The sequence below is a fragment of the Solenopsis invicta genome, chromosome 8 (genome assembly GCF_016802725.1).
Source record: "Solenopsis invicta isolate M01_SB chromosome 8, UNIL_Sinv_3.0, whole genome shotgun sequence".
NCBI classification, from domain to species: Eukaryota; Metazoa; Arthropoda; class Insecta; order Hymenoptera; family Formicidae; genus Solenopsis; species Solenopsis invicta.
This window is the reverse complement of record NC_052671.1, coordinates 18,863,842-18,935,930: the sequence shown is the minus strand read 5'-3', so window position 1 is coordinate 18,935,930 and position 72,089 is coordinate 18,863,842. Positions and strand designations below refer to the sequence as shown.

The 72,089-nt window shown below is 33.2% G+C and overlaps 2 protein-coding genes across 8 annotated transcripts; one reads left to right on the top strand and one right to left on the bottom strand.

The window, feature by feature from the left end:
• Positions 1 to 274: 274 nt before the first annotated feature.
• Positions 275 to 6,809, bottom strand: LOC113005416. Its single transcript, XM_039453139.1, has 6 exons — positions 6,693 to 6,809; positions 2,962 to 3,040; positions 2,796 to 2,908; positions 2,624 to 2,683; positions 2,455 to 2,550; positions 275 to 2,376 (listed from the first exon to the last, which is right to left on the bottom strand). The coding sequence occupies exons 1-6, from the start codon at positions 6,807 to 6,809 to the stop codon at positions 1,567 to 1,569; spliced, it is 1,275 nt and encodes a 424-aa protein (XP_039309073.1). The 3' UTR covers positions 275 to 1,566.
• A 28,623-nt stretch (positions 6,810 to 35,432) lies between these two features.
• Positions 35,433 to 67,795, top strand: LOC105193321. 7 transcript variants are annotated; one of them, XM_039452305.1, is made up of 9 exons: positions 35,434 to 35,825; positions 41,730 to 41,882; positions 47,582 to 47,713; positions 51,754 to 51,837; positions 52,095 to 52,322; positions 54,618 to 54,821; positions 56,787 to 56,978; positions 59,264 to 60,696; positions 63,429 to 67,795. In XM_039452305.1, exons 2-9 carry the CDS (start codon positions 41,862 to 41,864, stop codon positions 64,084 to 64,086), a joined length of 2,952 nt encoding a protein of 983 aa, XP_039308239.1. In that variant the 5' UTR covers positions 35,434 to 35,825; positions 41,730 to 41,861; the 3' UTR covers positions 64,087 to 67,795. The 7 variants fall into 7 exon arrangements, with proteins under 7 accessions (XP_039308243.1, XP_039308239.1, XP_039308240.1 ...); XM_039452306.1 differs by having other exon boundaries at positions 35,434 to 35,848; positions 47,585 to 47,713; XM_039452307.1 differs by having other exon boundaries at positions 35,434 to 35,848; positions 63,447 to 67,795.
• Positions 67,796 to 72,089: the final 4,294 nt, after the last annotated feature.

The window sequence follows — 72,089 nt, the reverse complement described above, 5'->3', positions numbered from 1 at the left end:
ATTTATTTATTTACCTACATTTATGTTATTTTTTAATTCAGGTATATAAAAAACAAAAAAAAATTATTATTTTTAAATGTTTTTAAAATTTATTTAAAAAACATGTAAATATAAAATATATTAAATCTATGACTCAAATGCTATGCATAGCCATAGATTTTGAGTTATAAATTTTACATTTTTTGGCAGTATATTTTTTATGACAAATTTTTAACCTAAATACGGCAAATCTTGTAACCATTTTTGCATATAATTTATGCAATAATCTAATGTGTGGTTCGCTTCAATTTCACAAAACTTTTTAATTAAAAATAATTTATGGTTAACTTTTTTCATGCTATTAAAATAATTACTATAATGACGAAACATTTGTTCAAGTTTTATAAAAAATTGGAACGTTTTAATATAAACGAAAAATAAGGTATTGTTTGAATAACATTTTAATTGAACAAATTTAGTGAATGTATATAACAATGCAATTTTTGATCCTACCGATTGCAAGCAATCATCACATGTTCTGCATGTTTTCTTTATTGATTGAATAATATATCCTGCAATATTATACAAACTATTTAATTCCAAATTTGATAAATACTTTGATACTAATTTTTTATTGAAAGGTGGTATTTTGTCATTATAGCTTACATTGTTTAAATTAACATTGACGTCTAATTCACATTTCTTTTTCTGCTTTGTTTTGGCCAAATATTCAATAAATCCTGAAAAAAATGTCCTATCACTGTTATCATAACTGATATTTTTTGTATATCCCATATATAATGCAACAGAAATGAATTTTAAATCATTTGAAAATTGTAGCAGTTCGGGTATTACATGTTTTTGCCTGATTTGAGAAAATAGATTTTCCATACAATCTTGGGTGAAACGAGAGGTTAAAACAAATTAAAAAATTTTTTTTTGTTATAAGAAATTCACTTAAATCAATAATTGACTTTGTGCTAATTATTATACCCCTTTGTACTGGTTTGAATTGGCCTTTACCTATTTCTAATGTAGTAAAAATAGTAATAATTTCATTTAAAAAACCAAAACTTGCATTGTATGCATTTTCATTTTTTGTACCCAGTGCTACACTGCAACATCTTGATGTGACAAGGGTAAACCACTTAAAAATAATTTTTACAAACCACGCAGTTGTAACGTATTCCGGTTGTTTATTTTCATCCGTTAACAATTGTAAAGAAGTGCTTACTTCATTAGAAAACCTATTTTTAGCCTTATTTACTTTCATTTTATTAAAATTGTTGCAACGTATATCATCTGCACTTAATCTAGTTAACAAAAGTTATGATTTATTTTGAATATTTATTAAATCATTGAAATGTTTTAATTGTACTTGATTTGAAGGTAAATTATATTTAATTATAATATTATTAGGAATTGTAATAATTAATAATTGTAATAATTATTAATTAAGGCCTGTTTGAGGTTTTTGTAAACGTGTGGTGGGTCAGCAATAATAAATAAATACCGACTTTTATCAAATGGATGTACAATATAATTTACAATTGTACTATATCTACCGTTACTTATACCCAATAATTTTCATAATCCTATATTTCCGAGGCCCATGTCTGATGTGATAAAATTCACGTGGTACCCTATTCTCTCAGCTTTGTTTATGATCTGAAATATTATTTTTTTTAATACATTACTGTTGAATTTATTACCTGTAAAATGATGCCCCACCACATGTTTCCACCGATCAGAAATATCAACAAGCATAAAAACTATTGCATGCGTAGCAATACCATTATCATTAGGAAACGTTATGTTACCTATTTCTGATCCAGTTGAAGGATTGTAAGATTTTTTTGATGTAATGGACATTTCATCAAATACTAATCCGCATTCTATGTCATTCTCATTTTTAAGATAAGCTTTCTTATTTTTTAAAAATTCAAACAGAACTTCCGAAATTCCAGGTTCAAACTGAAAATCTTGTAATTTTCGTTGTAATGTCCGTATACTTGGAAGTGGCAGTCCACGACGAAGAAGTGCCATATATCCATTTGCGTCACAAATAAATTTTAATTGCAAAGCATATTCAATTATTTCGTGTGACCAAACATGATTGTTTCGATTTTTTTTTAACAAGGCTTTAATTTGACATTCTGTAAATATAGACTTTAAAGCATTTTTATATTTATCATTTTTTTTATCGCTTTCTTTATTTTGATAGGCATGTAGAGAAAATCTCAAAGCTTTCATTTTTCTTCGCATTTGAACAATATTTATTTGCTGCTTTCGGATAAAATCCTTCAATTTCTTATATCGTTTCTCTTGTTTTTCTTTACATTCGGTTGAACATGAAGGTGAACTTATCGTTGATAATTCACATGCATTATCAATCACCTAAAAGTTATTATTTCGCATTGTAAATATATGTAAATACGTTATCTTCTTATATTAAATTATTCTAATTATTTTAACCTGGAGTTCCTGTTTTCGCACATCGCCATGTTCATCCAGTTGAATGTCGTCGACAGGCTGATATGTTTCAGCAGATCCAAGTATATTATTAATTGCCTAAAAGTTATGTTATAGTTGTACATACATAATAATGTTATTTTGTTATAAGCTTTATCATTTTAATAATAACCTGGAATTCCTGTTTTTGCACATTGCCAACATGTTCATCCAGTTGAATGTCGTCGACAGGCTGTTATGTTTCAGCAGATCCAGATATATTATTAATTACCTTAAATTTATGTTATAGTTGTACATACATAATAATGTTATCTTGTTATAAGCTTTATCATTTTAATACTAACCTGGAATTCTTGTTTTTGCACATCGCCAACATGTTCATCCAGTTGAATGTCGTTGACAGATTGATACAATTCAGCAGATTTGATATTAATGTTTATTTTGTTTTCAGTTAATACTTTTGTGACATTATTTTTAACAATTATTTGTTTTTCTTTTTTTAAAAATAACCAAATATTGTGGGAATTGCGTTTGGTTTTAATTTTCTCATATCAGTTCGTTTCTCCCACATCTCTGCAGCAAAATGTACCTGCATATAATAAAAGAGAAATAATTTATTAAATAATTATGATTTTTTTTTTTTTTAATATAGATACGATCTTCCAGAAGCTAGAGTAATTCAAATAATCTTAATTTGGACATTTTCCAGCACAAGATGTTGGATGATACAATGTAATACAGTTAATCGTTCATTTTTGTTATTTGTCAATGATAAATAAAGATGAAATAATTTACTATGTTACACTATTATGTTATCCTGTATCTCTTGCTAACAAGTGTTCTTTGCCATTGCTGATTTTATATTTGAAATATGCACCTAATTTATGAAATGATAACATAAGAGTGCAACAATAAATGATTATAATTTTAATTAAATTATATATTATTTTTTAAATATATTTTTTGTAATAAACTTAACTTGATATTATTTTACCTCGCAGAGTAATAAATTGTTTGTTGGCGTCCAATTTAATATTTCCATTTTTTTCACCCATAAAGCACCCAATTCACTGTTTCTGGAAACACTTTCATTAAATAGCCTTTGGCCTATGAGTTACTGCAAAATGGGGCTGAACACCCACCCATTTTTTAATATTCTTTTATTTTTAATGTTAACGCACGTTTTTAAGAAAATGATACTCGCTGCTTGACGTGAGAAGGTTAGAGCGCGTGAAGGTTAAAAGAGAGGCACCATATACGAGGTGTGTTCAAAAAGTATCGCGAATTTTGTGTTTTTTCAAAAATTATTTATTTATTCATGAATATCTATTTTGTCCCCTTCAAAGTAATCCCCATGAGATATTATACACTTGTGCCAACGGTTTTTCCAATCTTCGAAGCACTTCAAAAAATCATTTTTTTTTTATCTTGTTCAGCTCCTCCTTCGATGCCGTCTTTATCTCGTCAAGCGTAGCGTAACGTCGTCCTTTCATGGGTCTCTTCAGTTTAGGGAACAAGAAAAAGTCACAGGGGGCCAGATCTGGGGAATACGGTGGCTGCGGCATCATTAGTGTGTTGTTTTTGGCCAAAAAGTCGCGCACAAGCAACGATGTGTGAGCAGGGGCGTTATCGTGGTGCAAAAGCCAATTTTTGTTCTTCCACAAATCCGGGCATTTCTGGCGGATTGCTTCGCGCAAATTGCGCATAACTTGCAGGTAATATTCCTTATTGACCGTTCTACCCTGTGGCAAGAACTCATGATGCACCACGCCCCTGCAATCGAAGAAAACTGTCAGCAAAACTTTCACATTCGACCGAACTTGACGCGCTTTTTTCGGTCTTGGTTCGTGCGGCAGCTTCCATTGAGATGATTGAGCTTTGGTTTCCACGTCATAACCATAAACCCACGATTCGTCACCAGTTATGACCCTCTGGAGCAAATTTGGGTCGTCGCGGACAGAGTCCAACATCTCATTAGCAATGTTCATGCGATGCTGTTTTTGGTCGCAATTGAGCAATTTTGGTACGAATTTCGCGGCGACCCGTCTCATGCCCAAATCATTGATAAAAATCGAATGGCACGAGCCAATCGATATGTTTAGGTCCTCAGCAACTTCTCTAACGGTGATTCGACGATTGGCCAATACCATTTTCTCCACTTCATTAATTTTTTCGTCTGTTGTTGAAGTGCTCGGGCGTCCGGCACGCTCTTCGTCGTTCACATCTTCTCGGCCTTCTGAGAACATTTTGTACCACCGATAAACGTTGCTTCGGTCCAAGGTAGCTTCTCCGTATGCCACAGTCAACATTCGGAATGCATCCGCGCACTTAATTTCGTTTTTCACACAAAATTTGATACAGGTTCTTTGATCCATTTTTTTGAATAGGTAAAAATCGAAGACGATCCAAAACACGTGCAAGCAAAGCAGCTGTCAACAATTAAGTGAACATTCAAAATGGCCGAGCTTGTCGGCATAAGTGAGAGACATGAGTACCAACATAACGCCACAAAAAGATCAAAATTCGAATATACGTAACCCGCGAAAATTCAAAATTCGCGATACTTTTTGAACACACCTCGTATACCTTTCTCTCTTGTGTGATTTTACCATAACTAGACATCCTACAGAGAAAATAACTTCCATGACAGTCTCTTTCTAGAGTCTCTGCTGCTCGTGTCGCGACTCTGATTAGAGGGTCTCTAGTGGATAGGAAAAGTACGTGCTCAATCGTCGAATTTACTAATTTTTATCTCGGTAACTACTGCGAATTTTGAGTAGTAAAGGACTTTTCCTCAATTTGACTTGCTCTATCAACCCACGAGAACATATGCGAATATTTTCCTAACACTGTATGTAGTTATACAGGGTGTCTCACAACTAATGATTAATATTTCAACAGCATATTCTGAAGGTAAAGTGAAACAAAAAATCTTAATACAAAAATGTCGAGGCTACAGTAGTTTTTGAATTTTAACCGATCAAAGATAACCAGTAATATTGAGTAGAATTTATGCGCTCAAGCCAATAGTTGTATAGCACACTCATGAATTTATCATTTGTTACTGATTTTACATAATATTGATTTTTACTACACTGCTGATTCTTAAGAACGTTACTAATTATTACTGTTAGAATTATTAAATTTCATAGATTTGCAATTACAAAACAAAGATTTTTACTGTCACGTCCGCGACGTTGCGAGTATAAATTTTTTCGACACCGGTATAAAACAGACGGGCAAGCCGGCATTCGCTAACAAATCTAACTGTCAGGTCGCATCCTGTTCTTAACATTTTCCAGCGCCGGATAGTCGCGGCAGAATGATCTGCACGCACGACCAATAAGTCATAAAAATCATAGACTAATGTCTATTTAACATTTCCCAGCGCCGGATAGTCGCGGCAGAGCGATCTGCACGCATGGCCAGTAAGTCGTAAAATCATATTTAACATTTTCCAGTGACGGAAGGTTGCTAGAGAAAACTGCGCCTACGACAATCGAAAAGTAATAAAATCTCAATCCAACATTTTCCAGCGCCGGATAGTCGCGGCGGAGAAGTCCGCTCGCACGGCACTTGAATTTGAGTTTCCTCATTTAAGAAATCTGGTGGTTACATCAGCAGCAACCCCCACTAAGGGTACCGACTTGCCGCGCTTTTTCAAAGCTTTGTCTCAAAAATCGTATAAATAGAAATGCAGCCCGCGACTCCGGGCAGTGCAGTTCGAACTCGACAGTAGAGATCAGGGCTAGTGTAGCCAGGACGGTTCCGTGTCGCAATTGTAGCGACCGAGTTCCCCTGAGCTACTAGTTCGCGTTAATCCAAGCGAGTCACTCTAATTCCAATCTTAATTCTAATTCGAAAATCCACTCTAATTCAAACTCTAACTCAAATCCTAAATCAAGACACATTCTAATTCCAATTCTAATTCTAATTCTAAGCCTAACCCTAAATCCACCGTTATTTTAAATTTTACTGTAAGCTTAATTTTAATGTAATCGTAGTTTAAATTGCGCTTTTGTAACTCACTTCTTTTACCCTTTATATCCTAGTAATAAAAGGGTAGTTTATACACAAATGCTTTTCGCTTAATTTCCACGCTTAACCTCCCCCGCTTCCATGCATCCCCGCTTCCATGCATGCAACACCGCGACGTGAGTGTAGTGCATAAACAGAAGTATCACGATCGAGGCCCGAGGACAGCCGGACAGCCGGAAGGACGAGGACGATCATCACCTGACCAGAGCGGCCACCAAGGCAGAGGCAACAGTCTCAACAGCAACCGTCATTCTAAAAGCTAAGTCGCAACGTCCAATGAAGCATGTCATATAACGCGTATTTTTCAACTCAAGCCCCATATTTCAATTGGCTTAACTCCGCGTTGTGTAGCCTGACCACCTTCCATCAGCACCAAATTAATCACACCATCATTTGCGACAGGTGCCAAAATAACCTCCCCCTTCGCGATCGCGTATTTTACAACTCAGTCACGCGTCACTATTTAATTGTCGGCGGGGACGAAGAAGCCATACGCTGCTCGTCCTGCAATCGTTTAATCTCATTTCCGGAGACCGCGGTGGACTGCGTCGAGTGCTACGAAGCACTGAACGACCTCGCGCGTCATTTGTATGACTCAGAAAACAAGCCATACCTTAATACCGAGCCTACTATAATAGAGATCGAAGAGACGTGCACATGTTTATGCCCTGAAGAGTAATAAGTATACGGTATATTAGAGTATGTGCCCACCGCAGCGCATTGCCATTTTCTCGGTCCGTGCCCAACGCGAAGCGAATCGCTCGTTCGGTATATGGTTACGCAGTGCCCAGTGCGTAACCTCTCTGTATTTTCGCAACGACGACGAATCAACAGTATTATGCCTCGAGTGTAAAAGCAAACACTCAAGCTCTAAGAAAGAAAATTACCTCGGGGTAATTACCCACTATATCTATCTTGGCCATCCATACAATCCGCAAAAGTGCGATTCTTGCCGCGCGCCCGTAGCTGCCCGCCGTCACCCTCTCGATTGTAACCGTTGCTCCCACGAGTTGGAAGAATTCATAACTTATTTAATCCGAGAAGGAGATAGTCCCTGGAACGATTCCGACGCCACCATACTCGCGCTCTCGCGGCACCCCTTCTAAAGTTACAAAACTCCCCTCACTAGGCCATCGGTCGCGGAAAATCGGGCCCGTCCGCCGGTAAATCCGGCCACGCGATCCGCTCCTGGGCTGTGGAGCCCCCGAAGCTTAGGCTTCGAAACAGCCAGTTTCGCCGAAACGCGCGTATTCTGCTCAACGGCGACCGCGCTCGGTCGGGACGTAACATTACATTTTTGACATAAACTCTATCAGCACAGGAACTCTTGTTAAGTTGAGCAGGATATCGTAGGAAATACCTATTATAGTTCTAGGGCATCCTGTGGATTATTAAATGAGCGTCTCATTATTTCTTATAAACATCCTGTGGATATTCTAATTTTATAAATTTCTTCAAAATATCCGTATAATTATTATATTATTACACCATATAATTCCAATGAGTAAAACAATATTTTTTTGTAACATTTTAAAAAACAATTTTTGCCAAAAAACATTCCTTTTTCTCTCGGAAATTCCGAAACGGCCACCTAAGTTGTAATTGCGGTGGATGATGCTTGACTTCTGCGACTGCTGCAAACTCCTCCGTAATGATCTATGAACACTTTGTAACGACCCGTTTTTCTTGAATAGAAAATTGCGCACGAATGTAGCTCGTCAGGAATTACCAGGGCACGATCCGAGTCAAGAGAGAATTAGACGGGAGTATTGAATTTAGAAAATATATACAAGTTTATTTATAGACAGATTGATAGATATATACAGAACATAAAGAAAGTAAGAGAAGCGATGCAAACAAGTAACTCGCAAGAAAATAGAAATATAACGATATTTACAAGATAACGTAAGAGCGACACCAGTAAATTTACATCGTCGACCGTATAATGTACCAGCAACGTTTGACGTGCGGCAAGTGCACGGCTTGTTGTGTATGCCTGAGGGGCGGATTATGATCACTGCACTTGATTCGGTACGCGTACTTCGGATTTAAATCGTGTCGTCGATATTCGCACGGTGCGTGTGCTGTTCAACGGCGACGCTAATTTTTGGACTATTGTTTGGCTTGACGGGCGGTCCGGTTTTTCTACACGCGTTTTCGCAAAACTAGGTCGCGCCGGATTTCGTGGCCGACGCGCCGTAGCAGGACGCAAAAGACGCACAGCCGTTTGTTCCTTTAAATCTTGCGATTTCGTGGCGTGTTGTTGCGTGTAAGCAGAATTCAGTGGGTATGCCGAGTACGCTCGACGGAAGAAAAGACACTTTACCCCGTTTGTCTTTAGCCACTGCGATAGGATCGGATCGGTGTTCGGATGCCAGTCGGGCAAGAACTCTTGCCGGAGTCCAAACACGTTTGAGCCCAGCTTCGGCGAGGAGAGACAGATGCAAGAGCGGTAACCGTCGAGAACACTCAGCAGAAGCCAAGACCACACGACTACCTAGGGGGACTTCTTCGGAATCTAATCGGCGGAGTTGCTATCCAAAAAGTCGGTGGAAAAGGAGCGCAGGATCTTGCTGCTCCGACACTTTTATATTCAAATCTCAAGACGTCGGGGATGTTTGGTGGCGATTCGGTTTGTTTCAGCGTCAGCATCCCCGCTGCTCGAGATCGGTCGTTTGGAGAGCAAGCAGAGGTGAACGAGCATGCCGATAAAGCGTGTCGGTGCAAATCGGCGCGCGTGCGCGGCAAGATGCTCGACGCGGATGCTTTAGCGCCATCGACATTCAGACTGGACTGCTGATGGCAGTGGTGGGGTTGGAAGGGATCCGATAGCGCACGGTGCGATAGCCCACCAACCAATCTTGACATATCTAACCCAAGGGAAAAACTCTAGGCATCGGCCGCTGTGAGTGGTGGTTTGTTATCGGTCCCGTATGCTATCGGGATCCGCCCGATGGGGGTAAAAAGACAGTTAGAGTGAGAGGTAGTGTTGTGTCCGGTGGTGGTCCACGCACGTTGGTAAAGTATTTCGGAATCGTTGCTGCGCCCAAGGAGTTAGGACTCGAGGAAAGGCCACCCATAATTTTCCCAACATATATATATATATATGTACAGGGTGTCCGTCCATAAATGTCCGAGCAAATATCTCGTAACTGGTTGAAGTTAGAAGAAAGTTTAATAAGGAAAATTTACATGGTTTTTAGTCGGCTACAAAATGCACGTAAAGAAATTTTTTTTACTCATCACCTTTTTGAGTTATGAAGGTCAATGTAGGTTTTTTAAATGGGTACCTATAATTTTTTTTGCATATTTACATAGTAGAGGTAATTTTCAATCAAAATTATATTAGGAAAAAAATTGCTACGACGCATCGTTTACGAGATAATCGGCATGCAAAGTATTAAAGTAATAATTTGGATCGAGTATTGTTGAACAAATTTGGAATATCAAATAGGTTGAGAAAGTAAACATTGTTTTTTCATGAAATATTTATTAACAAATTAATTAAGAAATGGTTCGAAATTGTTACCATCATGATCGATACAGCATTCAACGCGTTTTATAATGTTTCTTATTGTTAACTGCAGCATTTCTGTTGTAATACTTTCAACAGCTCTAGTGATTTTATGTCGTAAATCTTCTTCATTTTCAGGAATAGTTGCATAAACAATATCCTTAATATACCCCCAAAGGAAAAAATCGCAAGGTGTCAAGTCCGGAGATCTCGGTGGCCATCGTACAGGACCATTAGTACCCATCCAACAATTAAGAAATCTATTATTTAAAAAGTTAATTACAGCACGTGTATTGTGTGCTGGAGCACCATCTTGTTGAAAAATAATATTTCGAAAAACTGATAATGGAAGATCGCGTAAATAATCTGAGAAAGTTGTTTGCAAGAATTCCAAGTATTTGTCACCATTAAGATGACCATGGAAAAAGAAAGGTCCAATAATTTTTGTTCCGATGATTCCGCACCATACGTTCACCGAAAATCTGCGTTGGAAACCTTTATCTTTTTTCGCATGTGGATTCACATCGGACCAAGTATGCACGTTATGTCGATTTTCCATACCACAATTGGAAAAACAAGATTCATCAGACCATAATATTTTATTAAGAAAACCAAAGTCAGTGCGATAATTAACTCGAAGCAGAACATTAATCGGCGATCTGCATCTCCTTCATGTAAAGCTTGTACTAAATTATCACGAAACGGTTTGAATTTGAATTTTTTTAGTACAGTGTGTACGTAACTTTTCGATAATTCTAAATTACGTGCTACTGTTCTTATGGATGTACGTCTGTTTTCAATAAAACTTAATAGCACACTTGTCTCTTTTTCTTCATCTGTTTGGATTGTACGTCGTTGTCTTGTTAGCGATCCTGTTTGACGCAATTAATCTTCAATTCGTCGAAATGTACGATTATTTGGTATTCTTCGTTCTGGATATTTTTGTTGATAAAGTAATCGTGCTTCATTTTCATTACGCATACTTAAATACCAGATCTCGAGCATATCACACTTTTCCGTAATTGTAAACATTGTTCTCACGCGCTCGTATGTAGACGATTGACTAACAGACTCATACTACCCTGTAATTCATATTACGTGCTATACAAATACTTTATTTACAAATCAAACAGTCGTGTATTTTGAAAAGTTGAAGGTCAGCGATCCTGTTCGATATAACAGACTTCATACGAGCGCGTGAGAACAATGTTTACAATTACGGAAAAGTGTGATATGCTCGAGATGTGGTATTACAACAGAAGTTGGGGGTATATTAAGGATATTGTTTATGCAACTATTCCTGAAAATGAAGAAGATTTACGACATAAAATCACTAGAGCTGTTGAAAGTATTACAACAGAAATGCTGCAGTTAACAATAAGAAACATTATAAAACGCGTTGAATGCTGTATCGATCATGATGGTAACAATTTCGAACCATTTCTTAATTAATTTGTTAATAAATATTTCATGAAAAAACAATGTTTACTTTCTCAACCTATTTGATATTCCAAATTTGTTCAACAATACTCGATCCAAATTATTACTTTAATACTTTGCATGCCGATTATCTCGTAAACGATGCGTCGTAGCAATTTTTTTCCTAATATAATTTTGATTGAAAATTACCTCTACTATGTAAATATGCAAAAAAAATTATAGGTACCCATTTAAAAAACCTACATTGACCTTCATAACTCAAAAAGGTGACGAGTAAAAAAAATTTCTTTACGTGCATTTTGTAGCCGACTAAAAACCATGTAAATTTTCCTTATTAAACTTTCTTCTAACTTCAACCAGTTACGAGATATTTGCTCGAACATTTATGGACGGACACCCTGTATATATATATATATATATATATATATATATATATATATATATATATAGTGACGGTGCAACTTGCGTTCGTTGTCCGTCACAAAGGCCGTATGGCCACGAGGCGCGACACGGATGCTGCGTTCTTCCTGTTCGGGAGCAGGCGCGGTTCGTTTAAATGTGTGTGTGTGTTTGTCCCTGTACCGTCTCTACGCTCGCTAGTAATTTCAAGTAAGCGATAGGTCCGTCGAAAAAAGAGCCTGTGACTGCGAGAAGACATCTTGTACTAGTAAAACGTCTCGTCCACCTGGAAGCGCCGAGAAGGAAGCGAGAATCCAGGGACATCGCCGAGGAACTCACAGAGCACCCCAAGACGCGGGGGCTCGCAGATTGTACCGCTTACACTGCCTTTTCCGTTTGTCGCCGAACAAAAACCTTATCTGTCAGGAGTTAATTTTTCAAGAACGGCCAAGTACCATTCCGCAGGCGCGAAGCCACGCAAATCAATGCGCAAAGGCGAAAACGAGAACGAGGCGATAGCTAAAACTATGTAGAGAAGGCGTCACGGACCTGAGGCGGCGGCCATCCGCCACATTACCTCTGTTAATTCTCGTTCGTTACTTTGCGATTCTTCTTTGCTCTCTCAATCACCACCTGCCCGCACCGAACCCCCGCGCCTCTATCGACTCAGCGGGGAGCTGCCGGACTGTCGTATCGTCACCGCTCATGATCATTAGCGTTAACATAAAGTCGCGAAATTAGTGAATCAAAAAGAGTGGCACGCTCTCTCGTGCCTGGCGCCCAATTCCGTACGTTAATAATTATTCGAGACGGATGACTATCGCGTTCTTAAACTACGCTGTGAGCGGGCGACTGAGACTTGTGTCAGGTGCGTAAAAACACCGTCACAATACACACACACACACACACACACACACACACATATATATATTTCGCACGCACGCACGCACGCACGCACGCACGCACGCACGCACGCACGCACGCACGCACGCACGCACGCCCGAACGCCCACACGCCCGCACGCCTGCACGCCGGCACGCCCGCACGCCCGCACGCACGCACGCACGCACGCACGCACGCACGCACGCACGCACGCACACACGCACACACGCACACACACACACACACACACACACACACACACACACAAACACACACATATATATATTTTAATGGGGCACCCCGAATAACTTCGAAGGAAATGATTTCAAAGAAAATAACTCAGACAAAAGTTGTAGGGTTCAAGGAGGAATATAAAAAAGTGCTATTGGTTTGACCTTGGATGGCGTCGTTAAAGCTTAGGTCAAGGTCACATCAATTTTCTTCAATGGAACATACTATTTTTGATTCCAAAATCTAATAACTGGTGGGATTTTCCAAAATCGTATAAATAAGTTACTTTTTGTTAAATACTTTCCGAGTTATAAGGCTTAAAAGTTTCACTATACTGTAACTTTCAAGTCTTATAATTTGGAAAATATTTAATAAAAAGTATTAGGAGTATAAATAAGTTTTTGCCGTTTCACAAAAAATGGCGCCACTAGTATGTTATGGTTGAAATTGTCTGTTGTAAAACGTTATCGTAAGGTTGGACATCTGGCAACAACATAACCTTAAAATATTAGCGATTTTGTATCAGCATCATATATCTTTTTTCGCGCGAAAATGTCGAGTTTTGAGCCGAATAAGCGTCATTTGCGGGAGCTTTTAATTTACTTCTTTAATTTGAAGAAATCTACAACCAAGGCACATCGATTGCTTGTAGAAGCATATGGTGAGGCTGCCTTAAGTGAGAGAAGTTGCCGTGAGTGGTTTCACAAGTTTAAGAGCGGTGAATTTGACGTCGAAGACAAAGAACGTAGCGGAAGGCCGAAAGTGTACGAAGACGCGGAATTGGAAACATTATTAGATGAAGATTCGTGCTAAATGCAAGAAGCACTTGCACTTACATTAGGAGTGACTCAACCAGCAATTTTATATCGATGAGGAAAAATGAGCTTGAGAGCCACGCAAGATGTCAGGTGCGAATAAATAAATAACAGCATAAATCCAATGATAAACGTTTCGACCTTTAATGTCGGTCATCCTCAGTATAAAAGTCTATGAGAACAAAATAATCGCAATAATTATAATAATGTTACAAATTTTTTTTCGAAACAAACGAAAAAAAAAACACAATTAAATCTAGTTACCAAAAAATTAGAAATTGTGATAAAAGGAAACATGTGTGGTTTCCGAAACAATTTCTAATAAAAGTAAAAAATTTTTAGGCGGAGATACAGAGAATTGAGGACCCATGGTAACGCTCGGGTTAATTAAAACAATTAGTCAAAGATTAAGGCTCACTTAAATAAATTAATGATGAGGAAAAATGAGCTTGAGAGCCACGCAAGATGTCAGGTGCGAATAAATAAATAACAGCATAAATCCAATGATAAACGTTTCGACCTTTAATGTCGGTCATCCTCAGTATAAAAGTCTATGAGAACAAAATAATCGCAATAATTATAATAATGTTACAAATTTTTTTTCGAAACAAACGAAAAAAAAACACAATTAAATCTAGTTACCAAAAAATTAGAAATTGTGATAAAAGGAAACATGTGTGGTTTCCGAAACAATTTCTAATAAAAGTAAAAAATTTAGGCGGAGATACAGAGAATTGAGGACCCATGGTAACGCTCGGGTTAATTAAAACAATTAGTCAAAGATTAAGGCTCACTTAAATAAATTAATGATGAGGAAAAATGAGCTTGAGAGCCACGCAAGATGTCAGGTGCGAATAAATAAATAACAGCATAAATCCAATGATAAACGTTTCGACCTTTAATGTCGGTCATCCTCAGTATAAAAGTCTATGAGAACAAAATAATCGCAATAATTATAATAATGTTACAAATTTTTTTTCGAAACAAACGAAAAAAAAACACAATTAAATCTAGTTACCAAAAAATTAGAAATTGTGATAAAAGGAAACATGTGTGGTTTCCGAAACAATTTCTAATAAAAGTAAAAAATTTAGGCGGAGATACAGAGAATTGAGGACCCATGGTAACGCTCGGGTTAATTAAAACAATTAGTCAAAGATTAAGGCTCACTTAAATAAATTAATGATGAGGAAAAATGAGCTTGAGAGCCACGCAAGATGTCAGGTGCGAATAAATAAATAACAGCATAAATCCAATGATAAACGTTTCGACCTTTAATGTCGGTCATCCTCAGTATAAAAGTCTATGAGAACAAAATAATCGCAATAATTATAATAATGTTACAAATTTTTTTTCGAAACAAACGAAAAAAAAACACAATTAAATCTAGTTACCAAAAAATTAGAAATTGTGATAAAAGGAAACATGTGTGGTTTCCGAAACAATTTCTAATAAAAGTAAAAAATTTAGACGGAGATACAGAGAATTGAGGACCCATGGTAACGCTCGGGTTAATTAAAACAATTAGTCAAAGATTAAGGCTCACTTAAATAAATTAATGATGAGGAAAAATGAGCTTGAGAGCCACGCAAGATGTCAGGTGCGAATAAAGTAAATAACAGCATAAATCTCAATGATTAACGTTTGACCTTTAATGTCGGTCATCCTCAGTATAATAGTCTATGAGAACAAAATAATCGCAATAATTATAATAATGTTACAAATTTTTTTTCGAAACAAACGAAAAAAAAACACAATTAAATCTAGTTACCAAAAAATTAGAAATTGTGATAAAAGGAAACATGTGTGGTTTCCGAAACAATTTCTAATAAAAGTAAAAAATTTAGGCGGAGATACAGAGAATTGAGGACCCATGGTAACGCTCGGGTTAATTAAAACAATTAGTCAAAGATTAAGGCTCACTTAAATAAATTAATGATGAGGAAAAATGAGCTTGAGAGCCACGCAAGATGTCAGGTGCGAATAAATGGCGTGGCTCTCAAGCTCATTTTTCCTCATCATTAATTTATTTAAGTGAGCCTTAATCTTTGACTAATTGTTTTAATTAACCCGAGCGTTACCATGGGTCCTCAATTCTCTGTATCTCCGCCTAAATTTTTTACTTTTATTAGAAATTGTTTCGGAAACCACACATGTTTCCTTTTATCACAATTTCTAATTTTTTGGTAACTAGATTTAATTGTGTTTTTTTTTTCGTTTGTTTCGAAAAAAAATTTGTAACATTATTATAATTATTGCGATTATTTTGTTCTCATAGACTTTTATACTGAGGATGACCGACATTAAAGGTCGAAACGTTTATCATTGGATTTATGCTGTTATTTATTTATTCGCACCTGACATCTTGCGTGGCTCTCAAGCTCATTTTTCCTCATCATTAATTTATTTAAGTGAGCCTTAATCTTTGACTAATTGTTTTAATTAACCCGAGCGTTACCATGGGTCCTCAATTCTCTGTATCTCCGCCTAAATTTTTTACTTTTATTAGAAATTGTTTCGGAAACCACACATGTTTCCTTTTATCACAATTTCTAATTTTTTGGTAACTAGATTTAATTGTGTTTTTTTTTTCGTTTGTTTCGAAAAAAAATTTGTAACATTATTATAATTATTGCGATTATTTTGTTCTCATAGACTTTTATACTGAGGATGACCGACATTAAAGGTCGAAACGTTTATCATTGGATTTATGCTGTTATTTATTTATTCGCACCTGACATCTTGCGTGGCTCTCAAGCTCATTTTTCCTCATCATTAATTTATTTAAGTGAGCCTTAATCTTTGACTAATTTTATATCGCTTAATCATTGGGAATGATTCAAAAACAAGGAAACTGGGTTCCATGTGAACTGAAGCCGAAACGTTGAACGCCGATTTTTCACATGTGAAATGCTGCTTGCCAGGCATAAACGAAAGGGTTTTTTGCATCGTATAGTCACTGGTGATGAAAAATGGATCCACTACAATAACCCAAAGAAGAAGAAATCATGGGAACCACCTGGCCATGTTTCAACATCGACAGCCAAGCCGAACATTCATGGAAAAAAGCTCATGTTGTGTATTTGGTGGGATCAGCTTGGTGTCGTGTATTATGAGTTGCTCAAACCGAATGAAACCATTACTGGGGCTCTCTACCGAACACAATTGATGAGATTGAGCCGAGTATTCAAGGAAAAACGTGCCCACTACTACTCCAGACACGACAAAGTTATTCTTCTGCATGATAATGCTCGTCCACATGTTGCGGTGCCGGTCAAAACCTACCTGGAAACACTCAATTGGGAAGTTTTACCCCACCCGCCGTATTCACCAGACATTGTTCCTTCTGATTACTACCTGTTTCGATCGATGGCGCATGACCTGTCTGAGCAACACTTCACATCATATGAAGATACAAAATATTGGGTCGATTTGTGGATAGCTTCAAAAGATGAAGCATTCTTCCAACGTAGTATCCGTATGCTGCCAGAAAGATGGGAAAAAGTAATGGCTAGCGATGGACAATACTTCGAATAAAACATTAGGTACCGTACTTTCACAATAAATGCCAAATTTTTGATAAAAAACGGCGGAAACTTATTTATACTCCTTATAACTTATTGCCGTTTTAAAAGGCTCTTGACTCCAGCTATTACATTGAATAAAAAATAGAATGTTTCATTAAAAAAAACATCAATTTTTTAAAATAGAACATCTTATTTTTAATTCCAAAATTTAATAGCTGGTGTTAATGGCTTTCCAGAACAGTACAGGTCCCATTTTAAGAAGGCAGCCCGACTCTTACGGAAATGGACTATTGTAACTATTAGTAAAGCTATTAATAAAACTATTACATTATTCGTCATAGTTTTTTCGCGGATTATTGGGACGAACTATTACACAGAACTATTGAAAAATTATTTGAGCCCAATAGTTACTACGATTTATATAGTCATATAAAATATGTCTCGATAAATCAATAATTAAACGTAATAAATTATAGTTTCCAAAAAAATATATTTTTTTTTGTTTATAAAGATTAAATGAAAATTAAATCTGAATTAAACATTTATGTACAAGATTTAATAACAATACAAATTGTTATTTTTACATGTAAAAATATAAAAATTGATGTGAAACAGCGAACAACATACACATCACATTTGAAAAAAAACGAGAGGCGAAATTCGTCTCGAGATTACAACAATTAGTTCACAAAAGTTTAACTGAAGTGCGATTTAGAAAGACGGTCACGGTGGCGCCTAGATATAATGCCTGTGGCCGCACTACACTCACGAGAAAATCCCTCGCGGCATGGCCACCTAGTGGAAGCCGCGCAAGCCGCGAAGGCGCGAAAACTGTCGTCGCGAAAAAGTTTTGAGACCATAGACATAGCACAAAGTCTATGTTTGAGACTCAAAACCAAAGCAAATCGCTCGATTTTTGAGAGCACCGTGTTTAATATGTTTTTACGTGTAAAATAACTATTAATAATTGAATGACTTGGATTTTAACCGTTTTCGGTATTTCTGAAATGATTTATAAATGTTTTTTATTTCATAAATAATATACGTTTTTAATAAACTTTCAATTAGCTATACCGAATGTGTATAAATACGTTTATTATTCGTTTAAATATTGCTGCAATAAAAACGTATAAATATAATTTACGCTTAAAATTTTATTATCATATTTAAAAAGTATATCATACCTGGATATTAAATCCTATTTTTGATACGTTATTTAAAGACAACTTTTACAAATCATAAACGTATTTAAGAAACGTTTAATTAGTATATGATAGTATTTTATAGTATTTTTATACGTGTTAAACGTAAATACATTTCTGGCATTTTATAAACCATTTTTTAACGTATAAAATAGGTTTCGTATTATATATACAGTACGTAATAAGAATGATTATTATAAACGTATATTGCACTAACGTATAAAAACCGTTTTACCTATATACATATCTGCCACATACCTATACCTGTTTTATACCATACTTGCTTTTAATAAACGTATAAAATAATCCAGTTCTTATCGGGTTTATTGTGAATAGTCGACTAATAATCATTTATATATTAACTATTAAAAGTAGTGTGCTGGTGATTATTCCAAATAACCTGATTATGAAATCAATAATCATTCCATAAAAGAACTATTGAGGAATGATTATTGCAAATAATCTCATTATGAAATCAATAATCACTCATTCAAAAATTATTAGGAAATAATTATTGCGAATAATCCAATCATTAGATGCTACATAATCACTATTGGAGAATAAATAATCACTATTGTAAATCAATAGTGATTATTGGCTTTCCAATAGTTTATTTCCGTAAGGGGAATAACTTCGAAGGAAGTGATTTTCAAAGAAAATGACCCAGACAAAAATTATTGCACTCACACATCCAATGGTGACCTTAAAATTGTCCTAAATTACTTTTTAATTGATTTTTATTTGTTTCACAAACGCATTAATTATTATTAGGTATTGCTTTTTATTTGTTGAACATACGCAACAAGAGTAGTATCCGTGATATACTGTACAATTTGAATAGGATCAGTTCGCTAAAGTGAATGCACATTGCATGGACATAAAGAATTAAAGAAGTTTTGTTGTAAGATTTATTATCATTGTTTGTTATTTGAAGAAATTTTTTTATTGAAAATGGCCGACTATTCACCAAATGAAATAGTTGATATGATTTGCATTGTAGGTGAGTCAGGCAATAATTACTCCGCTGCAACACGGCTTTATTCGGTAAGATTCCCGGATAGACACCAACTTTCTAACAGAAAAGTCATGAAGAAACTTTCTGACCGTGCTGAACACTGAGGCATACTCAAACGCACACAAATAAAAACGGGTCCAAATAAAGCTGCGGCAGTGGCTACTATTGCTAGCGTTATGCTAAATCCTTAAATATCTACTAGGATTATTGAAAAACAACATGGTATACTAAGATCGACAGCCAATAAAATTACGAAGACTTTTAAGTTTCATCCCTATCACATTAACTTAACTTAGCAACTAGGAGAGGAAGACTTTCAATGTCGAATGCAATTTTGTGCTCAAGGTCAAATCCAAAAAGACCCTGCCTTTGTGAAAGCCTTTGCTTTTTTCGGATAAGGCTACATTTAATAATAGAGGGCAGGTTACTCGATATAACTGTTACTACTATTCAGATGTAAATTTTTACTGGCAAAAAAACCCAAGAATTCCAAAGACAGTGGTCAATAAACATGTTGGTTGGAATTATAAGAGATCATATTATTGGTCCATATTTCTTTGTGGAGAATCTCAACGCAGTAAACTATTTACACTTCCTTCAAAATAACTTATCCGATTTGTTGACAATCAAGTACTCCGTATAATGTGGCTTCAACAGGATGGAGCATCTGCACATAAAGCTCGAATTGTCAAAAATTATTTAAACAGGAGATCCCCGAATCGATGGATTGGTATAGGCGGCAAAATCCATGAATTTCCTCCTAGATCGCCTGATTTAACTCCCTTAGATTTCTTCTTCTAGGGTTGCGTCAAAGACATTGTCTATGCAGAAGAACCAACGACCAGCGAAGACATGAAAAACCGCATTCAAGAAACGTGCAGGAGTATTACTCCAGCTGTACTCCAAAATATCGACGACCATTCCGCCATCGTCTCAAGCGTTGCATCCAACAACAAAACCGATCTGTTTTTGAACATTTAATATCATAAGGTGTATGTCTTGATTTTACTGATTAGAACATAGTCCTGTCTTGCCTTTATTGATTACAAAATCTTGCCTTTACTGGCTGAATCGTTTTCTGATCTTACCTTCATTGACTGGATCTTGTTCTGATCTTACCTTCACTGGCTGGATCTTGTTCTGATCTCACTTTCACTGGCTGGATTTTGTTCTGATCTTATCCTCACTGGTTGGAACGTCATTACAGTATACATTTCATTATACTGTAACGTTCTAGCTTTATGACTCGGAAAGTATTCAATGAAAACTTATTTATACGGTTTTGGAAAGCCCTTGACACCAGTTATTAGAATTTGGAATCAAAAATAATATGTTCTATTTAAGAAAATCGATGTGACTTTGACCTAAGTTTAACTACACCATCCAAGGTCAAAACCAATAGTACCTTCTTATATCCCTCTTTGAACCCTACAACTTTTCTCTAAGTCAATTTTTTTTTAATCACTTCCTTCGAAGTTATTCGAGGTGCCTTATTAAAATAAAACACCCTGTGTGTATATATATATATATATATATATATACAGGGTCCGCCACTTAAATCCGGACATGAAAGTTTGTAACAAACCTCCTTTCCGCCGCCCCCCCCTCGGACCGTTCACCGTTCCGGGCTGTCCGGCCGAACAACCGCCGGACAGCGAAAACACGGCGCGTAGCGCCCATAAGAAATACGAACACCAGCGTAGCGCGCGTTGACGCATCCGCGCGTCAAATCTCCGCGACAGATCTCCGCGCGCACGCGCTCGACCGGAGTGGCGACCGCTGGACCGATCTCGAGCAGCGGGGAGTCCCCCACCGATTCCGTACCGTTCCGTACCCCCGCACCGTCCCTGCCACCGAGATTTGGGTATATAAGCACCGCCGCTCCGAGAGTCGAGGCTCTCTTCTTCTCCGTCCGATCTCTCGTCCGCAGAAAAAAACCTATCCCAAGTGCTCACACGGAGTTAAGCGCCTTAGCTTCCATCAAGCGATCTTGACACGAGCCATCCGCCTTCCTAGTCCGCCGGTTCACGGGCTCAAGTCCATCTTGGGCTCCACCACGAGATCCTGATAGTCGGCACTTCCGGATCCGCCATCCCGTCTCGGTATCGACTCACGACGTGTAGTGTGGAGTTCCGCGCCTCTACCAAGAGATTTTGGCGTGAGTCGATCACCACCGCCGAACATCACGGTATTAACCGCAGCGCGCCGCGATCGGGATAGAGTACAGCTGTACCGCGCGCGCGTCGTCTACGGCCGTGGCCGCGGCCTTCGGCAAGGCCATGATACCCGCGCGTCAACAAGGATTCCGAGTTCCGAGAATCTCGGCTCGGAATTCCGCGAACTTGTAAATAGACACCGTGTACGATACCGCGTTTAAAATCCGACCGTTTCGAATACCGCGTGTAAATACCGTCCGTCCGTCCCGAGTTCTGGTTTCCGTCTGTCCGTCCGCGCGTAATTTCTAAGTTTTGTTACGTCCGTCCAAGCGTCACCGCCATCCGTCCGTCCGCGCGTCGTGGCTAAAAACGCCACACTATTATTTTGTACAAAACGCTACGCGAAATAAAGATTCGCTGATTTCTTTCCAACCAAAACAGTCTGGTTCTCTTGGCAACCTCAATCCGCATCCTCGTCCGCCAAACTCACGCCGCCCCGTGCGCGGAAAAAGCCAGATCGTTACAAGTCTTTTTGCGAAAAATTGTTTATTACAGAAAATATGTAAAAGTACAAATAAATTATTTTATAGTTAAGTTAAGCGACCTTTTCTGAGACTTTTTATTCAATGTAGCCGCCTTGCGCCTCGATTATCGCTTCGATCTTGTTCCAAAAGCGCGAGCATGCCGTCTGCAATTTCGCCCAGTCCATTTTCATGAATGTCGCTTCAATAGCGGTCTGAAGGAAGGCCACATTAGGATGTCTGTCCTTGTTAGTAACCCTTTCGACTTTGCCCCACACGTAGTAGTCGAAAGAATTCAAATTGGGACATTCGAGACTATTCGGAGGCCAGAAATCCTTTGACCAAATCATGTCGACATTGTCCGATAGCCAGTTTTGCACCAAGTGACTCGTATGAGCAAGTGCGCCGTCTTGTTGAGGACGTAGGACTTGTATCTAAGGTCCTTTCGAACAATCCGACGAACAGTGGTGTTGCTCACTCCCAAGATAGCCGTTAATTTTGCAAGTGAAGTTCCTGGGTTCTTCAAAATGAGTTCTCGTGTTTTTTGAACGAGTTCCGGAATCCAGGAGCCCACTTCGGATTCTTCCGAGGCCGCGTACCTCTGGACAATATTATACACCGTCGATCTCGGGTATCCAAAGAACTTGATAATTCGCTTGGCGTCTTTCCGGCGCGGACACCTTCAACAACTGCCGCTCTTCGGTTATATTCCGACGTCAACCTGAACAATTGGGCCATATTGAAGATATTAACATTTTTCCACGTCTTTAACTTACCTTTAGATCATGTAACATCTACTGCTGCATTCTAATATAGCGAAAATGTCAAATTTAAATGTGTCTGTATATATACACATGCACGCACGCACGCACGCACGCACGCACGCACGCACGCACGCACGCACGCACGCACGCACACACACACACATACATATACACATACAAATGGCCAACCGTGCGCTTTAACGAATACTATTAAATGGCACGGTGCCAAACTTTAACATTGGAAAGATTCCATGAAATCTCTATTAACATCTTGAGTTCAGTATAATTGACAAGTAATGTTAATTGCAAACTTGTTAAAACATTATTTATAAAATAAAAAAAGCGGTTTTAAAATAGGGAATTTTACGTGTAAACAAATAAATTAATAAACAAAATCAATATTATTTAAGTTATCTGATCAAATTATATTTAAAAAATAAAAATTTAGTCGAGAAACATTTTTAAAACTTCTTTGTCAAAAATTTTATCAAAAACATTATTACAAAAATTTGCATTTGAAATTTGCATTTAATATAAATAAATATTCCATATTTAGAAAATAAAATAATCAAAAATCTAAATTACAATATGACAGAGAAAGTGAGGAATACAGTGAAGAAATCGCTTAGTTGTGCCACTCTTGACAGCGCGAACATCACGCCCTGTGGTTGGATATATTCAAACGCTCATTATTTAAAAACTATTGATCCTACAACATTTTGTTATTAGCATTTTTGACTCAATTTCTTATGAGAAATACGTACGTGCCGGCTGTCACGGGCGACCTGAATCATCCTGTGTGTGTGTGTGTGTGGTGCGTGCGTGCGTGCGTGCGTGCGTGCGTGCGTGCGTGCGTGCGTGCGTGCGTGCGTGCGTGCGTGCGTGCGTGCGTGCGTGCGTGCGTGCGTGCGTGCGTGCGTGCGTGCGTGCGTGCGTGCGTGCGTGCGTGCGTGCGTGCGTGCGTGTGCGTGCGTGCGTGCGTGCGTGCGTGCGTGCGTGCGTGCGTGCGTGCGTGCGTGCGTGCGTGCGTGCGTGCGTGCGTGCGTGCGTGCGTGCGTGCGTGCGTGCGTGCGTGCGTGCGTGTGTGTGTGTGTAAAGGAAAAGAGGGTAATATGACACCCATGTTTATTTTATTGAATAACTTTGTTTATAACCAATATTTTCTATTAAAACTTGAACGATTACATTTATCAAAGTGTTGTTTGAAAGATTCTAAACTCAAAGTAATAAAATATTTAAGTAATAACATTTATTATTTACGACGTGATTTATAAAATTCTAATGCACTGCATAATCGGTAGGAGAAAAACATGTGGTTGTAATATGGCTATCCATAAAAATAATTTAAAAAAACTAGTTTAAAAGAAAAAGAGTACCCTGTTACAAAATTATATATTTTTAATTTTCCTGATTTAGAATTTTCCTGCGTTAGAAGCTTTAGAAAAACCATTAAAAATTTCATTAAAAATATCATTTTATCCCTGTTTAACATTAAACAACTAGCATAAAATAATGTCTCTAATGTTTCTAAACACCGTTCTTTAGAATGACAATCGATTTATCAAAAAAATATTTTGATATAAAAATTTCACTTAAAAAACAATATTAACAAAAGTCCATGTTATTGATTTAACTTTGTGTAATTCGAAATGTATACGACTTGAAATGTATAAAAAGTTAAATAACAAAAAAGCACTTGAGTGTATGTACTTTTGTGTGATAATACACTCAAGTTTAATAATGTTTTACACTGGGAAAACTGGTGCGCACTGAGTGTGCACTCGCCGCTGGCAATTGGACGTTTTGGTTCGCACGATGACGGTACCAACGGAAACGCCCAATTACCTGCAGCAAGTGCATACGCAGTGCGCACTAGTTTTCCAGTGAAAAACGCTATAAGAATAATGAAGAAGTGTATGTGATTAAAGGTTAAAAGTGTACCTTGAAAAAGTTTAGAAGTATTCAAAAGTAAAAATGCTTTATAACAATTGTCAGTCATTATGTATTGGCAAATTAGCATCACTAAAAAACGGCGGACTGCTAAAGGAATAACTCCATAAGCAATTGTTAGTATACGTCACCTAATAACGGAAATAATAGGGGTAGCCATATTGTTGACAGTAGTCATAATAATCTCTTCTCCTCTATGTCTCTAGTAGCACAAAATATTGGTCCAATATTAAAAAGTATGATATTGATTCTTATTTAACTAATATTGGAGTTGCAATATTGGTTTAATATTGAAAAATCATGTAAACCCAATACGGGGAGTGAATTGATTTTTAATATTGGTCCAATATTAAAATGTGGTTATCGACTCTTATTTAACCAATATTGAAGTTGCAATATTGGTCCAATAGTGAAAAAAAATGTAAATGCGGTATTATATATATTGGTTGTGCATTGGGTTTTCAACATTGGTCCAATATTAAAAGGTTGACACTTTGTCTTGTTTAACCAATATTGAAGTTGCAATATTAATTGAATTTTTTTTCGAACCCAAGCGGTCATTCGAGTTGCGACTCCGGTGAACATTGCTTGACCTGTGTGATCGCTGCAAACTGATCCCTCGCGATGACCTATAAACACTTTGTGCTGATACGTGTATACGAGGTGTGTTCAAAAAGTATCGCGAATTTTGTGTTTTTTCAAAAATTATTTATTTATTCATGAATATCTATTTTGTCCCCTTCAAAGTAATCCCCATGAGATATTATACACTTGTGCCAACGGTTTTTCCAATCTTCGAAGCACTTCAAAAAATCATTTTTTTTTATCTTGTTCAGCTCCTCCTTCGATGCCGTCTTTATCTCGTCAAGCGTAGCGTAACGTCGTCCTTTCATGGGCCTCTTCAGTTTAGGGAACAAGAAAAAGTCACAGGGAGCCAGATCTGGGGAATACGGTGGCTGCGGCATCATTAGTGTGTTGTTTTTGGCCAAAAAGTCGCGCACAAGCAACGATGTGTGAGCAGGGGCGTTTGGTACGAATTTCGCGGCGACCCGTCTCATGCCCAAATCATTGATAAAAATCGAATGGCACGAGCCAATCGATATGTTTAGGTCCTCAGCAACTTCTCTAACGGTGATTCGACGATTGGCCAATACCATTTTCTCCACTTCATTAATTTTTTCGTCTGTTGTTGAAGTGCTCGGGCGTCCGGAACGCTCTTCGTCGTTCACATCTTCTCGGCCTTCTGAGAACATTTTGTACCACCGATAAACGTTGCTTCGGTCCAAGGTAGCTTCTCCGTATGCCACAGTCAACATTCGGAATGCATCCGCGCACTTAATTTCGTTTTTCACACAAAATTTGATACAGGTTCTTTGATCCATTTTTTTGAATAGGTAAAAATCGAAGACGATCCAAAACACGTGCAAGCAAAGCAGCTGTCAACAATTAAGTGAACATTCAAAATGGCCGAGCTTGTCGGCATAAGTGAGAGACATGAGTACCAACATAACGCCACAAAAAGATCGAAATTCGAATATACGTAACCCGCGAAAATTCAAAATTCGCGATACTTTTTGAACACACCTCGTATAACTGGTAGATCAGGTCAATATACGTTATCGAAAAAATGGAATATGTATAATTAAAGCACATTATTTATATAAACAAATATAAAATTATAGTCTTTTTACTAATTTCACAATTACGGAATAGTATCTGGAATAACTTTCTGTTATTTGTTTGAGTAAGAATACTAAGAATGCAATTAGAAAATGTATGTCAATATAATACAATAATTAAATTAATATAAAAAATTTTTATAAACAAAATTTTTTTTTAAACAATTGAAAACTATTGTTTGCTCATTGGGATGTAGATCGTTTTTTCATTTATGGACCTATTTTGTCTATCGATAATATTTACAATACAATTATTGATTCGTGACATTGTCAGCACATCGGCAGCACATTACCGTTTCTTTTATAAACAATATTTGCTTTAGATTGGCGAATCTTGGCCAATGCACTTTCAATGTAAATGTAATATTGTTTATTAATTGGCGAGCAATATTACAAGTACATGTGCAATTTAATTCTATTACCAATATTGGCTCTTTATTGGGAAATATTGGCCAATGTACTCTCAACATAACCAATGTTTCGCCAATGTTAACCAAGATAAAGCCAATGTACTGTGCTACTAGGGGTAATGTAAACTATAAGTTAACAGTAAAACTACAATTAGATTTAACTTATTGAATAACTACTTTAATATAAAAACTTTGAAAAAGAGAACGTAATAGACCCGTTGACATATCATTAGTACGTATAAAGGCCTACGTTTGCAAAATCCCATATTATTATTTAACTTATTTGTCTAACTCAAAATATATACAGCTGAATTTAATAATAAAAAAACATTCGAGTGTATATACATTTGTGTGATAAATGTGATAATACAATCAAGTTTAAATAGAATGAAGAAACAAGTGTAATTAAAAATATTAATATATAATGTATTTTTAAAAAATGTTTAAATGTTCAAAACTAAGAATAGAGGAGAAGAGGGTAAAATGGCACCTATTCATTTTATTGAATAATTTTGTTTATAATTATTATTTTTTATTAAAACTTAAACAATTATATTTGTCAAAGTGTTGTTTGACAAATTCTAGGCTCAAAGCAATGAGATACTTATTATTTAGGACGTGATTTATAAAAGTCTAATATTCTGCATAATCGGTGGAAGAAAAAAATGTGGTTGTAATATGGCTATCCATAATTTAATTTTAAAAAATTAGTTTAGTTTAAAAGAGTACACAGTACTTTGTTACAAAATTATGTATTTTTAATGTTTCATGTTTCATTGTTTAGAATTTTTCTGATTTAAAATTTTCCTACGTTCAGAAGCTTTAGAAATACTATTAGAAATTTAGTTAGAAATATCATTTTAGCCCTGTTTAACATGAAACAACAAGCATAAAATGATGCTTTTAATGTTTCTAGACACCGCTCTCTAGAATGACGATCGATTTATTGAAGAAATATTTTGATATAAAAATTTCACTTAAAAAGCCATATTAATGAAATTCCATGTTATTGGTTTAACTTTGTATAACTCGTAATGTGTATAGTCGAATAAAAAAGTAAATAATAAAAAAACACTCAAGTGTATGTACGTTCGTGTGATAATACACTCAAGTTTATGAATAACGAGGAAGTATAATTAGAAGAGAAGAGGGTATTATGACTACTGTCGACAATATGGTTACCTCTATTATTTCCGTTATTAGATGACATATTCTAACAATTGCTTATGGAGTTATTTGTTTAGTAGTCCGCCGTTTTGTAATAATGCTAATATGCCAATACATAATGACTGACAATTGTTATAAGGCATTTTTACTCTTGAGCACTTCTAAACTTTTTCAAGGTACACTGTTAACTTTAATTACATATACTTCCTCATTAGTCTTAAACTTGAGTGTATTATCACACGAAGGTACATACACTCGAGTGTTTTTTGTTATTTAACTTTTTAATCGGCCATATACATTTCAAGTTATACAAAGTTAAAACCATAACATGGAATTTTGTTAATATAATTTTTCAAACGAAATTTTTATATCGAAATATCTTCGATAAATCGATTGTCATTCTAAAGAGCGGTGTTTAGAAACATTAGAGACATCATTTTATGCTAGTTGTTTAATGTTAAACAGGGATAAAATGATATGTCTAATAAAATTTTTATTGGTATTTCTAAAGCTTCTAACGCAGGAAAATTCTAAATCAGGAAAATTTTAAACAATGAAAAATATATAATTTTGTAACAAGGTACTGTGTTTCTTTTAAACTAAACTAATTTTTTAAAATTATTTTTATGGATAGCTATATTACAACCACTTTTTTCTTCCACCGATTATGTAGTGCATTAGATTTTTATAAATCACGTCTTAAATAATAAATATTTCATTATTTTGAGTCTAGGATTTGTCAAACAGCACTCTGACGAATGTAATCGTTCAAGTTTCAATAAAAAATATTAATTATAAACAACGTTATTCAATAAAATGAAAATGGGTGCCATATGATCCTCTTCTTCTTTATAATATACATTTTTAGTACTATTATACAGTCTATATGCAAAAAGTTTACGTATACATACATTTGTATATATTCTGCAATATTTACTATTTATTTTAAATAAATGTATAATTTTATAATAAAATATTATGGTTTTCTATTAAAATCAATTTTTTAAATAATTGCAATAGTCAAGGCTCTAGAGACCAAGGTCAACAGTTTCACAAATGCCAATAAGATGACCCAAAGAAGGGTCGAAACGTTTGTTAATTACTTCAATTAATAAATTGGATTTCACACACGTCCATCCTGTGTCGGCTCTTATTGGCATTTGTGAAACTGTTGACCTCAATTTTTAAAATTTATTTTTGTGGTGGGCCGTACCTTTTTACTATTTCTATTCTTCTTCGACCCATTACATAGTGTCGCTACATTTTTATAAATAATGTTTAATGTAATAAGTATGTCACAATTTTGTGCCTAGAATTTGTTAAAGTTAAAACAGTTTGAATAAAATTATTAAGTTCTTCAATTAAAAATATTGATTATTGTCAACATTATTACATGTAGATAAATAAAATGTAAATGAGTAACTATAATTCCATCTTTTCTAATATAATAATCAATGCCAATATTAATTTTAATAACTATCAACATTTTGTTGACAGCTAGCAAATTCAACTATTCTTTGCATCTCATTCTTGTCTATTGTACCTCTTTTGTTCACTTTGAGATATATAAGCGTATATTCTTGTGGCCCATTATCTCAAATTGCAATCGATAGATAGTCGTCAAGACGGCGCCAAAACGCGTGCTTTTATACCGCATAGCTATAGTTTCATGTAGTCTTGTCAATTAAAACGTGCCTGCTGATAAAATATCAAAATAACTCGAGCAATATTATTGTTCTTGTAATCTTGTATGTCTTATTTAAGGATGCTAACGATTCCACGGAAACGAAACAATAATAACTAGGGTTGACGATTTCATCCGAATCTATGGATATCCGGATATCCGAGTATCCGGATAGTGATATTATCCGGATTCTATATCCGAATATTTCGGATAGAATATGAAGATCCGGATATCCGAATCAATCCGGATTATTTTTTTTCATCTTATCTAAAAAGTTTACAATTGGTATAAAAATCCGGATCCGGATTTGAAAATTGTGTTACAAAGAGAACGAAAAGTACCAGCTTGACATTGCCAGTGTCTGTTTATGTTGACACTCACACTCGCCGTTCGAAGGTTGAGCTCGCTAACACGCGGCTTTGAATTATCATTGTCTGGCAGCGTTATTGGCATTTAGAAAACGAAAATCTACTTATCAGTGTTTGAGAAGTGTACTATGTCAAAGAAGAGAAGTTGGGTATGGCAATATTGCACGGCTTCCGCAGACAAGCTTGAATATCTCAGCATACCCGCATCATCAGCTGGATCTGAAAGAGTGTTTTCCACGTGTGGAAACACTGTAACTATAAAAAGATGTTGCCTTGATCCTGCCAATGTCGATGTTCTTGTCTTTCTGTTCCAAAATCGGAATCTGTTTAATTAACTTGTTTAATTGACCAATTAAAAAAATATTATTAAGTTATGAAGTTATTATTATAAAACTTCTATATATTATGTTTTCGTTCTATGTCAAGAAATAAAAATTTATCTTTATAATGAGATCTTTTTTCTATAAGAATCATCTGAATAACAAACAATTTAATGGTTTGGATCCGAACGGCTTCAAATTTGGATCCGAAAGATCCGGATATCCGCTTCAATCGGATATTTAATCTCGGATCTATCTCTATCTCGGATATCCGAATATCCGGATAAATGGATAATCGTCAACCCTAATAATAACCCAAGCACATGTAGCTCTCTGCAGAAAACAGACTCCAAACTTTTTCAAGTCGCTTATGACACATGTTACCGTATTCGAGATTTCGGGAGTAAACTTTTGGCGGAACAGAATTGCAACAAAAGCAACTTGAAAAAAGTTTAAAGTTAACTTGAACATCTGTGAGCAAGAGCGCAATTGTAACGTTAATCGATTAATTAAATGATTAATTGGCTCTTGAATATAGATGACAGTTTTTTAAGGTTATGGCAATTTATTTCTTGCACGGAAAACATAATACAGAAACTAAATTAGTATTACTTTTCTATAAAATTTCTTTCCTTTTTAAATCACTTGGTTCATCGATTCATAAGTTTTTAACTGCGTCAATCATAACAAGTAAAGTTACGAGTTACTTTTTAATGAGTAACGTAAATAATAAATTATTTGTCAAAGTGTTTATTCCAACTCTGGTTTTACTATTTTAAAAAATTGTAACGTTATTACTAAATTATTATAATAAAAAAGTAATGATAACGGTAACGGTTTTAATTGTAACAAAAACGTGTCATCCTTGAAAAATATTAGAGTAAACATATTAGAATAAAGTAAAAAGTTCAATCTTGCAATTCTGTAAAATATGCCACATAAATATATGCAGATTAACACAAAAGTAAATAAATTGTAATTTTTAATATTATTCAAACAAAGTGTTTACTGTTGGAAGTTTATTCTTGAGTTATAACAAACAGAGTAATTAGTGACCGATCCCACTTCTGCAATTTAATTTAAATGGCTGTCGATGCAATTTATTAATCTACATACGGGTATAGCATCATATCTACATATGTTTATGAATGAACACTAATGAACACTCGTTTACGTCACAAGCTTGATTACAATGATTAATTTGTCTGATTGAATGTTCAAGGAAAACATTTCTCCTTGAAAAACTGTAATTGTTAATGGAATTTTTTGCATGTAAATTAATATTTTTAAAAAATTTATGATTTAAAAATATATATCATTATCACAAAAACATTTACTTGCACAAATCAAATTCAATTTCTAACTTGCAAAAATTAAATATTTTATAACATATTTTCAGTCGACATTTTTTTACCTTCAAAAATTAAACATTAGAACTATAATGAAAAATTTGATTGTTTAGATGTTACGTCTGGTGCCCAAAATTTTTCTTTCACTTTACGCACCATCCGCACGCATACATTAACATAATTTTTAATGTGATTAAACTTTCTAAAATGCTACAGAAACAAATTTTGACATAATATAACATTGTAATAGCTACGCATAACCGCTCAAATTTTGTAACACTTTTCAGCAAAAATAATAATAAAATAATAAACCTGTGATCACGTGATGATTGCGTGTACTGGGTGCTATCGCGCCGTACATGCAAACCTGAGATCACTATTTAAAATATAAATTGTAAAAAATTGGAAATAATGCGCGGAATGCATTCACAACGCGATTCACAACGCTCGCGCGCGGTCTCTCCGTGCCTCGCGGCTCCCGCCTGCGTCGTCAAGCTCGCGCGGCCCGATCTTAACTATTTTCTCAAACGCAAAGGAAAATAGTTTTGCCCAGAAGTAATATTAAAATTCAAACTTTTCGGTAATATAATGATCCGGAAAAATTGACACTACCATCTTACCAAATCAGAATTAAGATAACTCAAGAATTGTAACCTACATAAATATTTAAGGGATCTCGGAATTTTTGTCGCAGCACCGCGCGGGCGCGCGCTCCTCGCGACTCTCGTATGATAATTCCGTCTATCCTTACGGAACAATTAAAAATAGTAGCATTAATAAACTTATGGGTTTCAATCTAAAAATCTATTATTCTCGCTCTCAGTTTGCGCTCTGTGCTCGCCTTATTAAAAACCCATAAAAATTAAAATCGCTAAGGGTTTCCGAAGATTCAGGACCGATAAAAAAATAGTTTGTACAAAAAAATTCTAACTCTTTCGCTATGTATCAATTCAGAAAAATCAGCACTGCAGTTCGGCGCACTCAAATTAAAAATCCTTTGAATATTATATTTTATATTTTAAAGTATCGAAATTAATTCTCGATCTCATACGCGATTCCCCCTTAACTCGCAAGCCGCGCGGCACGCGGAAGGCGCGTGATCGTTAAAGGGCTTACCTATATTGGAAGTCTAACAGAAATCGAGAATCTCTCCTCCCTGGTACCCCTTGTCTACAATCAGATGGTATAAATACGACGCGAAATCGGAAAACAGATCACTTATATCGAGTCAACGATCGGTGAATGCGCAAACCAGGGCAGCCTCCTAAACTGCAGATCGCTAACAAGATAACGGGTGGGTCAATAGTTAACTTTCATTGAGAATTACTGAGATGTCTCTCCACTTGTCTCCACCCTTCCACAAAACTCCTAAAAATCCTCTCAGCACCGATGTCATGTACAGCGGCCAGGTTGTGCGCTGAATGAACCACCATTCAAACAGCTCTTCCTTAAGCCCTGTTCAAGACAAAAAAAAATTCTATCCTAAGGAACCTAACGAGACACGAATGCGCGATCCTGAGCCTCCGCTCATGTAGCGCCTTCGCAGCCTCGATCCTATGAACTCACACTCCTCTCAAAATATTAATTCCTTCAAAATAGAGGCAGAGGCAGAACATCTCTGGTTTTCAATAGAAACTTCTAGATTAACATAAAGAGATCTTTTCTTATAAATTCTTTTCTTTGTCCTATTATTAATTTTTTTTTTCTCTCTCTCTCTAGAGAAATCAGACTACATTCTATTACGACCACACTCACACCCGCTTTCTCTCTCTCTCTCTCTCTCTCTCTCTCTCTCTCTCTCTCTCTCTCTCTCTCTCTCTCTCTCTATTTTTCTAACTAAGTTTCTTTTTCTTCTTTTGCAATTATCCCGTTCATTTCTTTTTGTAACCCGTACAAATTATGTATTAGAAATAACACGGATTTATAACTAATAAAAAGTTCTAAATTAAAATAAATTCTAGCACTTTCTTCTTCACCTCCTGTTCCACGCACCCTCTTCCACGTAACGTAAAGATGCAACTTTTAAATTATCATTTCAACCAAAATTCTTTTATAAGGAAAAATAATTCAACAATAAAATAATTGTTGTCATGAGAACGAGCATATCACCATAATCATAACAACTGGTGACAGCGGCCGAAATTAATTTAATTACAACGCCAGTTTACAAATCGGCGGACGTAACACTAGAAAAAAAAATTCTAGTTAAACAGATGATGAATTGTTCAAAATCGTCCTTTTCCCAAATATTTGAAAAAATTAAAATTAAAAGTTTTTTTCAATATTTCATCAATGTTTTAAAATTTGTAAACATTTATTTAAAAATTATTTAAAACACATTTATTTATCAAACAAAAATTAGGAATTAACAAAATTACAAAAATTATAAATATGTTTTTTTACATAAATTATAAGACAGATTTGTTTATATTTGTCAAGAAATATTAATTATAATTTTTTACATTTTTACCATTATTTCAGTTTTGTGAATTTATTATTTAAATAAAAGAAAAAGATATTACCAAGATTAATAAAATTCATGCTTTTTTTTTAAAGAATAAAATATTGTGTTTATATTTGAAACATATTTTTAATATTTCACAAATGTTTTAAATAGTATTAAAAAAAAACATATTATTTATAACAAAAATATATCTTAATTGGTAGGCCGCGTTTTCTAAATACCTTTTAACATTTATTTTTCATTAATTATATATTGTACAATTTGTAAAAACAATATTTATTAAGTACTTATTAAACATTTATTTTATTTATTTAAAATGTCTCAGCAAAAATATTTAACAATAATTTAATAAAAAGAAAAATGAATTTAAGATTTACTACATATACAATAATATTATAACGTCGAAAAACGTTATAATTTATAATAATATTATATAACGTATTTAAATACGTGCAAATTGTGTTACTTTAATATATTTTTTAAACTATTTTTATAATTTACATTTTGTATCTGTTAAAGTTTACAGAAAGAAGCGTGTTGATATTACACTATAACAATAACTGGGCAATACGTTTTTACTATTCTTCTGTTAATTTTATCATAAAAATTATGTTAATTGTATACACAAGTAACTTCAAATTACGATCAGGATTATATTTTTGTTGTTGAAATATTAACATAGTATTAATGTTATCATTTAACACATACAGATTATGTTAAATTAACACAAAATTTAGAGTGGACCGTTTGGGACATGTGATTTATGTTACATTTAATACAATTTTTCCAACTTTGTACCTCTGAAAATTTTCGTGTTGCCTGGGTGCTCTCATTAAATGTTATCGGAGGAAAAAGAGTCGGCCACTTAAGATTCATGGTGATGTTCGTTCATGCGCGCAGCATCGCCGATCACCGACCAAGGATCGTGAGAAAGAACAAACGACGCGCGGATATCAATGTGACGCATCGCGACGCCAGGCGCACAGAGGCAGCAACCCCTGCCAACACTAACGCTGACGCCAACACCGACTCCGACGCCGACGCGACGCCGACGCCAACGCCGACGCCGACGCTGATGCCGACGCCGAGCGTCGACTCCGTCCGTCAGTCGGGGCGCCGTCGCGGGGATGCTCCGTACGGTAGATAGCGGAACGGGTGGCAGTGATCGCGGCACGTTATCTAGGAGTAGATCCACACCCATGTCTCACGGTGACGCGTTGCTACTCAGAGGTGTCAGGGGCGCGTGATCGCGCGCGAGATATATCGCCACACTCAATACTTTCCACTCTCTTACCGTTCTTTCCCTGTCGATTCCGTTGCGTCTGACACGGGAGTTTTGCATGAATTTCCTCCTTTCTCGATGCATAGATAAGTTCCAAATCCACGAGCGAATAACGAACGGAGATTATAATCTTCGGATCGCGTGGCGCGTGTCGCAAGAATGTGGCGGGTGTCATCCAGATGTCCATCAAAGTGGCGGTAAAGCATGATAATCGTCTATGGTAAATACGTCTGCAAGATCTGCAGGACACGTTGTAATAACGTGATACATCCTTTTCCTGTTTTTCTGTACTTTGGGGTATTTTTTTCTCTCTCAATTAAACACTTTGTAAACAGAGGTTTATAAAATACGAAATCAAATTGCTCGACAGTGTCACGCGCTTAAAGCTAAATAATTTGATTGCAAATTTTGTTCGCTCAAGTACAAAGCTCGTGTTCACGAGGTTCGATATTCAACGATGGGAATTGAATATTGTTCAACCGCGAGCAATCTCATGCAGCACAGAACATTCTAGTAATGTTCTAATGCAATATTGCTGAAAAAAAATCTCTGTGCTATATGAGATTCTTCTTATTATATTCCACAGTTGGATTTGTGCCCAATTTTTTCACCTCTAAATAACTTTATTCATGAGACATCTTCCATGGTAATTTTTAATAAAAGTGTAATACATTTTGTGTGTTGAAAGTTAGTACAAAGAACAGTTATCCTTTAGACACATAAAGAGATTTCAGTGAAAAAAATAAATTTTTAATCATTTAACGGATATTTTTATCTAGAAGATAACTATCGGAAGGTGTGAAAAAAACGGACATTATTCGAAGAGTAGCTAGAGACTAATGAATGTTGAATAATGTTCGGACATGTTTGCTCATCGAAGAACGTGACGTTGCTTGTCACGAGATTTTTCACACTTTATACCACTGTCGCTCCGCAGAGTTGCCACATTAGAACATGTCTCTACGAGCGTTGTTAAGGGATGCTTTTCACGGAATACCGCGCGCGTAATCGAATATGTAAGTGCGCACGAGCACTTGACAAGACTGAATTGTGAATTTTGTACCAACACACGTGCTCGAGTTGCAACTAAACTCGCACAAAACCGCAACTAAACGAAGCGATTGATTTTGCAATCTTTACATAAATTACGCTCGCACGAGCACGTGGCTATAATCACGTAGCTGTCACCATATTTTCCGCCTAAAACGTTGATACGATTGCTACAACGTTTTCACGATTGCAGATTACCGATTTGTTTGCATACGATTTGCTAAATAATCGTGAAAAATATATAGGGGGCATTCTTTATCAAGCGAATCGTCCTGTCGCTTTAAAATTCAGCTTAACCAACAAAATTTCTTTTTGATCTTAAATTGTAAATATGTATGTATATCTATAATACTTTAGTTAGCAATTAAACTTTTTTGAAAATTCAAAATGGCGGACTCTATATAGCAGTAAAAGTACAAGAAACGAACTAAAAGTTTTCTGTAAAATACAACAAAATTAATGTGTACAAAAAATTTTAAAACTTTGTTTCCAAAGGTTTTTGGAGCCGCTGATTATGTATCTGGATTGTCAAAAACACAAAATATAACACAAATATAAATGATGAATCCCGTATGATGGATATGAAAAGAATATTATAGTGAAAACAAGAAAGTAAAAGATATAAATTACATAATAAATTTAGAATTTACGTCATTTTTACATTATTAGAAAGCTGTCTGTATTGCATGTACAAAATTATACAAGAATATCTTTATACTTTTTTTGCATGAAGCTTACACTACTTTTCTTTTCATTGTTTCTTTATTTTTCTTATTCTTTTCGTTTTATTTTTACTCTCTTTTATATACCAAAATATCTATAAAATTTTAAAACAACTTTCTTTGTGCGAGTATATAACTTTTATTAATAAATCTGGTAGAACTGTGAAACCGTGTTCAGTCAAAATATTGGAGATTAATCTTGTAGCACTAAATCGTTTTTTAAAATGGAATTTATTAACAAAATTGAATATTCTTCCAAATTTCCGCAAAATAGCATTTTATCACATATTGAAATATTTGTGTGTAGAGAGAAAGAGAGAGAGAGAGAGAGAGAGAGAGAGAGAGAAGAAGGACGGTAGTCGTGGAATATATAATATATCTGGAGTGGTGGAATATCATAATATCTCATATAATTCGCATTAAATTTTAGGAGCAACCGTTAAAATTATTTTAGTATAGTTTATTATAGTTTATTTAGACACTGTAAAATAATTACTGGTCATTAAATGTTTGCTGTATTTTCATAAAAATTGAATTTTTGTTTTACAGGTAACTAAAATTTTTAACTTTAATCTAACTTGAAGGCCTCGAGTGTGAATTTTATATAATATTATGGAATTTAATGTGTATCATATGGAATTTAATGTGTGAATCAGCAAAAAGTCATGTTATATGTGGGCAGTGATTGTGGAATAAGTCATCTTTCTTGCAACTTTACAATTTCGTTGTAGACGTTATAGTGTTCATTAGAATTATTCAAGGAATAATTCTTATCAAAGGAATTATTTTAAAAAGTTTCAAATTTCATTTGAAAAACTTTTTAAGCTAAAAAAGTCATTAAAAACATTTTTTTCAAATAAAATATATTTTATGAAATGTTTGTAAAATCTTATTTTGTGGCACTTATTTGTGTATAAAATTTATGAAAGATCATTAATTAATTTTTTTTTTATAAATAAAAGTGTCTTCTATGACAATAATTATTAATATTCAACGATTTCCTTACTATTTTTTACTACTTCCTTACCACAAACGCATCTCTTTTTCCTTTTTCAGTAAATTGTAAATTACATCTGTTCTATATATCTAAACTTCTACCTATAGAGTAATTGATAGAACTTTATAGCTAATAAACTGACGTTGGTCAGAATTGTGTCGCGTTAATATTTATTGAGTTATGGTCAGAAAACAAAATAATATTCCACACCACTTTTTTTCCTTTACCGTATAAAAGTATACATACATATGCGTGACCGTGTGTGTAAATATGTATATACATACAACATGGCTTTATTTACTGAATTCATACACATATTACGATACATTAAATTTAATAATATTATTTGAAATTCACATTTAATGTTTTCAAGTTAGATTAAAATTAAATAATTAATATGTAACGTGCTTCTTAAAATTACGTAGAGAATATACATCCGTAAACATTTTTACTAATCTCTAAAACTGTAATTCAACTTTCATAAAAACACAGTAAACACTAATGACCAGTAACCATTCTACAATGTTATATGTATAGACTATAACGAAATAATTTTAACAGTTGCTTTTAGAATTTTCAACGCGAATTTCAAGATATCATGATATCATATGACATTCTACCACTCCAGATATATTCCATGACTGCCGTTCTTCTTCTATACATAAGTTTATTATCGATAAATTAAGTAAATATTTTTAATCTTCAAACTCTTTTCAAAGTTTAATTTAACTTTTATCATTTTCAATACAGTGCATGATTAAAAAAATAAAAAAAGGAGAAATAAAAATACAATCTAATTTTACACGTTTTTAATATTTATGTTTTATTTACTTTATTTTTGTAAAAGTAACAAAACATAAATATAAAGAGAGAGAGAGAAAACATCAATATTAAAATAATTTTTGAAAAAATAAGTCGGTAATTTGACATAAATATGACAAAGTTAAATAGATATTTGACATACAGGGTGTTTATTTGAAAACTTTCCAGTTGATTATCTCAAAAAATATGAAAGATACAAGAGAAAAGTTAAAACATTTTTTCCATGATTTCGAAGAGGAAAGAGAACGGCACTCTCAATTTTTTATTTAGAGGACGTTTTCAACGTAATTTGAAGGTCAAATTTGTTTTTTTTTTAACGGAATGTATATTTTTTATTACAGGATCTTATTCTACGTAAAAAAAAACAAATAACTTTTGTAAGAAACATTTTTTTGTTCCATCACTATTTTAAGAGATATAAAAGAAAATAGCAAGGCATAGTTACTGTATAAAATTTTGTCATTTATTATAACAAATGTTCAAAATGTTTTCCGTTGTTTCCAAATGTCCAAAATGTTCGTTCAGAATTTCAAAATTGCCTTTATTATTTTTTAGCAAATAACGGAGAACATTTTGAGCATTTGTTATAATAAATGACAAAATTTTATGCAGTAATTATGCCTTGCTATTTTATTTTACATCTCCTAAAATAGTAATCAAACAAAAAAATGTTTTCTGCAAAAGTTACTTGTTTTTTTACGTAGAATAAGATCATGTAATGAAAAATATACATTTCCATTTTAAAAAACAAATTTGACCTTCAAATTATGTTGAAAATGCCCTGATCCAAATAAAAAATTGAGAGTGCCGTTCTCTTTCCTCCTCGAAATCATGGAAAAAGTGTAAAAACTTTTTTTGTTTTTATTTTTCATATTTTTCGAGATAATCAGCTAGAAAGTTTTCAAATAAACATTCTGTATGTCTGAACTTCAATCTTTTTCATATCAAAATAAATGTAGTTTATCGATATTATCACAAAAGTTCTTGTCATATGAGGTACATGAGTACGGTAACGAATTTATTTTAATATCTGACCAAACGATTATCATAACATTTCGTTATTAAACTGATATTTTGTTGATAATATTAATTATGCGTATGTAATGTACAAATATGTTTTCTATAGAAATAATTTCTTAATAAAAATATCACTGCATATTTGTATAATAACCTTGATGTCGAAAGGTACTCTTATAATATCTTCACTACTTGTCATATCATCATGGCTGAGCACGCGAAACATCAGCTCTATGATTCGTAAATTTTAATCGCGAATAATAGAAGAAAAGAGGGTATTATGGCTACTGTCGACAATATGATGACAGTAACCCTTAATATCTCTGTTATCAGGTGACATATTCTAACAATTGCTTATGGATTTATTTGTTTAGCAGTCAGTCATTTTTTAGTGATGCTAATATGCCAATTTCGAGAGCGCCAATTAGTTTATAAGAAAAAGCTGTTCAGTATCCTTGCTTCTATAACATATGTCAATGCCATGATTGGAGCTGGGTCCCATATTGTGCACAAGTACCTTCCTAACTTGAGTGTATTATCACACAAAGGTACATACACTCAAATGTTTTTTTGTTATTTAACTTTTTATTCGTCTGTATACATTTCAATTTATACAAAGTTAAAACAATAACATGGAATTTTATTAATGTGGTTTTTTAAGCAAAATTTTTATATCGAAATATTTCTTTGATAAATCGATTGTCATTTTAGAGGGCGGTGTCTAAAAACATTAGAGATATCATTTTATGCTTGTTTTTTCATGTTAAACAAAGATAAAATGATATTTCTAGCTAAATTTCTAATGGTATTTCTAAAGTTTCTGAACGCAGGAAAATTCTAAACAATGGAAAATTAAAAATACATAATTTTATAACAAGATACTGTGTTTCTTTTAAACTAAACTAATTTTTTTTAATTATTTTTATAGATAGCCATAGTACAACCACTTTTTCTTCTATCGATTATGCAGTGCATTATACTTTCATAAATCACATCCTAAATAATAAATATTTCATTACTTTGAATCTAAAGAATCTGTCAAATAACACTTTGACGAACGTAATCGTTCAAATTTCAATAGAAAATATTAATTATAATCAAAATTATTCAATAAAATGAAAATGAGTGCCATATTAACTTCTTCTCTATTTGAAAATTATTATACCTTGACATTAGAATTTTCTTCTAAGAATGTTTGAAGGAACGTTTGTCCTTAAGGGAAAATACAATGATGGGACACCTTGTGCGCGCGTGCGTGTATGTACATATGTCTATGTATATCATGAAAATTTGCTAAATACTGTAATACTGACATAAATCATTTCCGAGCGAACAATTTGCGCATCGATAAGAACCTCGTTCGTATGTATCCGTAATGACGCAATATCATGCCTTTTCTCGCGTGACGTAATCTCGACGTAATGCTTTGAACGAAAAGATCAAATTTGTTTTCAGTGAGACAGAAATAACAAATTCTTGCTGTTATTGTGTAGAATCATAAGAGGAAACCCGCATTTCGGCGAGAAGCAAGCAAAAGGGTGATGGCACTGAAATGACGCAATTTGCTCCCTAACGCCAGATAATCGTCCAGGTTTGAGGGTGGGTCCAGTGCCATTGTCATCATAATGAATCGAGAAAACGAGGAAGTACGTTAACAAATACGAGAGCACCTATTTATCTTCCATTCTTCTTTCTTACTTTTTATAACGATCTGTCGCACTAAAAATAGTTGGCCAAAAGTCAAATTTTCAAGTTTTCAATAAAGTATCGGAACCATATAAAATATTATTTCAAATATGTAATATATTATATCTAATAGTTCTCTGATTAAATTTATTAGTGATTTGAAAATATTTTCTCAAAGTTGTGAACCACGCTATGCATGCGTTTTACAGCATTTTGTAAATACGATATTATGTTCTTTCAAATAATCATTATATACGTAATATACTATTATATAAATGTTAAATTATACTTACAATTTTACTTCTACAAAAGTTAAGATAAAAGATTTTTATATATTTATAATTCTATATTAATACAAACAAGTTTTTAAATTTGCCTGATTAATTTGATAAATCAACATTTGAAATAGTCATAAAAAATTTTTTAACTGCCAATTGCTGCCTATTAGCTTATATTTCAATTACATTAGGTGTCCTACGTATATTTAGTTTAACAGCTTAATATCTCAAGAATTCTGCGATCAATTTTAATCACTTTGGTCTCCAATTTTATAGATTCCACGGGTTTCTAAAACTATGTCAAGACTTATCTTCTTTCACCCTTTCCCCTTATCGTTAAAGGGCAAGCTAAGGATAATTTGAAAATTTCAAATAGTAATTTATATAAAGTAATTTTGTAATCTATGTATATAAAATAAATTATTATTACACCGGGACCGGAGATTCCGGAGGTGCCAGGTTCGAACCCTGGGTGGGGTGTTATTTTTCGCAATAAATTTCTTACAGTTTTTTTAGGGGGGAATGGGTATATAGATGCAAATCAGCATCAATTATTATATTAAATTAATTAATTTAATATAAATGTTGATATTACTAATTCTTATTCGACATGCTGTGTTATGACCGGAAAAAATTTGGCGCACATTCTGATTGAATTCAAAGAAGTATATAAAATCACACGAATAAATATAGGCACTAAGATTTAGCTGCGACCGAAGAAGGCTTTCTTCTTACTTTCAATGTGTTGTTACACTATTGGTCTAAAAACATATTTATAATTTAAATTGTTATTATTTGAAATATTTCTTTCTTAAAATTATTTCTTCACATGCTGAACTGTTATTGAGCCATGAGTATAATTGTATAAAGTGGAAAGACTTTGCTCTCGGATGATTGTGGACTTAATTATTTTTTATATCCTTGATTTTAATTACTTTTATAAATTATTTATAATAATATTAATGCATTATAAATTTCGATTTAATTTAATAATATAAATAGTTATTAGAAGTTTTGCATACCTTAGTACGACTAGAATTTTAAAAATTAATTTATTTTATTATAATGATGGTTAGTTATTTTCCAATTCATTAATCTTTCCTTTTCAACACTTTTAGAAATAAAAGGTTAGGAAGTTTATATATAATATACTTATATATGTATTTTATATTTATTTTTATATTATTTTTTATTTATATTTACACTCGACAGCAAAATTAAGGGATCACCTATTCTGACTCCGAAAAATAGGCGTAATTCAAGAGAGTGTAACTTTGTCAAAAATAATCGTAAAAAAATTTTAATAAAAGCATTTTAAAGTTTGAAATCTCTAGTTTTGAGATTGATAAGTCATTGAACGATTTACAGTTAATTTACGAAGTTACGCGGATTTAAATGGGGATGCGTCAAATCTCAAAAAGTTTTTACAAACTTTGCTAAACTCCACGGCGCGAAATAAAAATTGCACGCAAATTCGGCTTACAGGGTAGATTCGAAAGGGTAGATTTTTAGCTTTAATTTGCGTTTTTGTTGAGCTGTGTACGATTTTTTTTCACTGAGTTAGGCAACACTGAAGTAAAAATGGCCTTTTTTGCTTCAATGTTGAATAATTCAGTGAATAAAAATCGTACAAAGCTCAACAAAAACGCAAATTAAAGCTACGATTAACCCTTTTGAATGCTGTAAGCCGCATTTGCGTGCAATTTTTATTTTGCGTTGTGAAGCTTTGCAAAGTTCATAAAAAAAATTCGACAAATGTCAAAATCTTATAAAAATTTTACTACATTGTACAGCGTGAAATAAAAATTGCACACAAATGCAGTTGACAGCATTTTAAAGCGTAGATCTTTAGCTTTAATTTTCGTTTTTGTTGAGTTTTGTATGATTTTTTTTTTACTGACAATGAGTTAAGCAACATTGAAGCAAAAATGGTTCCTTTTTGTAACGTTGAATAAATCGGTAAATAAACATCATACAACGCTCAACAAATACGCAAATTAAAGATAAAGAGTCGCGCTTTCGAACGCTACAAACTACATTTGTGTGCGATTTTTAATTTACGTCAAATAAACTTGCAAAATTTGTAATAATTTTTGCTTCAGTGTTGCCTAACTCAATGAAAAAAAATCGTACAAATTTTAACAAAAACGCAAATTAAAGCTAAAGATCCACCCTTTCGAATGCTGTAAACCGCATTTGCGTGCAATTTTTATTTTGTGTCGTAGAGCTTTGCAAAGTTTGTAAAAAATTTTGAGATTTGACGCATCCCCATTTAAATCCGCGTAACTTCGTAAACTATTTGTAAATCGTTTAATGACTTATCAATCTCAAAACTAGAGATTTCAAGCTTAAAAATGCTTTTTTAAAATTTTTTATGATTATTTTTGACAAAGTTACACTCTCTTGAATTACGCCTATTTTTCGGAGTCAGAATAGGTGATCCCTTAATTTTGCTGTCAAATGTATATATTAATATATTTTATTATTTAATTATGTCTAATAAAGGTGATAAAATTATCTAATCAAACGTGATTTTTTTCAGCACGCTATTTTCCTAATTGTATTTACAAATTTAAAAATTTTTTTCCGTAATTAAAGTATAATACATTAAAAGCACAAATGTAACTCAGGCCGATTGACTTTATGTCGAGAACGAAAAAAATAAAGAAATTTAGATCTGTTTCATTTATTCTTAACTTAATGCAGCGTCTATAGCTGTCAACATATGCCAATATCTGCTTCATACAAAAATTTTGCTGTTTGTACAAAACGGAAATAGATTGAGATATGGATTACATTATAAAATAACGTTGCGTTCTTAAATTTTGGCTTGGATACTTAGTATAAAAGATTAGTATACTTTAAAAATTTGTCTATATACATGCATGCAATATTGATGTATGTAATAATATATTATTACGTTTCGTAAATCGTACGTATGTATTGTAAATCATATGTGTGTAATTGTTGTTTAATCTGTAAAACTTACGACTTTACATCTCTTTAAAATAATATATTAATTTTAATATTCTCAAAATGTATATGTTTATAAATTGGTATATAGCTATAAATATATATATATATATATATATATATATATATATATACATATATACAGTTTTGTGTACGTTAGCTTTAATTTACGAAATATGCTTTTGGCCAACTATTTTGGATTTTGGACCACTGTACGTCGTATGAAATTATTACAATTATATTAATCCTGTTAAAAAATTTGTTTTCAAATTTTTAATGAAAGTAATAAAAGTAATTCAGAATGCGTCGTATTCCATTAAAAAAAGGGATATCTGGACAATTAAGAAACAATTAAAAATACTCTCAAAAATATATCTTCCGCGAGGGGGAATTCACAACCCAAAATTTTGTACACCAATGCCGATTTTTGGCATTGCTGTAAAACACTGCCGACATTTTTGTACACTGCCGACAATGCTTATTGTTAGTCAATGCCTACAATGCCGTCAATCCTATATTAAAATTAAGGCAATGCCATGCAATTATGAACACTACCGCGTGCCCATTATCATACGCCAATGCCTGCACAAGAATTCTAAAGCTTTCCCGAAGTATTCAAAAATTTTTGTGCTCAACCCCATGATCGAAAAACCGACTCTGAAGTGAGCTCACCACTCCCCAACCACTGACGACAATGCCGTCAATATTATAAGGTCACTGCTTACTTTTTCGGCAGTCCACTGCCGAAATTTTGTACACCAATGCCGGCTGTGAATTTCCCCTCGATCTTCCGTGTTTAATTAACCCTTAAACACACAAGTGCATGGGTCTGAGAAGCCATATGAAGTTTCGAACGCTTGCTGTGTCACGCTAGAATGAGATAGGAGGTTTGGACCAGGGGATAAAAGAAGTTTAAAATCTCTTCTTTCGATTGATATGCTTAATCAACTTTTTTGGTCAACTAGAATTTGAACGGCAGCAAAGTTTTGTTGGGGTCTGTGGAACTAACATTGTGTGTAAGTGAAATTTTTTCATCTCATATAAAAGAAACCGGACAAAACACTTTTGAATAGATCCGTATGTTACTCACATATACTCTGTCTAAAATTAAAATACTATGTAATGCTGTAGAAAAGGGGGTTTCTGCGCTTGGTCCGAAATATATCATGAAACACATCAATTTTCATTTGCTTTGTCATATAAGCATATTTTTTAAAAGAAATAATGACAAAATTTTTTTTTAAGTATGACTTCGGTTTTAAAACGCCGTATTGTAAAGTCATTAAAAGTTTTTTGTTGCAAAGATATAATTTTTTTTAATGGATTTTCACCAAAAAATATCTTATATTCTCCTTGTTACAAAATTATACTTTTAAAAAATAATGTTAATGCCACAATTGTTTTTGAAAGTATGACTTTTTAGTTTTAAAACGCTTTATTTTAAAATCCTTAAAAGTTTTTTGTTGCGAAGATATGATTTTTTAAAGAAAAAGTGGATTTTTGAACAATTTTTCATTTTTGTCTAATGGTTTTTCCTTTATAATTTCACAATAAGTCATTTTTTGGCAGTGTTGTTTGTGCAGTCACATTTCTGAGATTCTAAACTTTTATTTAAAAAAAAATTGTTGAAAAATATTGATTGGAACCAAAGTTATAACTTCTCAAAGTTGAAAAAGTCTCTCAGATCCGAAAATGCATTTACATATTTTACAGGATCGGTGTATTTAAGGGTTAAAAACATATAATGACTATATATCGTTAATTAAATATGACATAATTCAAAAATAAAATTGTTTAGTTCGAATGTTTTAAATCACAAAAATTTTGTAATATTATTTTTAAATGTAATAATTAATGTAATAATTAATGTAATATTGTAACTGATGATAAAGAAATAAAAGTATTATTAGCTTTTTACTCAATCTATTAATGTCTCATCAGAATTTTCTTTTCTGCAAACAAATAAAAAATTATAATTCTTGTTATATCGTGACAAATGAGCAATATAATGTATTATAATTCTGTGACAAAAAGTAAAAAATTTCTTAATTATTAACTACAGAAATTAATATTGTTAAATCGGTGTAGCATAATAGATCGAAGAAATTTATTTAAAAATTTTCTCTAAACTTGAAATTATCAATTTTATTTAAGAAATTATTATAAGTAGGTTCTATTTTTACATTTCATCATTTAATACAATAAATAACGGAAAAGTATAATACATACAAGATTCATAGCTTTAATTTAATACACGATATAAAAACATCCAAGACAAGTTTGCCACTTTTATTAGACATAATGTTATTCCTGTCAAAGATTAATTTTTTATCAGCGCGCTTTCTCACGTTTTCCGCTGTGCGCTCGCAAATAACCGACGACCTCGCACATTAATCTTTCATCCTCAGCAGCGACCGGTCCCTCAGACGCTGTGCGGCGCGCTGCAAAAGGAACCGAACTGCAAATGCCTGGTGCTGACGGTCCTTATATACGGCTGTCTCGCGGCAGTAACATGGTGCAGATGTGCCAATGTTACCAAGGTAAGAGAGATTCCGCAACTGATTGTATGTCGATTTCTTGTCGCTAGCTTAATAAATTAAAAACGTATGGTTTTGTATCATAATTTCTTCAATTATAAAAAATATACTAAAATGGAATTAACACATTACTCATAATATCGTTACGGTTACTGTTACTTTTCATAATAACGAAAAAATTAGTTTTTCAATAAGTAATGAGAGTTATCTTTCAAAAGTGATTTTTTTAACTCTAGCGTTATCATTACTGTCATGAAAAATTGTGACATCATTATGAAAAAATACGATAACAGTAATAATTAAACAATATACCGCGTTATTTTTTATTTTTAAAAGTTTTCAGAATTGTTACTGTATAAGTTACTGTATAAGTTACTGTAATATAAAAAAAGTTTTTGAGGAAAATCTAGAAATAAACTTATATTAATAAGGTTTCGGTACACTTAGAGAAAAAATCAGACACTAAGTTTGTGAACAAATAGCACCTTAACTATGTATTATGAAGTTATAATAAAAACAATAATCAATTATGTGAACTGAAAAAATACAATAATATTAATCATTTGTAGTAAAATGGTAGGATAAACTATAGAAAAATAGTAATACAAATGTAGATGACGAAAAAATAAAGCTAAGACTGAGATTCGAATTCAAGATCTCTCGTTTTCATTCTTAACACTAAAGCCCTGCACCACTGCTCAATTGCTATCATAGTTCTTACACTCGTATATCTACTTAAGTGGTTGTATGTACATATACTAAAAGTATGTGACTGTTATAACGTATATATGGTAAAGTTTATATAACTATAAAATCATAGTTTAAGTACTATATCGATAAACTACCCGTAAAAAATTTTTGATATATTATTATATATAACTATATATGAAAAACTTTTTTACCGAGTATAAACTAATAGTTGCGCATATATTATTGCCGTGATGATACAACTGAAACTTTGAAGAACAAGATAGTTTATTGAATTGTGTATATTAATTCTACATATAAAATATGTATTGTTGTCACTTTTTAGTTACCACCGTTATAAATTTTTCTGTGAGAAGGAAATTTTGCAAAGTGTCAAATTCTGATTTTAATAAAACTTTGAACACATATAGATAACACATAAAACATTTTTTGTTGTTTTAATAATATTTTTAGATGTAACGGAAAAAGATGAAAACCGCTTTACACATGAGTGCTTTCACTCCTTAAAACCATTTTCAGGCCGCAAATGATATTGTCTAAATTCATTTATTTACGTAACTTATATACAGAGTATCCCCGTATAAGTGGCCACCTCCTTTTATCTCGTAAACTAACAGAGATAGATCTAATAAATGTATAATATCAAATTAAATGGCTTGAGCTAAATTTTATTGTGAGCACAGTGATCACTTTAAGAAATTATCTATGTTAAAGAAAGAAGGGACATGCATAACTTTTGCATGGTAAAGTGAATATTTCTATATGATAAAATTTGTAGCGCTTTTAACCACTGTGCTCACAATAAAGTTTAGCTCAAGCCACTTAATTTGATATTACATTTATTGGGCCTATCGCTGCTAGTTTACGAGATAAAAGGAGGTGGCCACTTATACGGGAACACTCTGTATGTGTACAAAGTTTCATTAAAATCAGAATTCGTCACTTTGCGAGGTAACCTTGTGAGTTTCTCAGGTATATTAAAAATATTTCTTTTCTTTATAATATTTTATATTATTGTTTGAATTTAACCTTTTATACACGGACACGAATAATTTAAAAATTGCAAGGTCAACAGAATCTTAGTGCTTAATAATATTTTTTATGTAACTTTATATTTTCAAGTTCTTTAAACTACGTGCCATTTTACTTTTAATCTTGAAACATAGTTCTTAAATTAATCCAGAATATTAATACAACATTAAATTAATAATTAATTACTGATTCTAATAAGCATCTGTTATGGCAGTAATGCCTATAAGTTCTTTCTCCCTCCTTCTCTCCTCGAAAATTGTAATGAATTTTTTACTCTTTTCGTGATAGGGAAATTGTAGAGATGTTTGTAGGCATTAAAATTCTTAAATTGATTAGCAATTTAATTTGTAATATTTTATTTCTGGTTCTTAGTAGCTGCGTTTGAAAGTCTAGCAAACATTCGGCGTGCAATTTGCGAGAACTTGTAAATATATTTAAATTTACTTAGATAATTATTATTGAGCATTTAAAAAATTAATATTGAGATTTACTTTCGATCGTTAGCTGCTTTTCTTTACGTAAATAGGTTGATACACTTTTTGGTCATAATATTATAAAGAATTTGTCATAAAAGATATTATTTTATTTAAACTTTGAACCTGGACTTTCTTAGAATTCAGTGAGGTATATTAATTATTGTATGAAATACCTTAATGATCAAATTGATTAAAATTCCTAAATAAATATTATATTAATTTATAGTAATATTTAAATATTAATTTATTATAACAACTGATGATTTTCAAGGAACATATTGAATATAGAAGAACTAGAAAATATGTAAAATTACACAAGAAATATTATTGGGTACTAAGATTCTGCTGTGACCATTTGTTAACCCTTTTTTCAATTTTAATTGTATTATTCATATCACAATGTTGTCACAAATAATTTTATTTTTACAAGTTTTAAACGTTTCAGATATTTATGCTTCTAAAAAAAGAATTTCTAGACCTGTATAATTTTCAAAAATTAGAACTTTAAAAGTTTATATTAAGATTTTGTAAAATTTTTAGTTCTGAAAAATAAATATTTAAATTATAATTTTAATATTTATACCATTTATATATAATTATTTAAATTGTTCATCGTTACACGCCATGCACATAGTGATCTCATTGTCAATATATTGGTAATAAAAACATACAAAGAATCACGATAATTTTGAGATGAGTATTATTTAGAAATAAATAATTTTTTGAAAGAATGAGTCTTCAAACATTTCTGTATTAAATGGTTTAAAATACTTTTTAACATTTTAAAAATATATTGTAACATTTTATATTATTTAAATTCTTTCTTTATTTTATACATATTATTATTTAAAGACTAATAATAATCTTATAATAAATTAAAAATATTGTATCTTTAACTTAAATAACATACATAAATTACCACCTAGAACCTCCAACGTGATTAAATCATTAAAAATTTGTTCCAACAAATTTCAAATAGTTAAATTGGTTAAATTTCCAAATGGTTTAATTTTTTTGAAATTTTATTTCTGTTTATTCAAAACAGTCTCTTCCTAAATCTGTATTGACAATAATTTACAAGTGACTGAAGGGATTGTGCCAAAACATCGACTGATATGGCTTTCAGAAAGGCGCCGCTTTTAGAATGGTTATTGTTAAAACAGTATCGTTTTAATGGCTTTTTTATTTTCGGGAATAGAAAAAAATCACGTAGAAGCAAATAGGAGAATATGGTGAATGCTTGAATGCACAGATTTGATTGGCAGGACCAAAAGCTGGCACAACAACCGAATTGTGATATTCTTTGTTCCGTTGCATCATTTTACCGATACAAAGTTTACTGTTACAGTAAATGTCGTTCATATAACCGTCTACCATTTCTTTGCTTAAAGTTCAAACTTAAATCGAGTAAGAACAAATTTTTTTAATAATATATATTTTCAATTGATTAGATTACAAATAATTACAAATAAAACTCAATCCCATTCTGGACGATATTCTGAAAAATCATTAAGAACCAAACGCGTTTAGCAAATAAGTTAATAATTTTTTATCAATGTGAGCACGCAAGATTTTATAATATATATTTATTATAATTATAATTATAATTATAATTTGAACTCTTTTATAATATACAAAACTTTTAAGATTTTTCAATATTTTAAAGAAGTTTCGGTTTTGAATAGTATTCAGAGCAATTCGAATCTTTAATAATTAAACATTTAGAAAACTTGCAAAATAAAGAGTCAACATTCATAATTGCATGCAGAATGTGTGACAAATACTCTTTTGCAATCCTGTGAAAATTCTTCCTCTCTTGTTTCTCAGATTATGGTCAACTATACCAAGTACCCCATCAGAAGTACAAGGCACGTATCATCGCCCTGTGACGACGGCTATATATATATTCCGGTAAGTATACCGAAGGGAAAATATGGAAGATAGGAAGAGAAAAGAAAAGGAAACGACTCTTCTGCTTCTTCTCTTTGTTACAAATCAACCTTATGTATTGTTCCCCTTTAAAAAAAAAATTATTCAACGAGAAATAATATCGATTCCCCTTGCTCGGATCTTTCCGCCGTATTGCACGCACGCTTGGATGCACGCCGTGCCGCCCCTTCAACTCTTCCATCGCCATCTCGGCCTCTTTCTCTCTCTTTGTCGTATAGGTAGCATTCATGGGGATGCTGTATCTGGTTTATCTGGTAGAATGCTACCATTCGCCAATCAGGATCGATCTACTGCACGCGGAGAGCCAGGACAGCGTGCTGTCCAAATTGGCGCAGTTAAAGATGGCACAGCCGCGGATATGGTGGAAGGCAGTTTCCTACCACTACGTGCGCAGGAAACGGCAGATCACACGTTATAGGAACGGAGATAATTATACTACCACGCAGGTGACGAGCTGCATCGCCCTTTTATCGGACATGCTCTCCTCTTTAACCCTTTCGTGTTTCTAAGCGCGAACACTTGAATTCACAAAAGTAGCTTAAAAAATTATAAAGAAATAAAAGAACATGGACTAACACGTGGAAATACAACTAATTAAAGTCCCTTAACGGTCATAGCTAGATTTTAGTGCTGATATTTCTTGTGTAATTATTAAGCTCTTGTGTTATTAATAAAATTACACAGGAAATATCCACAATAAAATCAAGTTAATTATAATTACGGCTTTTTAATTAAATTGTATTAAAAAGAAATATTTAAAGTAAGGGTGGTCAACCTACTGTATGCATATCACTAGTAGCACGCGAAGGCATTCTTAGTAGCACGCTTAAAAAAACTTGCGCTGCCAAAGAAAAATTAAAAAACAATAATAAAATAGAAATTGTGTTCCACTAAAATCCATTTTTTTACACTTGCTCTCTGCCCATGCAGCATATAAAAGCTTGCAGCAGTATTATTGCCGCATTGCATATTGCAATACGTTGAAAAGATTTTTTTGCTATATTACTCTAGTAACGTTGCTGCAACGTTTCAAAAATATTATAAAAAAATGATGTCCTATATTTTACCCGCAAGCAATATGCGTTATCGCCATTAGATGGACGGGGAGAAATTCTACTTTTCGTAATTAAAAAAACTACACAAAAAATAAGTTAAAGTATTATGAAATTTTTTACCCACATTTTAATGAAATGATTTCTCGAAAAAGCGAATCCTCAAAAAGTTGAATTTGAAGACAAAAATAAATCAAATATATTTTGACAAAAAATTTTTTGATTCTCGAGTGTAAAAATTAATTCAGAGACATATAACATTTCTGAAATTATATGTTAAGATGTATATCAATATATATTGGCAACAAAGATATTATTAGAACATATAACATTGCATTGCAATATTTCTAAAAGCATTTTTTGACAAAAAATTTTTTGATTCTCGAGTGTAAAAATTAATTCAGAGACATATAACATTTCTGAAATTATATGTTAAGATGTATATCAATATATATTGGCAACAAAGATATTATTAGAACATATAACATTGCATTGCAATATTTCTAAAAGCATTTTATCATTGCATTAATATTGCAGGAACATTTCACGTTTTTGCAATATTGCTATCTTAATACGATGAAATATTTTTGCAACGTTCTTGCAATTTTTTTGTCTTGCATGTGTAGCTGCGTTCGTTTTGTTAATATTAATACTATAAAGCACTTGATTCTTTCTAGTTTTTCAACAATAGAACCTAACATTGAAACTTGTGAATGACAAACAAATTTAAGATTTTATTAAAAATAAAAAAATTTATAGTATTTTGGTCTACTTTAGTTTGTAATAATTTATTTTAAAACCAGTGTAAAATAAAACACAATAAAAGAAATAAACTTTGTTAAATAGAAGAAGTCCATGCTCTCAACGCCTGAGAAGAAAGTATAAGTAAAATTATGATAATGTGACAATGTCAAGCTCCTGTAAGTGAATAACAATAAAGGTAAATAAATAGACCTTTAACGAGTAGATTAAACGGTACAGAAATCAATGCATGTTTATTCCGAAAAAGGACTAATACACGAATAACAATTTTGAATTCTTCTAAATTGGCAGATCTAATATATGTGAAATTATAAAAACCAAATTGCGTTTTATGCTACACTGAGCCTTCATCAGTGGACTTAAAATGCCAGTCAATAAATTATTAATTAAGCATATTGATGTCTAACATTTTTGGAGTGGCATCCTGGGTATCACCGCAAATTAGAGAAATTTAAATGAGCGCTAAATCTAATCTCAGATAAACAAGCAAAAATTATATAAAAAATAAATAATAAAAAATAAATAATTAATAAATATAACCTCCACGTCTGTAAGTTAAAACAATTAAATTAGAATTATGATTTTCTTTTTGCTTAATTCTATAGCAGAGCGACATAGCATAGATTTTAAAAAGACCACCCCTGATTTAAAGGATCAGGAGCGCAATTTTAAAACTTTATATATCCACATTGATGAAACAACCTTATCGATCCAAACGATAAATTCTTTGCTTTAAAACAGCAATTCAAGATAGCAATTCAAAGTCTCGGGACGCCTCAGATAACTAGTCTGATAAAAATCAAAGTCAATAAAGATGCAAATATTCCGTTGCTGTACATTGTGAACACATAGTGGCAATTGATGTCGCGATAGCGGAAGGGTTAAGGACGCGCTTGACGAACGACCTCTCACCCCCTCGCTCCACAGGTCTATTATGAGAGGGTGAACACACACTCGGCCACCACCCACTACTATTACGACTATTGCGGAGTGAAGGACATCAGCAAGGAATTGATACTTGAGGCCAAGATACCGATCACGAAGATCACGCTTACCAAGGGCTTCGCGTTTTCAAATATAAGGTCCGCTACGGAATTCGAGGAGGCACGATCACGATTTTTCGCTGAACAAGTACGGAAATATGTGTATGTGTATGTGTGTTTATGTGTGTCTGTGCGCGCGCGCGCGCGCGCGCGTGTGTGTGTGTGTGTGTCTGTGTGTGCGTCTGTGTGTGTGTCTGTGTGCATACATATATATGTGTGATAACTATCATATTATTGTTTCATATTACAACTTGGACATAAAACCCTCATGAATAAACAATAATTATAGCATTTTCAACCCCTCATGAATAAACAATAATTATAGCAGTTTCAACTGCAATGGAATTAAACTTAATCTAAGATGAGTTAATGTCATCACATGCTTCACTTTAGATTTTAATTGGACAGTTCCAGCATGTGACATAATTAACCCATCTCAGGTTGAGTTTAAATTGCAGTTTAAAAAGGTATTAAGTAAATCCACATAGCACGCTTTCCACACATATGTAGGATGTCCTAAGATGTTTAAAGGGATGTCTTAAGACATTCAAAGAATGTCTTAGGACATCCTACATATGTGTGGACGCCTTTACAAGATCTGTGCTATACAGGGGGAGTACAGAGAGAAAGAGGAAGCAAAAAAAACGTTTTTATTACTTCACCTAAGTGAGGTACCAAATTTTGTCCTCCCTAAAATTTTTTTGACTTGTAGTTAAAAACTAATAAATGCAGTAAATTGTAAAAATTTATGTATGTATCTTAATAATTTAGCTAAAAAATTCTGTCAAAATTTCGAAAAAAGTTACACAAACGAAATAAAAAATTGAAATATAAAAACATCCTTTTCTTCCATTTTTAAAAAAAGTTTAAATTGAGAAAATGGCTTCCAGTAGGAAGCAGATCTTAGTGCTCAATAATAATAAGTTTTTGTGCGAATTTACAAATATTTACAAGTTCCTCCAAAATGCATGCCGAATGTTTGCCGGACCTACACACGATAATAATTTAATTTGTTTTATTACATTTCTAGTTCTGTTTAACAACTGCGTTTTAATGTTCGATAAACATGCGGCGCAATTTGGGGGAATTTGTAAATGTTAGTAAATTCACATAAGAAATTATTGTAAGATCTGTTTTCGACCAGTTTGACCATGTTCTCAATTTAAATTTGTTTAATACACTTTCCGGTCATATTAGAATACCGTTTATATTTCACAAAAGCGTCTCAAATTTTGCCACCTAGTTTTAAATAAAAAAAAATTAAAAAATTTATAAATCAGCTTTTATATTCAGATAATATTTATTTATGAAAATATCAAAAATAGTCGTCTCAATCTCAAATATAAATATTAGAAGATAAAATTTTTTGGACTACGATCCACTTGATGTTACAGACGCTTCGAAGCATTCTTTAATTGGTCAATTTGTAAAATTCTTTGTTCTGATTAATCAATGAAACGCTTCGAAGCATTTGTAGCGTCAAGTGGACTGCAGTCAAAGATCCATGCAAACATCGCACAAAAAATTTTTTATAACATAATAAAACAATAACTATTTGAAATGTGCAAAAAATAATTTATAACTTTAAGGATTTTTACAGACATGAAAAAGAAAATGTATTTTAAACGTCGTCCTGGGGCGAACTAAGAACTACGTAAAATTAGGAACAAAGTCACTTTCTATTATAACCGGTTCTCTACAACATATATTAGAATGAAATCGCGATTTCAGAATCTCAAAATAGAAATAAAATAAAATTTTAAATTAGGCATAAACAAGTGATAAAATATTACATACCTTAAATCCTGAAATTCGACTTAAAAATCTAGCAAATATTATACTAAACTATGTACGAACAAACAAAACAATATAATTCAGAGCGAAATAAATAAATGCTGCCAGCTGTCTAGTGTCGTCTTTAATAAAAATTTTCATAGTTACCAGTAAGCTGCAGCACTTAATAGTTGAAATCGGCTGGGTAGCGAAATTGGGCACGGAGGCAAACTTCGGGCCCCTTGCGCTAATCATTAAAAATTTATATTTGCCATTTCAGGAACTCAGTGACGATTATATGGAGATGAGAGAAGGTCTTGACCTCGGATACAATGTCAATACGATGCTGGTTGCCGTTCTTGGTAATCCATGGTTCACAAATCGCTACGTGTACTGGTGTCTAAGCGCCCTACTTCTTAGTTGGCCGTTACGAGTAATTATCGAGTACAAAACTCAATACGCCGATTATCAGGTAAAGGCAATCTTAAGTGGAGTTAACATTTATTATTTGGAACTTTTAATGCAGTCGTTATATTCCCATATAGCACAAATCGTTAAAACAACATTGCTGAGATATTGCAATGTTGAAGTACAAACGTTTTTTTGAAATAATAAATTTATGTTGATTTTTCTACGTTGATTGTTAATGTTGTTGCAATGTTAAAACAACATTAAACAAATTATTATCGATATCTTTCTTATTCTATAAAAAATGAACGAAAATAGAAAGTTATGTAAATAGAAAATCTATATATTGATTTTTCTACGTTGACTGTTAATGTTGTTGCAACATTGAAACAACATTGAACAAGTTATTGATTATATCTTTTTATTTTGTCAAAAATAAACAAAAATAGAAAGTCATGCAAATAGAAAACTTAAATTACTTAAATTGATTTTTTAACGATACTCATATGTAAACTTATATTTACTCAATAACCCATACAACACACTAATGTTGAATCAACATGTTAGCAACACTGAATTGCAAGATTGCAAATGTTGCAACAACATCGTGAAATTAGATTTAATATTAAAAAGATACCACAGAAACGTTTACTATCCATTGAATCTGCCCGGGAAAAATTCTTTTATATATAAAATATGTCTATATATAAATATATATGATTATACATATATATTTATATATAAATAAATATATAATTTATATATATTTATATATAAATATATACGATTATATATGATTGTATATAATTGTATATACATATGGACATATTTTGTATATAATTGTACATAATTATATACGATTATATTTAAAAAATTTTTTCCCGGGTGTCTCACAGACATTGCAATTCAACATTGATTTAATATTGATTCTACATCTATTCAACGTATAAGGAATTATATTTATTGTTTAAAGCTTATAACATGTTTGTGCTCATTTGATTTTGAAGTCCAAGATTTCTTTCTTGAGCACAGAACTATTCAGGAACATAAATATTATCGATAGACGAAATAGGTCCATGGAGAAAATTCCGATCTATGTACATGTATTAACACAAAGTGTTTACAGATCACTAGGAATCAGTTTACAAAAGTCAAGCAGCGTTTGGTAAAGTTACGGCTTGAATAGGTGACCGCTTGGAAATTTCCGAAAAAAATTCTCTGAGAGAATTTTTTTTCATTGTGAAAAACGTTTTTTAAAATGTTACAAAAATATTAATTTGTTCATTGGGATTATGTAGTGTAATGACATAATATTTACATTGATATTTCGAAGAAATTTCCTTATATGTTAAATAGATATTGAATCAATGTTGAATTAATGTTGCATTGCGCTGTCTATAAAACATTGATTCAAAAGACATTAGACATTGCTGCAATGTCTCATTAATATTGAATCAATATTTCATAGTGATACTGCAACATTAAATTGCAATCTTGCAATTCAATGTTGCTGAAATATTGGTTCAATACTAGTATGCTGTATGATACACATACATACACACAAAGTGCCTAATATGACCGGATCACCTCTCGTAGGTTAGTTGAACAGATCAAACTAAGCAGAAAAGTCCTCTACGAGTTTGCAAAATTTTCAATAATTAACGAGGTATTAATCATTGAAAATCAACTTATTGTTAGTTCGGCCTGCCAAAGTCAAGCGTGCGACAAAATAAAACCGCCCGGCGCGGCGGTTCTAATGCTTGAGGCGTTGCTGAACGCGCGGGAGAAAGATGTTTACTATCCGCGAGCGGTGCGAGCCGCTTATTACAAGCATCATTGGCCATGATATATTGTGGCCAATGATGCTTGTAATAGCCAGGGCCGCTAGGCGAGCCTGTCGCGCTTGAATTTGGCAGTGAATCAAACTAAGATAATGATTTTCAATAATTATTACTTCGTTAATTATTGAGAATTTTGCAAAATAGAAGAATTTTCTGCTTAGTTTTACTTGCTTTATCAACCTACGAGAATGATCCGATCATTATTGGACATCTTTTGTGCGTGCGTGCGTGCGTGCGTGCGTGCGTGCGTGCGTGCGTGCGTGCGTGCGTGCGTGCGTGCGTGCGTGCGTGCGTGCGTGCGTGCGTGCGTGCGTGCGTGCGTGCGTGCGTGCGTGCGTGCGTGCGTGCGTGCGTGCGTGCGTGCGTGCGTGCGTGCGTGCGTGCGTGCGTGCGTGCACCAAGGATGAGGTATTTAACTTAACACATCCAAACATCTCTAAATAATATTTTTAATCATTATTATTTTAATAATAAAATCTGTGAAATAAATACAAGGGTCCTTTGTCAGGTTACCAAACTGTTTGGCGTAAATTACGATACACCGACTTCTGGCGAACCCATCCACGCATCCATAAGCCAGTTAAGTCAACCAGGCTCCTACATGCTAGCGCCCAGTTATAGTGAGGCATTACTGATGGAACCAGTAACACCTCGCAATGAAGGGTTAGAACAAAGACAGGAACCTTGGCAAGTCCGAGGAGAAACAAACATTGCGACTGACATGGTGCCCAGCTATTCCGAAGCGCTTCTCTATGAACGTGCCGAACAGTACGATCATCAGAATGCTATTGTGAATAACGCCGCTGCTGGATGCGCGAGCAACGTAGTGATACCTTGCAACGTGGACGATCCAAGGCGAATGCTACCGCCGATGCCATGCGAATGCCATTGCCCTTGTCCATGTCACGGAAATACGAACGAATATAACGATATGAGGATGGACGAACGCAGCTACATCGAGATTGCGACTAGTAGAGAACGCTTGCCAACGAACACCAATGTCAACGATACTTTCGAGAGTGAATTAGCGACGCTACGGACGACAGCTGACGGTCGATTGCATCCTCCTATAAAGGTACCACCTCATTCTGTGGACGATCTTCAGGCCGATGTATCTCCGAGCAGATGCAGCAGTTGCGGCAGAATTTCTGCCAGTACGCAAACGATCAACACCGATGCCCTTCCTCGCGCTGTCGCTAGGAACAAGTCTAATGAAGGCTCACAGACTTCGTCAGCGGATTTCATTTCCGACATGACATCCAAAAGAGAACATCGGGCTATTCCACGCGACATTTCTGAACCTAACTTGAGATCGCAATCAGAACTGACAGGTACATTTCCGAAGGATAATGTTAGAAGTCTGGAGAACATATTGGAAAACGAAGAGGACCTACCAAGAACTGGTAAAACTGGCTTTGTCCACGTAGAGGCAAATCTTCAGTACGAAAGGCCACATCCCCCCGAACGACAGAGAAGATTTCCGACTTCCCTTCCGCCCTCTTTAACTCATCATCGTTCCCTCTCCCTCGATGAGGAAACCGTTTCCCCGAGGAATATGGGTGCTATTCCGAAAACAGAGCGTAGTAGAATCATGGTGAATCCTATGTCAAACGAGGCCTGTTGGAAACTACCCAATTCAAAGACGTACTTTTGCTTAAAATCGATTCTAAAGCAAAACAGGCGCAGATACACGTTGGTAACTGCGGATGAATTTCAAAATTTTGCCGAACAAGATGTTAGTCGTGCTGTGAGATATCCCGATAGTTCCAACAGAAGCGAGAAAAGTGATTGCAATATTCAAACCGATAAAATGACCGAACGTTCACGCTCAAGAGAAAGATTGAATCCCAGAAGGAGAATGCCGTCCTTTGAAGAATTTGTTTCAAGAGACAAAGTGTATATCAATGATGGCAATGTATATCAAAAACGAGAAAGCACTAGGTAAGTCCTGTCATTACTTTGTTAACTTTTTTGTCGTATTGTATTTTGAGTGATTTCGACAATCTGTCTAAGCACATACATATTATTTGCAATAATTATAAGCAAGCTTTATTAATTATTATTGCTGATATTATTTATTGCTTATTAATAATTAACATTGCGCTGTGCTTTGTTTCTGCTTACTCATCGCATAATGGCTGTATTGCTTCGATGTATTGTGGCCATACTGTTATTAATTGGTAATCATTTCATAATCATTTTTAACTCTCAATTTGACAATTTATTTTACCAATTTATTATACTCTCCTGTATCTTACTTAAACTTACAACCTCACCCTAATTAAAACATATTTTCAAATTTTTAAAAGTATTCCTAAAACCTATTTAAATTAAATTTATACTGTTTCTTGTTATTTCAATTATTTCTATTCTTATAAAATATTAGAATTCTATTCAATGTAAGAAAACTAGAACAGTCTTAAATACTTTATACGTTTTTACATTGTTTACTTTTCTTACAGAAATAATTTTTAATTTATTTCCGCCAAATTGAGAGTTAACATTTATGACTTGGAGTTAAGGCAATTATCACTTATAGGCCCGGTTTTTAACTATCCGGTTAACTTATGGTTAACCTGATGTTTCATCCAATGAGCTTCACGTATGGCATCATCATGGGTGAAGCTCATTGAATAAAACATCAGGTTAAGTTTAACCAGATAATGAAAGTTAACCAGATAATAAAAAACCGGACCATAAAGGAATAAGGAATATGTGAATGTGTGAACCAGTGTTAGGTATTAATCGATTTAATTAATTTATTAATTAAAATAATCAAAAATTAATGATAAGCATAATTACGATTGATTAAATCAATTATTCAGACAAATTAAACTTATCCAATAAATCAAAATTATTGAAATAACCAATCGTTAATTATTAATCTTTAATTATATTTCAAAACTTATATTTGTAATTTTTACGAACAATTCCAAAAGCATGTGTTTGTCATATCGAAATGGTATTCAAATCAATATTAGTTGAATTATTTTATTTATTGTATTAATCCATGCTGTTTAGCTATCGTTAAATGCTATAGGGTAAACTCGGGTAAGATGGCCATAATTTTTCAAAATGGAAAAAACATGTTTTTATTTTTATTTTTTAATAATGACATTTAATAAATGATATATCACTTCATTGAATCTTAAGGTTAATAATATTATTGAATTTAAAGAGAAAACACTTATTAGAAATCTAATATTAACAAAATATTATAACATATGCATTGGCCATCTTATCAAAATTTTAAGGAAAAGATGGCCATAGTATTATGGGACAGTTGGCTATACACGTTTTATGTTAAAAATGAATGTAATATTTTCTAAAGTGATAAATAAAACTTTTAATTTTATATATTTAGTATAAACATGTATATATATGTTTTATATATACATATAATTATATACAACTTAGTTATAATTATAATATTGCAATAGTAACATGAAAATTTTAAAATTTAATATTGCAATAATAATATAACAATTACAATTCTTTTAAAGTAAAAAAAACAGATTTCTATAATTTAAAGAAAAACAGTGTATGGAAAAACAAAGTGGGCCATCTTGGCCGAATTGTAAGAAAAAGATGATCATAGTGTATTTAAATAAATAATGAAAATAAAAGCACAAATTATAAGTCATGTTACAATTTAGGTTCTTTTGTTATATACGTGACGTTGATTATGATAGCTTAACAGTAATTTATTCGATGTTATAGCAGGTTTTAGAGGACACATCCAAAACTTTGCAGGTAGTCAAAAGTAAAAGTATTATATAATATTCAGAATAAGATTGTTTCGAATAGTGTACGCATATAAAATACTGTACACCCAAGGACTTTGATTCTGTCCATGGGGAAATTTTCCAAACTGAGAAGTCACCACTTTCTACATACTTGCAGTTCATAATTAATAAAATGACTAGAGCTTATTGGTCGTTACGTTAATCAAGAACTGTAAGTATGTAGAAAGATAGCGACTTCTCAGTTTGGAAAATTTCCCCATGGACAGAATCAAAGTCCTTGGGTGTACATATTGATTATCTTTCAGAATGATTATAAAAATACACTATTTAGCAATTACTGGAGAAATTACAGACAATAGCCCAATTTACTTTATAAATCAGGGCCTCTTTCACCAATCTTGGTTAAAGTTTAGAGCTAACCAAGAGGTTAGTCCATTGGAATTGCAATCGCATTGCCTGTTATGTGAAATAACAAATGCGATTGGTCAATTCCAATGGCCTAACCTCTCGATTAGTTTTAACCGAGATTGGTGAAAGAGGCTCTTAGTGATTAAAGTTAACAACTAATAACGATTTATTTTTTAATGGGCAATTATTAGAGTTAATTATTTTTAATTAATCAATTAAATTAATTACAATTACTTACATACAATTTAATTTTATTAATTTTATATTAATCAATTAAAAGTTTAGTTGATTAATGTCTAAAATTTATTTCAAGCAACTAAAAAGTTTTAATAGTTTATCATAATCAAGAATTAAATTTTTAGTTGTAATTATTAATCGATAAATTAATTAAATTTTACTCAACACTGGTATAAATATGACATTTACCGTCCCGTTTCTAAATTACAAAATAACTATCAATTGCTATAACTCCAAAATATAGAATCGAACGAGTGGAATAAATCGATATTGTCTTTGTAGAACACTTATTTTCGCCAGTCCGATACAAGAAGTCTTTCCTGGCGATCCTTTCGGTGGAAAGGATATTGTGCCAGTGAGAAATTTAAGGGATTATAGCGCCAGAGAGAGTGATCCCACCCTTGTAAACGATCCGGCGATGCTCGCTCGGCCAAGTCGATCTCTACCCGTACGAGATGCAAGACCATGCCTTCCAACCGATTATACCAGAAGTCCATTCCGGCCAGACAGTACTGCGTATCCGTTACCGCACGTCACGCATCCTTCACATTGGCATGAAAGAGAACTTCAGTATCTTCTACACAGCAAACATCCACGCGAGCCAACGAACGCTTCCGCTAGAGCGGAGGAGACGCCACGAGCGTATCGAAATGACATGTCGTTTCCTTCCTACGACGGGTTGCACTCCGAACGCGCGAACAGATGGTCAACGAGCTCGAATGAGTACGACGATAGACCTCGTGAGAGTCATCTTGCTAACCCAAGGTACTTAGCGAACAGAAGACGCCAAGCTGGTTTGACCCGATCGCTTACAGAGAGGCGTACTCCAAGAGTCACTCGTGTCGATAGAAATTTCCGGAGGAGCTTCACAGGCAGAGTAGAAGATTATAGAATGGAAAATGCCAGACGGACAAATTTCAGCATCGAGACGTCGCTGTAACGAGCACGTTAATACTTGGGGTACCAATTGCATCGATCTCGATTAAACATGATCGCGGTTAATTTTTCTGCTGTAGAAGGCTTTTCTAAATTGCTATAAAAAAAAATAGTTGTCAGATGTTCGATTGCGATATTTAAATACGCGATGCTTCAAGGAAAAAATATTTCTTCATCTTATTATTCAAAGTTTGCAGAAGTAGCTATGTATTTGAAAACTATTTATATCTAGACAATTTTATGAAACAAAAACATTCCTTTATATAAATAACATCGTTGCATAGATTTTACAATGTACTTTCAAGAACATCTTGATAAATAAATAATTGAAAAAGGAACAGCAGATTATTAACTCGGAGATCAGTTAATCTAGATCGTTGATGCAACTCACTCCTAAATAAGATTACTAATTTTTTCTTTCCCTATCTACAATATATTATAAATGAGACTATAATCTAATTAGGACAGGGAGTCACTGGGGATTTAGTTGACCCGAACTATCGCCATGACTCAGCCTTAAATTGCTAGTCCTTTGTTTCACGCTACTTGTATCGTAAGTATCCGTCCTACTACTTTACGAATTAATCAGATACGCAAACGGGTTATGCAATTTTTTCAAAGGACATTCCAAATGCGGGCTATTGCCCTTAGCGCCTTCGCTTAAAGGCACTCTCGAAAGAGGACCACGATGTTACGCACATTTTAAAAATTGGACAATCGGCTATCGAAAAAGCTCGAAAGAAAGATCGAGCGTACACGTGCATTCAACATTAAATACGAACTATCATTATTTAAGAATCTTAAAGAGATGTTAAAGTTGTAAATTTTATTGCATGAACAATGACTTACATGTGTACAATTTATCATATGTATATACCATATGTATGATTTACGAAACATCAATACATTAATATACTCTATTCGGCAAGAGAAAGTTATCGAGTCGGACAAAAACTCGTCTGTTTCGCACATATATACTCCGCTTACAGGGAAGTCCCCTTCTCATACAGGCTTGTGCAGATTCATAATGCTAGGGAGTTTAAGCAGGTAGCATCAGAACATATTGTTGCAATTATTGATAATATTGTTGCATAATATCATTGAACGGTTTGGTAGAATATTTTTGAGAGAAATATGTAACTTAAATATATTACGATTTCAATTTAATATCATATTGAAATGCAAAGATTATTTTACCTGCTCAATTTTCTAAGCTCAAGTTCAAACGTGATGTATTTACGCATACAGGTATCACGCTAACGCTCTCCTCACTATGCTGCCTATACGCACAGACTGATAACTTTCTCTCGCCAAACAGAATACGTTATATAAAGTGTCCAACATCATTCGTACACCCCATTTAAAAACGAGGGAAGTGATTATTTTGAAAAATATTTTCAAAATAATTCTATACGAAAGTTTTACAAAAAATCTGTATGTATGCGTACAATTGATGTACTAGTATAGTAACGTACTGATATTTTGTAAACCGTATGTATGCATTGTAAATTGTATATGTGTAAGTCGTTGTTTAGTCGATAAAATTTACGCCTTCAGCATCTTTTTAAGTGTAATAAGTTTAATCCTAAGAATTCGACGATGTTTCTTCGTGCAATCTACATGTCTATGAGACTCTAATTTCGTAAATATAGATTGCAGAACTTTTATATTAAGCAAATATCTGTTCGCACTTATCGTACGCAGTATCTTCATTGTCTCCTCTCTCTCTTACGCTCGAATATTTATTTCGTTTCAAATGCAAAAATTTTTGCAGATTAAGAACAATGCAAAGAAATCATAACTTGACAACCTTAGACGACATATTAGTCTAAAAATTAATCTAAATTAATAGTTTTTTTGTTCTCGCCATAAAATTCGTACATCATTCTACAAATGTCGAAAAACAAGAATTACTTTAAATCTCAATAATTGGCATCAAAATGAAATGATCATATCGACATCGAACAACGAGGTCGATTCCATATTTCATTAGATAGAACAAAATTTTGCTTTTAAAGCAAATTGCTTTAAAATTATATCAATCACCATATTCGTCAATTTCTATCATGTAATAAAAGATTGCAAATTTCAAGATTTTGAATATGTTAAATATTTCCTTATTCAAAACTGATCACTCGCGAGAAATGAGCTATATCGAATCGACATTGAACTGATATCAGTTTGATAATTTCGACGTCGAATTGATAGGACGTCTTTGAGTATTTAGTTAGTAGTAAAAACTGACTAAATTCATTTTATGTACAGTTTGCCTTTATTAAAATCGTTTTTGTGTTAATTATTCTTATAATTGAGAGTACAGGAGAGGAAAGAGAATATTAATTTCTCTTAAACTAATTCAATATTAACGCGATATTATTTGTATGAACACTAGTTTATTAACTACTACAGAGTTCTATTAATTATTCTATAGGTAGAAATTCATCAAGTATACATAATGAACGTAAATTACAATTCCCTGAAGAGGGAAAAAGGCATGCGTTCATGAGACTGGAGGAAGATCGTGGCACGTAACAACTAATAGGCATTTTTAATTATAAAAATATTACAAATTAGCCTTCTTAGTTCTTACACATTAATTAATACTATAAAACAAGGTTTTATGAACATTTTATAAACATTTTATTTATAAAAAAGAACAGTATTTTAATAATTTTTATTGGTTCAAAAAATAATTTTAAAAAATAATTTCTTTGCTACGCTAATAAGCATTGCGCAACATCTATTATGAGGTTATAAAGTCTCAAGTGTGATCATAACACTCGTAATGCAAATTGCTCACGACCCTCTCCTGTACATAATATAACTTATATGCTGAATCCATACACATTACGTTACATCACACATATTCAATTACATTATTTGAAACCACATTCAAGATTTTCAAGCTAGACCAAATTTAAAAAATTATAATATGTAACAAATTTCTCAATATTATATATGTAAATGTACGTCAAGAACATATACCTGTACAAATTTTTGCTACTTATAAAATCAAAATTCAGCTTTTATAAAAACGTAGTGAATACTAATGACTAGTAATTATTCTACAAGTCTAAATAGGCTATAACGAAGTAATTTTAAGAATTGTTTTTACAATCCAACGCGTTAAATTCTAATAATTCAATTATATAAGATATCATGGTAGTTCACCATTCCACATCTATGTTACGATCCCCTCTTCTCTCTTCTAATTATAGTTAAAAAATAGTTTAAAATCCACTAACAAATAATCCATTAATTTTTTGTATAGTAAATTTAACGATTAAACTTATAGTTCTTTTCCCCTTAATCACAAAGATCTATTATCTTTAATATTCATAAAGAATAAATTCTAAAAACTAAAAATTCTGATAATATACTTAATTTTTAATAAAAAAAAACAATTTTTATTTAATAAATGATATGTTAATGAATTTCGTTAAAATTAAGACTATAAATTTTGGAATAATATATATATATATATATATATACGTTTATTATTTTGCTTAGAATTATACAATGTGTGCATTCTTACAACTAACTTAAATCTACTTGGATAACTAAACTTATCCAAAAATTTTTTTTTAAACTTAACTAATTCATTTATCTCTATATAGAATATACCAATCGCTTCTTTTCTCTATATGCATTAGAAATTCCGTTTTTATTTCTGTTTCCATCTCTTTTCCCATTTCCTCTCTCTTTTCTCCTCTCTTATTCCCTACTTTCTGTTTTCTTCTCATTTTCAATATCCTTTTTTCACCGTTTCTTCGCTCGGTTTCTTCTCCCTCTTTTCCTTCCTTTCAAATTTGATTTTTCTTTTGTTAAATGTTATTAGTCATAATCGCATTTAATGTTAAATGCACACTGCGAATACAGAGCATATACCAAAATAAATAGAAACCAAATCGCCGAACAGAGCGCGCCGAGCAAAATAACCGCGCTTGAGTCCATGTATAATTAATTTTTCGGGACGACGTGCCTCGCTAATTTAGCCAAGCCAATTTGAAAGTTAACGCGCAATTTACAATTAGGCGTATACGCTGTTACAAAACATCGAGAGTCAATTACATACGCAAGCTGTCACGATTTGCAGTAAGCAACATTTCCTTAAATTTATCGGTTTAATAAACTTTTAGTAATAATATAAGTCGCACGTATTTACAAAATAAAATTTTGAATCCAGACCAAGTAAACAACTCTATTCTTTTAACGGATATCAATTTATTAAAACTTTAACATTGTGTTCTAACATCTGGACGAAACGTTTTGACTCTATTTGGTCTTCAACAGCCATTGGCTTATAAATTATTACATCCTAAGAAAACTATTTCAGATTAAAAATTCATTAAAAGATGCGAGCGCTATAATAAAACTGTGCGACATAAAAAAACCATGAAATGTGAGCTATGTAAAGCATAACTGCTTGGATGTCGTAGAAACAATCGTTTTTAAAAAATGTGTTCTGTGGAGAAAGATGTCGAACATCGTGAAACATCACCTAACGGTCCATAAAGAACTCAGATGATAGTTAGAAAAATAATTCGTTTATTTGATCTGGGTTCGAAATTTTATTTTACGTTTAGGTTTATTGCCTACGTTTATTGCTTTCGTAAATATGTGTTTTACAAAGTTTAGGAGTATTTTGTATATTTCGAACAGACTCAATCGATTTATTCATATTAAATACACACGTATTTTATGGTTTCGAATAGAATTCTAAAAGAATTCGAGCATGTTTCATATTATTAGAGGAGAAGAGAGTAATATGGCCCCATTTTTATTTTATTGAATAACTTTGTTTATAATTAATATTTTCTATTGATACTTGAACGACTACATTCGTCAAAGTGTTGTTTGACAGACTCAAAATAATAAAATATTTATTATTTAAGACGTGATTTATAAACATCTAATGCACTGCATAATCGGTGAAAGAAAAAAAGTGGTTGTAATATGGCTATCCACAAAAAATAATTTTTAAAAATTAGTTTAGTTTAAAAGAAACACAGTACCATGTTACAAAATCATATATTTTTAATTTTCCATTGTTTAGAATTTTCCTGATTTTAAATTTTCCTGTGTTCGAAAACTTTAGAAATACCATTAGAAATTTCTTTAGAAATATCATTTTATCTCTGTTTAACATTAAACAACAAGCATAAAATGTTTCTAATGTTTCTAAACACCGCCCTTTAGATTTTAGAATGATATTCGATTAATCGAAGAAATATTTTAATATAAAAATTTTGCTTAAAAAACCATATTAACAAAACTCCATCTTATTGTTTTAACTTTGTATAACTCGAAATGTGTACAGCCAAATAAAAAGTTAAATAACAAAAAACACTCGAGTATACATTCATTCGTGATAATAGACTCAAGTTTAAAAATAATGAGAAAGTATGTGTAATTAAAAGTTAAAAGTGTACCTTGAAAAAGTATAGAAGTGCTCAAAAGTAAAAATGCCTTATAACAACTGTCAGTTATTATGCATTGGCATATTAGCATCACTAAAAAATGGCGGGCTACTAAATGCATAACTCCATAAGCAATTGTTAAAATACGTCACCTAATAACGGAGATAATAGAAGTAGTTATATTGTCGACAGTAACCATAATACCCTTTTCTCCTCTATATACTCTTTTTCTGTCTCTTTGTCCAAGCGAAAAAAATCATTATGACATTCAAGTGATGTCGAAATGATTCCAAAATGATTAAACAAATAATTAGTTCCGGACTCTCGAAATTTAAATACAATTAATGATTGGAAAATAGGTTAAAGAGAGTCAGCGCGGGTCAAAGAGCGCAATCACAAGTATCGATATTGAATCATTTATTCAATTCAAAATTACAAAACGAACGTTTCAACATGCTTTGGAGTCATCTTCAGCGCAACAAAAAATAGTACAGGCAACAGAAATAGAAACCGTCATCAGTCATCGAAAACGGGAAGCACTCAAATCGCCAACGGTTTGACAAATCCGTAGTGACATTTTTAATCGCGAAGGTATCGCAAGAGATGACACTTAATTGTATAACTGTCGTATAACTATTTTGAATCTTGAAAAATTATTCTAATTGAGACTATATTTTTTCATCGCTGTGTCGCAAGAAATGACACTTCATTATATAATTGTCAAATGATTATTTTAGGTGTCGAAAAATTATTTTAGTTGCAACTGTATGTACTCGTGGATCCCCATTCGAGCTGATGACTCCTAGTACTCCTAGTAAGCATTCGGATTCGAAACCGTGAGCACGTGTTGGTGTGAGGCGAGTAGCGTTTGAGTGCTTACTTTGTCAAGAGAAATTAATTTCTACGGACAAAACTTATCTCAAGCTTCATTAGTCGTCATCAGCTCGAATGGGGATCCACGGGTACATAGAGTCGCAATTAAAATAATTTTTTGACATCAAAAATAATCATTTGACAATTATATAGTGAAGTGTCATTTGTGAGTATCGTACAGTGAAATGTCATTTCTTGTGACATGGCAACGAGAAAATATAGTCTCAATTAGAATAATTTTTCAAGATTCAAAATAATTATACGACAATTATACAGTTAAGTGTCATCTCTTGCGATATTTTCACTGTTAAAAATACCACCATAGATTTGTGAAACCGTTGGCGACTTGGATGCTTCCCGTTTTCGATGACTGATGACGGCTTCTATTTCTATTGCTTGTATTATTTTTGGTTAAGCTGAAGATAACTCCAAAGCGAGTCAAAACGTTCGTTTTGTAATTTTAAATTGAATAAATGATTCAATATCGATATTTGTGATTGCGCTCTTTGACCCGCGCTGACTCTCATTAGCCTATTTTCCAATCATTAATTGTATTCAAAATGATTATTATACATAACTTTTCAGTCACAATTCATTTTACTTTTTGACGTTATCGTGACCTGTTACTCTGCTTGGGCAGCATTTATTAATTGTAACAGTTTATTAGAATTACTCATAAAAATTGTAAAGAAATTTATATCTTATATATAAAATTAATTATAATATTGTCTTTCTTCGAATTGCTCGTTTATATTTGCTTTAGAAAATAGACAGAGAAAATACTGAAATGCTGGCAACTAAGAATGCATACTGGATATTGACGTCCACATTTCCTCATACGTCTTTACTTTTAAATATAAACGACAAATCGAAGATTCCACTTGTTATTACTTGTTACGAATTATATTTAAGTTTGCGTACATGTCACACACTACTCTACAGAAAATAGATGAAACGATAAGGATTTATGAAAATTCGTTCTATACATGTATGAATTAAAACATATTTTTCTTCTTTAAAAAAAAAAATTTTTCAAAATAAGAATTTTAAAAAAATAAAATTAGATCCTTTTCTTTTTAAAAGCTTTATTTAGCAATATTAGAAAAAGTAGTAACACGAAAAAGATTTTGTATTTAAAGACCGTGCCGCTCAAAATAAGAAGCTCGATATCGTGGAACGAATTTTACCGTCGACTCCTTTCGAGACGTCTATTTTTCTTACGGTTGTTCGTTACGAAACTATTTTACGTGTAAACAAGTATAGATCTGTCGAGCGATAAGTTGCGCATTTTCTTACGGATAGGGTAAACCAAAGTAACTTGACGTTTAAGCGATAGCTCAATCAATTAGGATGAGGCCCAGTTGCGCACAGACCCGATCGGACACCACCAATCATCTTGACTTATCTAACCCAACCAACGGAAATACTCTAGGCATCGGCCGCTATGATTGGTGGTGTCCAATCAGGTCTGTGCGCAACCGAGACACTCCCATCAAGTTTAACACTGCACGCGATTATTATTGTTAAGTTGAACGCGCACGACGACCAGAAAGACGCGCCGAGTTTTTGATAGATGTTCACTTTCAAGCATAAAAAGAAATCGGCGTATGAAGCGCGCGTTCTACATACACGTACACATACACGCACACGTTTTACCGACATATGCCTTCGTCGTGTTTATACGTATACTTTGAATTCATAATGTTAAGGCTAA

What these genes read in the sequence shown, in the direction of transcription:
- LOC113005416 (XM_039453139.1), bottom strand. Translation starts at nt 6,809, where the DNA reads ATGGGGCTTGAGTTGAAAAATACGCGTTATATGACATGCTTCATTGGA. An exon ending in TGCAAAAACAAGAATTCCAG is followed by an intron (nt 2,684 to 2,795) that starts GTTAGTATTAAA and finishes GAAACATAACAG; the next exon opens with CCTGTCGACGACATTCAACT. An exon ending in TGCAAAAACAGGAATTCCAG is followed by an intron (nt 2,551 to 2,623) that starts GTTATTATTAAA and finishes CATAACTTTTAG; the next exon opens with GCAATTAATAATATACTTGG.
- LOC105193321 (XM_039452305.1), top strand. Translation starts at nt 41,862, where the DNA reads ATGAATCGAGAAAACGAGGAA. An exon ending in GATGTGCCAATGTTACCAAG is followed by an intron (nt 47,714 to 51,753) that starts GTAAGAGAGATT and finishes CTTGTTTCTCAG; the next exon opens with ATTATGGTCAACTATACCAA. An exon ending in CAAAAACGAGAAAGCACTAG is followed by an intron (nt 60,697 to 63,428) that starts GTAAGTCCTGTC and finishes TTGTCTTTGTAG; the next exon opens with AACACTTATTTTCGCCAGTC.